Below are 70,432 nucleotides of genomic sequence, written 5' to 3'. Positions count from 1 at the left end.
CAAAGTATATATAAACGATACAAAACGCTTCAGAGCAGATGCAAGGGTGACTAGAATAATTAATACTAGGTACAAAGTCATCAACCCCAAACCCCAACGAGGCGTAACTGAGTGGCGTTACCCCAATAAATTCGCCCTATAGAAATAAATCGGGAAAAATAAATAAGCCGATGCCATAACTGCCCTGATTATTTGCCCCTATTCGGTCGCCATCTTGTGTTATTTTATTGATTTTTGAGAAGTGTCCTATAGTGGGCAAAATAATGCATTTTATTTGAAAGACTGGAACTTTTTGCCAGCTCTCATCTGTTGTTAATGAAAATTTAGAAGCATAACATTTTTTAGACATTTATTGATTTGATTAAATCTCTTTTTATATTCGATGTTATTGTTTCATCTGTTTTTAAATGGTTATAAATGCTATTGATGCAGCCTACGCAACATTAATTAGTTTTATAATGATTTCTCTTGTAGTCAAGGCAAGATTGTGAAAATATTTTTAATTAATTCGCGTTATTTGATTAGTAGACATAATATTTATGCGAAAATTAATTAAACGCGTTGTAATTTGTTACAACTAAGTAAATATAGTAAACGGAAATTTGGACCTTCTATTTTTTTTTAAATATTCATGTTCATAACTTTACATTAACTCTTTTACAAATATAAAGATTAAAAAGTAAAAAAGAGTCTTGGCCTCATTGCCCATCATTTCTTATTAGCCGTCGCTTTTAAAGAATTCATCAAAATCTAATAAAAATTTGAATAAACAAACTCCTACTTACGTACATTTTGGCACTTGATAAACCTTTCCTGCCGACCAAACTAAATGTAAAATTATTTGCCAGGTATCGAACCCAGGCCCCAAATCCTGTTATACCCAAATAAAACACAATATTACTTGTTGGATTGAAGAGTAACATTTCTTTATAGAACGTTTTGTTAAAAATTTTCCTATTTCCAATAACCGACGCGACATTGACCCTGGCTTATATAAATCGATACCATCAAAGCCTCCATCTATAAACATTCAATAAGCCTGTACAATTCAGGGAAATTTCAAAGAAATTGCTATAAATATTATTTAAATCAGTTCTTAGAAGTATATTTAATGATTTAACGACTCATTGGTCTAGTGGTTACTACCCCTGACTGCGAATCCATGAGTCCCGGGTTCGATCCCCGGCTGAGACGAACATCGATGTGATGAACTTTTGTGTGTGCTTAGGTCTTGGGTGTTTAAATATGTATTTATAAGTCTATCTATCTATAATATGTATGTATATCCGTTGCCTAGTACCCATAACACAAGCTTCACCAGCTTAGCATCTGACTAGGTCAATTAGTGTGAATTGTCTTTAAAAAAAAATATATTTTCAAATATGTTTGTAAGCATTAGAGTCTGAAAATGTTTAGGAGCTCGCAAAATTGTAACAAATTCGGTACAAAATGCACGTAGAGATTTTGGGATACCGTCTGTTCCTACAAAGCTTCACTGGCTTTGTCTTGAAACACAAATGTATATTCTGGTATGTGACAAGCACGTAATTTGCTGGAAACATTCCATATTATAAATACTTGGAGAGCTTGTATACGGGCAACGGAAAATATTGTTGTCTGTCATATTAAAAAGACTTTCGAGTTTAGATGTTCAGCGAATTTAATTTATTTTTGAAGTTATTCCCGCTTACAATTGAAACGAAACAATTATTGCAATTTATGCAATAATTGTTTCGTTTTTGTAATATTGATTGGATTTTGTAATGTTATATAGAAGCTTTTGCAATTCCTAGATAGATTCAACGTTATTAAAGAAAAACGTCGATATGTAAACAATTCAAATCATAATTTTAAAAAAAAAAATCTGAAACGATTTCGTCGAATTGCAAATGATTTAAATCTTAAAAAGACTCTACTTGAAAGGGAACTTATTTACATCCGTAATAGATGATTTTCCGACTCTTAATGTGTATATTTTGTTAAAAAGCCGGAGGTGTTATTGAATTGTATTTTTATAAGACGTCGCACGTCTATCTCCTAAACAACCCGAAAGTTTTCCCAACCATTATTTGTGTGAAATAGACCTGAAATTCAGCAATTTCTAAAAACATCGGTGTCGGTTAACTGCCCAGTGTTAACAGTTTAATGTTTTTAGTTTTCTGTATTACAAAAAACGAAATATTATAAACTATTTACAAAAGTAATTATTAATAAGTGAGTAAGTTTAAAATTATAAAACTCACGCAAGACTTTTCGTCTGTTTTTGAAAGATTTCATTGATGGTTTGTTTGCATTGAATAGGCTACAAAATTACTGGACCAATTTGAAAAATTCTTTCACCATTAGAATCCTAAGTTATCCCTAATGAACATAGGCTACAGAATATTTAGACATCAATATCTTCAAGTCCGCGATGCCATATCTAACTAATAAAAAAATATCTTTACATTTAAAAGTATATTTACCGAGAAAAGCTTTAGGCTGTAGAACGTCGTGCTACGACTGGATGAAAAGCACAGTTAGTAGAATTTAATAATCTAATAAATTCATGTGTTTAAACGTGTTCTTATATACAAGGACTCAATATTCTTACTGTAAATATTTTATTCACTTCGTTAAATGTAATTTACGAAAACCTTTATTTTTTAATCATCCAAAACTTAGTTTAATTTTATAGATTAAAATTTTAACTGAACATTCTCCATAACTGAGTATCTCTGTCGCCGCTAGAATCTAGTCACAACATTAAGCTCTAAATTCCTGTCTCTTGGTTAGCCGAAAGCTTTAAAAGTGAGTGAACATGTATGATTCGCAGACCTCCGCGACTGTATACCTGACCTAAAACACAATAGAACACTTCACACCTATTAAATGACACCCGATACCATTCACATATTTGACGCCATTACAAAGACACAACATAAATGTCAAAATGGCGGTTCTTTCATAAATCGAACGGTCTTCATTTTCTTTATAGTTTGATACATTAGGTACGAATTAGTCGGCCGGTTCTAAACTTTTTTCTGTATTTCACGATGACAATGTAGTTACGCCCAGATCTTGTGTGGCATTACTTGGGTGGCTTGAAGATACGGAAGCTTTTCTGTTGATATGTGCTTTTAATGTATTACTTAAGAAAAGCTTTGCTAAAGTCTGAATTCAAGATTTAAGGAAACTTAAATAATATGTAATGGTTATACATCCTTACATTAGCCTTAAAACTAATTAAATCATTAAGGTTTCATACGCTGAAATTACCTTATAGTCAATGCATGAATCAATGAATCTCGAATATAGGAGATTCAAGAAAATTCCAATTTACACGATCTTTTGCCTTATAGATACACTAGCCGTTTCGCGCCCGCTTTGCTGGACGAATTAAAATAAATTTTATGTTTCATTATTTTATTTTTTTTCATATTTTTATTATTCTTCTTTTTAACTTCCCGCTAAGAAAATTGAAATATTTCGAAAATCGAGTTTTTAACAGATGTTGACGTTTAGAGGTTCTAGGAAGCCTCCCCGAATGTTTCCGCGGTGAAGTCCGTATGGATAAATTTTCATAAAAGTAAAACAGCAATAAAAAAATGAAGGAACGTTGGAATTTATAATATAATAAATAAATAGCCATAAACCATCTAGGAAAAATTTCGCATCGAATGGTGGTAGTTTCATGTCGATACGATCAGGGGTTTAGGCGTGATTGAGCCTCAAACGAAGACCATTTTCATTATATACCTATATATAGAAAGATTCAGAATTTATATAGGCGTAGTGTATAAACAAGATTATTCAATGCAGTGTTCTAAGAATTGTCTGTGTCACATTCCAAGTTTCAAGGTCTCATTTGATCATTACCTGTAAACGACCAGTGTAACAAACAAAATAGTTATCTATCTATTGGACGGTAGATATACGTTATATCTTATACATCAAAGAATAACAAGTAGGTGTTGGGCGAAGTCAAAAAACAAAAGATAGCTAGTTCGATATTATGTTATAGTATTTTGAATATAACTATTAGTGGACATACCACTAATAGGTATATTCGGCTGAACTACTACTAATAGTTTTATAGGGTTTGTAATCCAGTTGACGGGTTGTATACTACGAAGCTTCCGAAAAAAATGAAACAAAATATTAACGGAATAGTACCCTAGAGACGGAAAACGAAGAAGAGGGCGACGACGCAAAAGATGGGAGGACGACCTCAAACTAACAGCAGGCTACAACTGGAGAAGAGTCGCAAAGGATGGAGAATAGTGGAAAGGGTTAGAGTAGGCCTTTGCCAAGAGGCACACCGAACTCCGAGATATACTGTAGTGAAAATTGTATTAAAGATCACAGAGTTTTTAAATATAAAGGCTATATTATTATTATTATCCAGTTGACGAACAAGTATTATTTTTTAGCTCCATCCAGAATCCGTCAAACGTTTTACGTCAAAATTAAGTGACGTTAACGCTTTTAAAACCCAGGAAGCAATCAATAACAAGTAGCAAGTTGTCAACAGGTATTTCAACCACCCACCGGTAGCATTATAGTTAATAACAATACGCTCAAACTTTGGTCAGAGACAATGATATCCTTGTTTGTGGTTTCGATAGCTACTGAACAGAAACCGAAGCCATAGTCTCACCACAGTTGGACACTTTTTGTTCTAGACGACATGACGTCTGGTTGACCACACATTAACGTTAAAGATTTCATTTGTTTTAAGTTCCCCGAAAGTGTATTTCAATAGTATTGTAATCGCAAAACCACAAGCAATTATATACTAGAGCCTATAATAAATTAAAATCAGTTTGTACGATTCTCGACTCTAACGGATAGATTTTATTTTCTGTCAATCATTTAAAAAAAATAAAAGTTGTTGTTGGGTTCGATTGTGACAGGCACAGAATATATAACAAATACTGATTTAATAGCTAATAATTTGAAGACTCTCGTATTTCATCGTATGGGATTGTAATTAACAGACCACGGCGAGTCTTTTGAATCTTACCCTAAGACCCATTAACAGTGAGCAGTGTTGGCCTAGTGGCTTCAGCGTGCGACTCTCATACCTGGGGTCGTAGGTTCGATCCCCGTCTGTGCACCAATGGACTTTCTTTCTATGTGCGCATTTAACATTTGCTCGAACGGTGAAGGAAAACATCGTGGGGAAACCGATGAAACAGATTCAGAAATCTGAGGCCAAGAGGTTGTAGCGCCACTGATTTATTTTTAAGACCCATTAACGGAGCCAAAACTCATTTCGACTCGACCAAACTACAACAGTTATTCAAAATTATTACTTTTTCCAAAAGAGTTAGTACACATTATAAGCCTACATTTTTTTAACTCTCTCATAGAAAACGTTAAAACAATATAAAAGACAAACAATCAGATCAACCCAATGGACACTCAATTATTCCACATCCGCACTAAAAAGCTTTTAAGCTGGCTATTTTTAAAGCTTTCACGTAATGAATTCATACAATTTCAACAAACATTTTAAAGTTTTATTCTTGCTATTTTTGTATGGTTTTAATATTAAAGCTGTACTACACTTTCTGTCCCGAGAAGTCCTGAATAGGATTCCCGTGATAACAATACAGCGTTATAGACTTATGAACTAATAGTTAACGTATTTTGTGATTAATGAAAGGTTTCTTTACAACAATTACCAATGACAATTCACATCGAACCATGACCTAAGGGCTCACTGAAATAGCCAAGTGGTTCTGCTTCATCGAGCCCCAAGTTTAAAAATATTACCGATTTTAAATGCTCTTATGGTGGCTATAATATGGTTAAGTAAACGCAAAATAATATTGTTTGCCTCTTCCGTTAAATGTAATTAAGTATCACCCTTGACAAGACGTTGGGAAATGTGAAAGCTTTCCCTTATTGTTCCCTTAACGGCTTGAACACTTAACTTTATTGAGGTTTAAAGCAATTCCATTAATAGACCACCAATACATTATACTTCAGTGAAATCACTTACGCTGGCCAGATTAGATTGACCCGCGCTAAAATACTAATCCTAACTAGGGACTGCGTTCTTTAGAAATATTACATATGTAAAAGTGCATGTAAATTTTTTATAAAAACCTGATTTTCATTCACGTACAACAAAGGAATGAAAACTATTCTATGCTTGGAAAATGGTAGTGAAAATGCTCTGGTTGTAACGTAGATGAAATTGCTTTTCGCGGCTGAAATTCCATGTAGGTACAGAATGCATGCATGTGTACATAACAATATAATGCTGGGTATTCATAATATAATTATTATTATTATATTAAGGAGGAAAGGTTAATTACAGATATTTTCCTCATATCGAAGGTATTAAGTTTTTTAAGTAAACTGACTCTTTATGCTTAAAAATACTTTTTTATCTACAGACCATTTCCGACATCATTTAATTATGTAGCATAAAACTTTAAAATCAGTTTGACAGAAATAAATGCATTTTATCTTCTCTATTAAAAATTAATTTAAATAATATTGATTTTAAAACTGAAAAAATTCCGTCATGGAAGTTAATTTTTCAAAAGCGCACATATAGAAAGCTTATTGCAAAACAAAGCCCGCAATGCTATAGATAATTTGTACTAAGTAATTCTATAAAAAATGTCACGCCTAATGGCTCGTTCGTAGAATGTTGTTGTAAATCTATTTAATTGGTTGTATTTTTATTTGAAAACAATGTTTTAGGGTGCTACCTCCTGCCGAACGGGAGCGGTTGTAAAACAATAAAACCTTACTGTACCTCATTGTGCTGGTGACATCGAGTTGACAATTGTTTCGTGTAATAAATGAGCTTTTGAAATTCGAATGTTCAGTTTTCGTTTTTTGAACTATTTGTTAAATGGAATCGCTTATATTGTTTAATTAAACCATTATAGTCCCATGAAGCTGACGCCACGCTGTGAATTCGATCTAGATGTTCCAACTCTTGTTTCTACGAGTAGGGTCAGAGTCCGACTTAGCGTGGACTTCTGTATGTCAAAATACGTTACGTATGTCTTCAATGGGTTAAATATAACAAATATTTTTCGATTTTTTTATACATAACAAAAAAAATAGTTATGATTTGAGAATTGATCTGGCGCTAGTCCCCACACTAGACAGCCCCTGTATTGTGGGTGACTAGAATACAGTTCTTCCGTGGAACATGATGCTTGTTTAAAACAAAATTAAGTTATGTATAACAATATTTTTAAGAAAATCTAAAATCTAAAAACAAATAATCATATAAGAGTGTATGAATATGTGAATGGGTGTGTGTGCATATGTGCATAGTATTTACAACTACGGAGTCATGGCAAATGTACAATTATGTAATTTGTAGTGTTTTAATTATGTTTTAGCCATTCCGATATAATAATTGTTCTATCGGAAGCTAAGCCGGGTAAATGCATCAAACCCAGATCTTGAGTTAGTCTTTATAGTTTTCCTTGTATTTCAATGAAGCTTTTAATTATAGAACAACTATATTGTTTATATCGGTATTAGAAGAGATTCAAAATATTGTCCAGGTTAAAATATTATACGCCTAGTTTTATTTGAAGTAAGGAACCCAATTCCTTATAATCAAATCAAATCAAAAATCATTTATTCATGTAGGTAACACCATGTTCACTTATGAACGTCAAAAAAAAGAAATATACATTAAATGTTTCTAATTTTACATTTACTGCCAGTTCCCAAATCAAGGGCGTAGAACGGAAGAGAAGAACTGGCAATAAACTCTCCGCCACTCTTATTAAACGCCCAGTTTTTGTTTTACACAACGTTTGTAAGGAGCTGCAACCATTACTCCATGTTCCACATGACATCTTAAGTAATATTGTCCCCTATCAGCAGGAGGCATGGAGGCAGGTCATTATCCGACTTCACCTCTAAAGTAAGCAAATGAGCAGGCGGGTCACTTAGAATGAAGTGTTTCTGAATCCATGAACACCCCAAGCCTGGTTGCACCCTGAGATGCGTGTCGCCAGCCTTTGAAGAAATGGTACACTGTTTTCTAGTGTAACTTGACTATTAGGTAATCAGATAAGTAATTAATCGAGTAAAAAACCATTCGCGCTACAACCTTATAGGTCTGAGTCTCAGATTTATGTTACTGATTATTTGTTTTTTCTAATGGGCAAGTAGGTGATCAGACTTATTTTCCTCACAAATGGTGTTGACGTTTTGGGTTTTAGAAATGCTTCTCTATCTTACTCTGTTTTCTTTCACCGTACAAACGAGTTCCGAGCCCAGAGCACGAGGTGGTTTTAACCAACGATCTACGGATGAGAGTTGCACGTTGAAGCTAGTGGCTTGAAAGACTAAAACCTAAAGAAAATCCTCTATTATTTAAAGCACCCTGAAGACCCAGGAACAGTACACTGTTCTTAACGAGTAAGTTGTAACAAAGTAGTGAATTAATCTAAAAAAGTAACTAAGTAGCTTACAATTTATATAATTTGTTCCTATATAAGCACTGCTGTAATTACATTATGATCTTAAAACTAATTCAAATATTCCTACAACATTAGTTATTCCGGAAAATGTCACACAAAGCAATGACCTTCTAAAGAAGCCATCAAATGCGACACCTTAATAAAATGTTTGTAAACAAGCAAAGCCATCCAGCAGTGAGGATGTGCGCACACGCAGGGCGCGCCTTACATTTGTTTTCAGAGACAATAAGCACAACTAATTGCTACCGATGACTCATACAATAAACACTATAAATAAATCATTGTAGCTTAACTTACGAGAATCAGGGCTGTTTGTTCCTGCCTCTATCCTAAACCAGACTAATAATTCGTTCAAAACAATCGTGCTTTCAGCAGGGTCACTGCATGAGGTCTCAGCCAACGAAAGTCGCTATTGTTAATTGTAAAACAAAGCGGCGTGTCGACACCCTCGCTTTTACAAAACAATTCTTGGCAATGTCTGTGAAACAAAAAGTCGAAACAGCGCAATGAACGCCGTTATCTAGTTGAAGAAAAGATTACGTTTTTTGTGTTTCTTTAAGAGAGATTCAAACCCCCTTATTTATAACTAAATCTAACTATATGCGCTCTTTTAGTACCTACTATTTCGTCACTTTCTATCGAAATATATCTATCTATCGATTAAATAATTTTATATACGCTACGAGAACTATTTATGAAAAAAACAAGAAGTTTAAGGGGAAAAGTGTTGAAATCACCACCATTCATTTACTTGTTACAGCATGAGCCAAAATAGGTGCTTATATTACAAATTTATATTCCTACTAATTAATTACTGATTTTCAAAAGCTGTTTATACCTAGCTTTTCTGACACTGTCATAAAGATTTCGCATTCTGGTGGAGCAATTGTTGTCACAATATTCTGTCAAAGCAATCACAATTTTTGTGGTACTATGTATATAGTTTTGCCACCCCACGTTTCAACACGTGGTTGCTGTCTATGCCCTATAGGAGTTATACTAACGTAGCAACTAGGATCGATTTGTTACTATCTCTATCAAAACTACATATGGATATAATTTGAAATAAATAAGTTATTATTAAGATTACATATTTATGTAAATGATCGAAACGTCTATAAAACTAGATACGTTTCAATTCTTTTCTCACGTACGTTAATTAAACTTGGCGTTCTATTGAGCTTTTTTGATCTGCTATTGATGCAAACAGGAGCAGTATTTATGGCTAAAGTGACTTTTAATCAAAACGTATTTGATATTGATATGAAACAAAAAACTTCACGCATCATCGCTCGCAAATTCTTGCATCTAGTATTCTTAAATTGATAAGTATTTGGATAGCCGACAAAAACATCGAACTGTTGAAGTGTAAAGGTGTTTTTAGTAGAATCGACATGCACGATTTTAACGTTTGAGGGATCTTCGTAGGAATGTTCATTTCTCGTGAGAATCAGACTCTTCGAAGCAATCGAAAAATATCGTTAGACGATTGTTGATTTTCGCTAAACAAATGCTTTCGACACGGGCCCAAATTGCTTTCGGAAGCAATTTAGATAAAGTGTATTTCGGTATATGAAAGTTACAGACTTGAGAATCATGTCAAAGCATGTTTTGGTGATTTAACACCTTTCTTCAAATGATCGATTCGATACGTTAGTCATAACATAATAGTATTTAATTGTCGTTTAAAACTAACAGGTTTATTCCTAGTAGCATGAAATAATACTCGATTACAAAGCATAGAGCGTGAGAAATATGTACATGATGCAAATTATACAGCGGATACAATTATACTTTAGCAACCACTAGCTCAACGACCGAATATACAAAGGGGGTCACTGCTGACCATGTTTCTATTTCTCTGTATCTTGCTGATAGAGGTACAACGTTTGGTTGTCTTATTTATTCATAGGTTTTTTTATTGAATTCTTCCAAATGTTTGACAAGGTTTTAGAGATTCAAAAGAGGGACGGAGTGTTCATTGTAGTTCTTCTAGTTCGTTCTACGACCATTTGAGAACTGGCAGTAAATGTAAATTAAAAAGCATATTTTTTTTTAATCTTCACTTAACTCCAGGCAATTTTAAATGGAGATTGCGTGCTGGCTTGTACTCAATGAAACAATAATTGACTTGTAAACAAGAGCTTCACCAAGGTTTAGGCTGAAAAAGATTAATAGAAATTACATTACATAAACCAAAAACGCGTATTGCCAATTATAGCTAGTTACTATATATATTATATATATATACTATAAATGCCATGTTGACCTAGTGGCTTCAGCGGGCAACTCTCATCCCTGAGGTCGCAGGTTCGATCCCTGGCTTGTGCACCTGTGCACTTTCTCTTTATAAGTCGATGGCGTGTGTCAGGCACAGGAGGCTGATCACTAATACATTGACAAATGATCATGAAACAGATATAGAAATCTGAGGCCTTAAAAAGGTTATAATATATACATATACTAGTGGACCCGACAGACGTTGTCCTGCATGATATTTCAAGCGATTAGTAAAGCAAAGTATGAAAGTACCGACTGCAGCGCCATCTGGCGGGCTGATTTGTGAATCTAAACCATTCCCAGATCCCCTTGAACACACACAAAAAATTTCATCAAAATCGGTCCAGTCGTTTGAGAGAAGTTCAGTGACATACACACTCACAGAAGAATTATATATATAAAGATATAATGCTACTCATATGTTTCAAATGATATAAATCGTCCACAATAAAACCGTCTCATCGCTAACAAAAACATTTCATTAGAATTTGGCATTCAGACGTCAACAGCGCGTGGCGGAAAATTGTATTTAAAAAAATTAATTGTTATACTATTATATTATTATTGTTATACTAGACGAAAATACTGTTAGTACTTTCCGTCCTTTTTTTTAATGTGTCACCGTCGATTATATTATTGACTTATTGTACTGTCTTAAAACGTAGATATTTATTTTTATTGTTTAAACTTTTTGCACAAGAATTAAATAAATGTATTAACAATGAAGAGACAACATGGTGCAACGGGTAGCATTATCGTCCTAAGCGATCTGTTTCAGGCAACCATAATTAAGGAAAACAGAAAAGAAAGAAGTGTTAAAGTGTCAGAGTGCGATAACTTAATTTATAATATTGTATTATAAAAAAAATTACGGTTCATAGACATAGACATAGACATAACATTTATTACAAACAAAACGGTTCCAGGTCTATCTAGAGTGCAAGCTTTATACTTTGACATTTCTTTAATAAGTTTGCTTTTAATATAAAAAAACAAAAACAGATATTTACTTTGAATTGTTACATTAACTATAAGTTTAAATTAGATTAAAATCGTCCAACATTTCAACATATTATATGAAAACTGAAAAGCTGGAATTTACATAAATACGTGAACAGAAATTCATTTGAACCTAAGTTAATTTAATTGTTGAATGCATTTCGTAATGGTGTATCCCAAGAATTCAAATATGTAATAAATAAAGAAAACATATTTTTTCTCTCTCTAATGACAATAAATTAATTGAATAAAAAATACATAAATATTCCTTTTACATAGATTTTAAAGGAACTTTATTTTAAGATAATTAACCTCCGTAAAAACACGACGGTTATATAATCCGAGGATTGCTTACTATGACAGAGGCGGTGATTGCTCATATAATAGGCATTGAATATTAATTGTTAAAATAGCTAGATATTATATTCGGTCTACAGAAATTATTAAGTAAATTTGTAAATTTATATTTCGAAAGAAATAATCTCCATTATTCGGGCCTGTTGAATACAAACCAAGCAATGGAGACCTAAACAACGATTTTCTCTCATATATTGTATATAAAAGAAAATTACAGATTATGTATGTCCGTAGCGATGATGTCGCAAAGAGATCGTCACTATCACCTTACTGGGGATACCTACGTTCTTAAACCTATAAACTAGTTTCACAAATTTAAATACGTGATATGATTAAATAATTCATATAATATAATGTTTGACTAGAACTACTACTAGAGAACTAATAGTATAAGATCCCGCTATACAACGACCTTCACCGAGATGCTTATTTAATTAAACTTATTTTATATTTAATTCAATATGTCAATAAATATAATCCATATGGGTTGCCTAGCAAATTTCAGTCCAGAGTATGTTTAATTAATATTTAAAAAAAAATTTTTTTTTTATAATTAGCATGTAGTAAATTTTTTGAACTTTTTTCAATCTATATTTTTAATCAGGGTAGTATTATATATGTATCACTATAACCTTCTTTTATACTAAAGATGTATATATACTTTAGTGTCACATAAAAAATATACACATAAATAATTAATTGATTAAAAACAACCTAACTTTTGCATATTCTATGGGCTTCATACTTTCGATTGGTATAGAATTTATCTAATAATCATACCGGTGAAATGTTTAAAAAAATATATTTTTTTTAAATTAATTAAAAATACTCTGGACTGAAATTTGCTAGGCAACCCATATGGATTATATTTATTGACATATTAAATTATATATAAAATAAGTTTCATTAAATAAGCATCTCGGTGAAGGTCGTTGTATAGCGGGATCTTAGACCATAAACGTAACTAGACGTTTAGTTCTTTGTATATTCGGCGAACCGGTGTGACTTCTTCACCTCGGGATTTGTATGCCGCGAAGTCGTGGGCTAATCGATTGCGAGGAAGTTGGATTTCGTTAGCGCTGCGCCTGATTCGTAATTTCCCTTGTCATTTTCACACGTGTATATCATAATTATTTTATTGTCCTCATCCTGTTTTAAACATGTGTAACGTTTGAAAGCATAAAGCCGCTTATTCAGACCTTAAAATAATCAGCTACATAGATTCTTTAAGGAAATTATTACGAAGTGTGGTATCCGTACGTCATAAATGGATAAAGACACGAGTTAAATATATAATAGATGACAAATACTGGTTTCTGAATCTCACCCTTATTCTTATTGAGATTAATTCAACTATGACTGTGTCAAAATCCATTACGTTTTTGATATAAGCTAGCTGGCCAAACCTTCATGGACAAGATCAGTAATCCCCAAATAATGTGGATAATTACAACGAATCGATTGAAGGGTTCATTTAAATGCAAAAACAATCGTTGTCTCGATACACCGTCGCGTTAACACGTGCGTGAACTATCGCCGTGAAAATCGATCCATCTCGATTTTTCCGAAAAACCTACAGTCGTCGACCGATTATCGTATTTCTCGATTATCGATGCCCCCTTAAGCGAAACCCACGAATCCACCTGCACCATTATAACTGTCTCTTGTTTAATTGGGCAGTTGGCAAGTGATTCCCATTCTCACGATTATAAGTTAATCGTTTTGTTTTATTGACCGTTGCTTATGTAAAACACCGGGCATAAGCGGTGACTCATATTTTCATTCATAGGAATTGGTTTATGGCTTCGAATTTACACTTAACACATATAAACAGTACCCACGCTATACATATAGCTTTCGTGGATTTCGTGGATATTGATTTTATTTTATTATACTCTTAAACTTACACTATATATTAGTGAAAACTATTTGAGTTTATTGCCTTCATATAGACGCGATCAACTTCATTTTATAACATACTAGATGGCTGTGGGAACTTAGTTTCGCTTTAATCTATGAATTTTTACTTAGCCTTTTCCCAACTTTTGCCTCCATAAAATCCTCAGAAATCAAGAAATAAAAACAGTATTTGAATCGGCCCAACCATCTTCTAGTTTTGCGTTCAACATATTATGTGATTCATTTTTATTTGTATAGATTTCTTGGAGATTTATTTTAAATTAAAACTACCCCTAAAATAGTTTTAAAAGTAAAGAAGTCAGAAAATAGACTTATTACTCTCAGTTGTCAAAATTCATCACTTACGTATTCAGATACGGTCGAACGCTAAATTGGAATTAGTCTAAAGGTGATATCAGACGGTTCACTCGAATGATTGTTCACTCGAGTGAATGCTTCATTTTTTTTTCATTCTATGTTCACACGTTAGTCAGTTAGTCATTAGTTCACAGCTAAAAAATCTGGACCAAACATTGTACCAAAAAACAATAGACCACAGAGTTAGGGAAGTTTAAACTATGCATAACTTGGCTTGGCCGCAATTGGACTCAGGCCGCACTTTGGCCGTCTTATAATAACGTCTGTGAATCTCTGGATAAACAGTGAAGATTATAACTTAGTAATTGTACAATAGAAGACCAATCCGGTACCTAGTATCCGATATCAAGTATGGAGACGTATATACATTGCCATTTTATTTAAACAAAAAAACTAATTCTGTGTTGAGGTAAGGTAATAGTCATACAAATTATATGAGTATAGTGTATTAAACAAATAATATTTAAAATGATTATGTCATTGAGGCCAAGTCACTAAGCTATGATGGGTCTGACGCAATCCTTTGTCTTAATTATACTTTACAAAGTAGAACTATCAATTTACAACTACTATATTTATCATCCGAGTCATTGTCTTAGTAATATATACTCGACATATTCGCAAAATGAGTTTCTGTGCACATTAATAGTCTGTCCTCTGTCATCATCGATTAGAAGAATTGTCAAATTGACAATAGACATTTCGGCGACAGCGCGAATTACCCGCCATTATAATTTTGTTGTTTTTTTAATGCAACTTATGAAGAAAATATGTCTGTTAATTGGATAATGTTGTTATTAATTATTTGATATGTCATGTGGAACATGGTGTAATGGTTGCAGCTCCTTACAAACGTTGTGTAAAAAAAATGGCGATTAAAAAGAGTGGCGGAGAGTTTATTGCCAGTTCTGCTCTTCCGTTCTACGCCCTTGATTTGAGAACTGGCAGTAATATATGTAAAATTAGAAGCATTAATATGTGTTTCTTTATTGACGTTTAAGTGTACATTATGTTACCTATATGATTAAATGATTTTTTACTTTATTTTACTAATGTGTTTTAACGACAATTTTCCATCCAATCCAAAATCCAATCTTCGATTTAGGGTTTGAACGCCACTATGGTAAAAGTCACATAAGTTACAATTTATTCCACATTTTTATTATTTTACTACAAGACCCAAAACTTACTATCACCTTCATATATCTGTATCAAAACTTAATACAACATTTTTAAAACCTAAGAGATCGGACCCCTATTGAGCTATGAAGCACAAATTTCTATTGGCATCTATAAATATGTCATATATTGTATGTATGTAACCATGTGCAAATTTTTTATTTCTAAAAAGAGGAGACATCACACTTTTCTCAGCTAGGAACAATTTTTACTGGAAAATTCAATTCTTGTTCTTAGCATTTTTTTTACTTATTATTTATGTTTCCCTGTTTAAACCTTTCTTGAAGTCCCACAAATATTTCATGATCATACTTAGCTAAATCGGTCCATTTTTCGAGTTTTAGCGAGACAAAAGAACAGCAATTAATTTTATATAACTCTTCTCAATTGTGTATAAAACAAATGCGCTAAAAACTTTTTCTATTTTACGAGTAAGAATTCACACAAGCTCTAATAAATTAATTGAAAAATATATTGAGGTATGATGGATATTATAAATGTAATAATAATACCTCGTCAATATTGCCCTCACAAAAAATTCACGACCAAAAAAGTAATTGAGGTAAAATCCATCGAACCATATTTTCCCAGGCGTGTGCTTTACCGGATAGTTTTTGCTCAAACACCCGTTTTTGTGGAAACCAGAATCTAATCACGTTTTCTATTCAACACCTTCGTGGTAGGCTGGTATAAGGCACCGATCTTAATTTCCGTGATATTTTATCACATATCCACGTATTACATAATAAACACGAGTTTTCAATATTAAGGCCTTTAAAAGACATATCTCAAAACGTTATATTAATTAATATCTAAAATCTTTTAATAAACAAATTAAACAAATTACTGTGTCGAGAAACGTCTAGATATATTGATTCAATTTATTAATTCTTTTTTAGAGCAGTGTTGGCCTAGTGGCTTCAGCTTGCGACTCTCATCCCTGAGGTCGTAGGTTCGATCCCCGGCTTTGACCAATGGACTTTCTTTATATGTGCGCATTTAACATTCACTCGAACGGTGAAGGAAAAAATTATGCGGAAACCGACATGTCTTAAAGCTAAAAAGTCGACGGCTTGTGTCAGGCACTAGAGGCTGATCACCTACTTGCCTATTAGATTTAAAAATGACCATGAAACACATTCAGAATTCTGAGGCCCAGACCTAAAGAGGTTAGCGCCACTGATTTTTTTTAAATTAATTATTTAACTATAGGTATAGGATCTTAGTTTTGGAATTACTATTTTATCTAAAGCACTGACAAGACTCCTTGTCCTTGTCTTATTGATATTTTATATGAGCCATTATAGATATCCCAATTACTAAAGTAAAAAAAACGTTACTCTGATGAACGAGTACGCATGGCTTTCTCGCCTTGAAAGGATGCAGAAATATGTCTGCCATATGTACCATTACTAACGATAAGAAACTATATATTTATAAATCGTTATTTTAAAGTCGATTTTGTGATATCGAGCATAAGAATAGGCGCCTTTAAAGTGCGTCATCTCAAAAGTTTAGGTATGAAGTCGTTAGATTAAGTTTTGTCACGATCAATTTAATTGACGAGAGTAAAATTGACTTCCAAAAAGCATTATTAAGAGCTTTAAACTTCGTCTCTGGCTGACCGCAATTGTTGAAAAGCACTCAAAAACTACTAGATTGATTTGAAAGTACACCCATTAAATTATCAGGCCATATATATTTATATCATTAAAAGCCGGCAACGCACTCGCGAGCCCGACATTGTCAGTGTCTATGGGCGGCGGTATATCACTTAACATTACATAAGTTCTATAAAAAAATCTCAGAGTAACAGCTATATTTTTAAAATATTGACCATGAGAGAGTCAACCAGTACTGCAATTAATTTTTATTTCTATAAGACGCTTCATATACGGTGAGGATTCAAATATCGTAAGGAGATCAGAATGTGCCAACAGATATCGATGACGCGTGACGAGCCTGTGTGACGTCACCGTACAATTTTCAGTTTTTAATGTATGTATATGTATGTTATATAAATAATAAGTTTGTTTTGAGAAGCTATCTTTAGCTTTGGTTTTCTTAAATTATTATAATATGACTATAAGAAATGATGTAATGGTTGCAGCTTCCAAACGTTGTGTAAAAAAAACATGGCGATTATAAAGAGTGGCGGAGAGTTTATTGCCAGTTCTTCTCTTCCGTTCTACGCCCTTGATTTGAGAACTGGCACTAAATGTAAAGTTAGAAGCATTTCATATACATTTCTTTTTTGACGATCATAAGTGTACAATGTGTTACCTATATGATTAAATGATTTTTGAATTATATTATATCAGTAATTAGTCAAATTAGAAGTCTATTTACTCTTAATTCTATAACAAATTCATTTTTATTCTATAATTGTTTATACGTGTTCGAATTTTGAAATGTTCTCAATTTGAATCGTGTAATACCTGTTGGGAAAACCCCAATAGCTGCTGAGCAGCAATGTATGGAAACACAAACGTGCAATTGATTGTCTAATTTAACCCCATGCTGGGTCATTGTTATTGAAATGTATGACTCTTGTTAAAGTCTGAGCATTAGGTATTTAAATATTCATGGTATTACCAAATACGATTACATCAGGACCTGTACACATAGAAAAGGATTTCAAATCGTCCGTTTACTGTGTAGCTATCTCTTTATTGATAGTTTCAGTTAATTATGAAAATTTGCTTTGTAAGATTTAAGCGCATTTCTATTAAGAAGAACCAAAGAACTTACTAATTAACTGAAAATGTCTTCATGTGACTATGCAGGGTGCCCCACATTACGACTTATGTTTAATACATTTGACGACTCATTGGTCTAGTGGTTAGTACCCTTGACTGCGAATCCATGGGTCCCGGGTTCGATCCCCGGCTGAGACGAACATCGATGTGATGAGCATTTGGTGTTGCCCACCGCAAATCAATGATAACAGAATATTTACAAAATTCCAAATGCGTCAGCCTCATCGCGATTGTAATTAAAACGCTAATTTGAACCAAAATCTGCTTATGACATATACTGCAAGTTATCGTTATACCTAATTACTTCACGTCGGTAACGTGCAAACAATGCGCACGTGACTAAAGGTAGTACGCCCAAGGATACTTCACGGTATTCAGAGATAAGGTTCTATTGCCATTTTGAAAAAGGAATATAAGATACTATTTATGATCGTTACTTGCTGTTGCTTTCACAAGTGTTCCTAACTCTTATTACAGAATATTTTTTTGGTTAGATTAGGTTTTTTGAAGAACTTCGATATTGATAAGTTGTTTAAATGTATGACGCTTCACACCAGTTGTGGACAGCAAATTAATAAATATTAATAAATAATATACTATCATAAAACATATTTCAATTTAATGTAGCACTCGTAAAGTAGTGTTGGCCTAATGGCATCAGCGACTGTCATCCATGAGGTTATAGGTTTGAACTCCGGCTCCAACCTACAGACCTATTTCCGCATTTAACACTCGTGGTAAATGGTGAGGAAATCGGCCTTAGACTCAAAAAGACGGCGTTTATCAGGCGCAGGAGGCTAATAAAACTTGCCTATTAGATAAAACAAATGACCACGAAATAGATACTTGCTTAATATACTACAACGACTCCGCGCCAGCTCTGGTGTAATCTGTACTATCTTATTATTCCGGATTTAAGTTGATAATAAAATCAAAGTTGGGGAAAAGTCTCTAATGTCTGCCTTCTCTGCCGGGCAAGATTTTGCGCTTGTCTGAACTCCGAGGAAGAAGACGGAGCTAATGTGTCCACGAAGGGTTAAGGTTATAGTAAATAATAATTAACTAATAATAATCACTGCATAAATCACCCACTTCAGCTGTAGTTAAAATATGACCATAACTTTTTTGTATTTACATATTTTGTTATTTACTCTATTTTTTTTTTTCAATAAAATACCAAAAGGCATAAACTAAATCCAGTATTCGAGGTAGGTAATAAAATACTTCACTTTATGAATATTATTTATTTCGGTAAACGTTAATTATACAAAATTAATAACCTAAATCAATTTGCACATTTTTCTCTAAAAATAAATATATTCTGCTACATCACAATTTTATACAAGGCCATGCATACTGATATTACTTAAAAATACTCAACACTTAAATTTAAATCCGTCTTCATATTATACTCACGTTTGCTTATGTAACAATATACTATACATGAGAGAGAATGTTTAAAATGTTAAAAAAGGCTCATGTTTAGAAATAAACCAAAAATTAATCTATAAGTAAACAAAATGAATCAAGGATGTCCAAAAACTTACTTGTATGGAGTTTATATATTTGAAAACGGCATTTAGACAATTGTAACCCTAAATTAGTTAACATTACTTAGGAACGCTTTTAACTAAAGCTATAAAATAATACAGATAGTGTGCCTAAATATAATACCTATATGGTACAGTCGCGCACAAATGTGCTTTCAATTTGAAAAATTCTTATCTTACAATTGTTACAGGTTAGTGGATATGCAAATGTTAATATTCCTATCATAAAAATATCATCAATTTCATCTATGGTTACTAAGGGCACTTATACTGACAGCTGTCAGTGTCAACAATGTATACAAACGTCTATTGTAAATACTGGTGTATTATTTTAATTAGTCTATATTAATATAAGACATAGATAATAGAAACTTATATAGAATGCTTGGTTGATTAATTTCCTGACAATAAGAATATGTAGACAAATATTTGTTTTAATTGACATTCAAAGCTCTTCAATGTACTCGACCCATATCCATACCACCAAGCTGTCCGATATATGGATATCCTGACTTGGCCTCTGTCGGTGAGTGAGCATGAGATACGTAATGCGATGCATTGCTTCCAAAGAATGGACTGTAACAAAAGAAAAACACTGTTAATTATTGATTGTCATATTATTCATACTTTGACAGAAGAAATATAAATGAGATGAGTTTGAAAAAAGAAAATAGTTATAGGATCGAAAGAGCGTAATATTTTAAAATCGCGTTTAAGTCCAATAAAAAGTTATAACCACAGGCAATAATATATTGTTTTTCATTAAAATTACAATCTGAATATAACATCAGAATGTTCTGAATGTTCTTTAGTTAGTCGTGTGAATATAAAGTAACACCACAATATATATTACTAATGTCTATTAATATAACTAATACAGATCAAAATATATCGAATACTGAACAATTAACATAATCCCCAAACTTTATTGATAATCAAAACAATTTGTTAAAGGGCTTAAAGAAACTTAGATATTGGGCTAAGCATTCCTCTTTCGTATAGATTAGTTGATACATTGTTTGACGTATATAATTACCGTGTCTTAAATATAAATCAAATTGTATTACGAAAATTCAATTTAATACAGTGGCTAATACGATATTAACACTCATTCACATCGAACGTAGTGTAGGTGGCTGAAATGTCGGATATCTTTAATGAACTATAGAACTGTCCTATATAATCTGATAGTTTATAAGTACAGAAACAAAATGCGTTAATCCACTTTTGTATGCGATTGTATATTGGAACATTACTTTCTTGTATTGAAATTTTAAGTAGACTTACAACATTACTAGGATAGCAAGATATTTAAAGAGTATGATTTCGTCGAAAGGTTCTTTGTTAGTACCAGAATAATCTAGATATTGAACTCGGAATTTGCTTTACAGAGTAACGGGGCAGGTGTTGGTTAACTTAGAAATTAGCAAAAGCTGCAGAACTTAAACCACGCAACTGCTACTGTACTAATTAATCAATTATACGCCTACAGCAACCTACATCCACCTGGGCCTTTACCCCTTAATTTAAAAAGTATAACTCAGTTTTGAAGGAGATAAATGAATTGTGAGCCGAGTAGTCAATTAAAATTAATTTTAGGTTAACCACAAATAAAAATCAACTTCAAACCTAGTAACAATTTTACCAGTAATCTATCATGTCGTAGTTATATGACCTACATTATATTTATTAGATTTTATGACAAAGTCTAGAAATGTCCTTATTGGTTCACAAAAATATAAATATTTTTAAGTCAACGGAAATGGAAAACTGCCGAAGTACACATGGGGAGAAATTGGTTATGCAGAAAAAACTCGGAATTGTACAGGAAAACCAGCTTTTGTATGGCAATCAAGGTTTATAATATTTTACCAAAAACTAGACTTTTTAAAAATGGACTCAATATACTTACTACTTTTGGAAAAATAATATTATTCTATTAATGATTATCTGAGTGAATTGTATATTTAAATAATGTGACGATGAAGTGATAAATTAATAAAGGAATTAATTATAATGATTTCATTTATTATCTAATATAATATATATAACTTCTATGAAAACTTCTACCTTTTTTATACAAATTTGCACGCCGTTATATGTCTCAGAATATGCTAAGTTTAGATTGTACTCGTAGTAGTACGATAATAGTGTACCAAATCCTTGCAAATTAATTATTATTATTAAAGAAATTAACATCTGTAAAGTGGACAGTATTGTCAAATACAAAAATGTCCTAATGGATGGATGGTTGGAACACTTTGTGATAGTTACATAACAGATCAATTAGTGTGCAAGACAAGTAGAACAAATGAGAACTAATTATCTACAAATTACATAAATATTAGTAACAGTATGCAAGGGAAAGTTAGATTTCAATCAAGCCGTAATCGAAATGCAATTTTCGTTCCAGTGCATGCATCAATCATGTGCATATTTCGATGCACAGATGCAAAGTGATCAATAAAAGGTACACGCAAACCTTGCAGTTTAGGAAGTAGATTACAAATAACCATACAGATTTTAATACGCGGTTAGAATTTCTTAATGTGAGGGTTCATTGTACTAATGTCACGTTCGGCCTTTCATTAATTGCGACCGCTTGATACAAAGCAACTCGTGTTTTTCCGCAATGTAAGAAACCGATAAATGTTGCATTCTGACTTTAAGCGGTTATGGATTTTATTGTGTAGTATTAAAATGTATTTTGCCGTGTTCACCCCGAAATAGGATGTTAAATGTATCTCGACGTTCTAATTGGTCGCAGAAACTGCATATATTATGTAGTCTGATAAGGATTCTGATTTATTTTGTCTTATGAAAATTGTTATAAAGATCGATCACCATATAACGTAACTCATATATTAGTGTCTCTCATTGTGCCAGATATTGTGTGTGGTCCAATGTGTGGTATATTGACGTGCTTTGTTTCGATAACATAGATAAATGTCGTCGCCATATAGAATACTGGGACAATGCCTCACGCTCTTACGACAAATTCACTTCCACAGCTATTATGATAAAACGAGTGCTTTAATAACACGTTCTGGACTCACAGAATGTAAAAGTCGAGAATCAATTAATAACCGATCAAAAAAGTACATGAAATTTGCAACCCTATTGAGTTCACGATCGCTTCGGCATTACGAAGAGTGGCCTATAATAACAGCCCAAGCGGTGTATAATGGCTGACTTCTTACTCTCTTAATTGATTAGCGGCCGCTTCGAATAATGATAAGGGGAGGTGAAAGGAAATAGAATGAATGCTTCCTAATTTGAAGACCGTAATCAAAGCTATCATAACGTCTTTTGCATAACTCTTTGCAAATATTCCAGGCCTAATTGCTATTAGATTTTATTAAAGTACGATTTTACATCTACTGCTTTCAATTGTTTTAAACGTATCTCTAGTATTTATGGAATACTAAAACTTACCTATAATTCTCAGGCCACGCGCTGACTTCTGCTAACTTGTTCTGAGAGTGGCTCAGTTGTCTTGAAGTCCAGTGATTGTGTGCCGTCATATGGTCCTGCTTTGCGTAATCCCCGTAGGCATAAGGATGTGGAATGTCGCCTGCATTTTGATATGTCGGGTGCTGGTAGGTCAAACCGCTACTCTGGATTGCAGATGGGGAACTAGCAGTAGTCGGACTTGAACTGGGTGGAGTAGCATCAGCTCCAGCTTGTAGGGGCGTTGCAATCTCCGAGGAGTGAGATAAAGGTGTTAAATTACCAGACGAAAACGAACTTGATGTTGGTGGATGCAATGACGACGGTAAAGTAGATTGACATACTGAAGGTGCCGAGAGAGTAGATTGATGCAAAGAAGGAGCTAAAGCAGAGTTCAGCACAGAGCTCGTACCCAAAGAGGAATACGATTGCTGCCAGGAGGCACACTGAGCGTTGAAGGAAGATGGGGTTTCGTATTGTTGGTGAACGGGAGGGAAGGCGGACTGCAAGGACATAGTGTTAAAAGCACTCAATTGTTGCGAATTCAATTGCTTTCGGAGTCTTGCTCTTCGGTTCGAAAACCATACCTGTATGACAATTATTCTACTATTAGAACCTTAACACATAATTTAGCAAATTATTCACAAAGCGCGGCAAACACGATCACAGAACATAATTATAAGGTGGGGAACACTCGATTACATTCTGTGTTAGGCTATCAGCCGGGGCTATTAATCTAACAAAAACCGAAGGAACGGTAGCGTGAACAACATGTGGTGACTCGGTTACAATCCTATAATTAATTATAATGATTATGATAAAGGCTATTTGTTATACTTCACAACCACATAACTAATGGGATTAAATACAATTTGTTTGGATACACTTCACTTTAACTACACTATTAATTACGATGTTCTTAATTTATGACACTACTTATAATGTATTGTATTTTGTTGTAGGTACCTGAACTCTAGCTTCTGTCAACTTCGTCTTCTGCGCCAACTCCTCTCTTGTGTACACATCAGGGTATTGGGTTCTTGTAAAAGCACGTTCTAAAGCTTCAAGTTGGTCCCCTGAGAAGGTAGTCCTGGATCTTCTCTGCTTCCTCTTTAGCGTAATACCGGGCTCCGATTCTGTGTCCGAATCTTCGCAAGATGACGGACCTGTGTAAAAATATGTGTTTATTTCGACTATACTTTTAGATTATAAAGTAGATCATATTTTATGTTTAATTCGTTCCTATCTATATGTAATAAATCAGCAGATAAAATAGTATTTGTTTAATATAAATTTGTGTTGTTAATCATAAATTAGTAATTAGGGATAATGAGTTTAGTCCCGTGCAAATATTTAGGCACAGAAGGTTCCATAACATTATGCAAATGCTTCCGCTATGCCCTGAAAACCGTTACTTATGAATGACTAAAATTACGAACCTCACAAAGAGCCCGCTGAACGTAGATTTTAGCCTCATACAACTTAATATGCATAATCTTATCGCAAAATCTCTGGTAAAGCGCTTTCGCTGTATTAGAAGCGCCATTTTATATTGGGTATAGTGTAAGACGTGCGGTACGGACAGATTGTCGTAATGCAAGCCTCGGGGCCAAACGCGATGGGATAATAATACGTTTGAGTACTAATTTCATTTTTATAACCTGCAATTTCTGAAGCCGACATAGGGGGCGCTGCTGTGGCGTGCGCGTCGCTTTACGTGGTTTATTAACTTTATACGCCATTTTACAAAGTTTGCAAACGTTTCAAACAGTCTTATTAATATGTGAAATAGTATATAGTTCAATACCCTTCAAGCCGTCGTTTAGATATTATCTATGCATCAATTCGAGAGGAACGTGGTTTATAACCCTATGAGATATTGTCCAGCTTAGGGCAAGTTGATTAATGGTTAAATGGATTAAGCAAGTACTTTGACAAAAGTCTACGAAAACTACTTTATTCTTGTGTTTGCACAATTTTAACGATGATTTAAACGGCCATAAAAACACGAATATCATGATATGTATCAAAGATAACATGTTACAATTCAGATTACACATATACAATTAAGTTTAAGTTATCTAGAAAGTGATCAGGCAAATAACACCTCATTTGTTCCGCTCCGCTGATTTTATTACATGAAGGCAATTAAAAGCATTTGTTTAAATATTCACGGCCAGGACTTACCTAGAATACCATCAATACTATGGTTTCTTCTAGGATCTGTATCGTCCCTTTTGCCTCCTCGTATAAGCCTCGAAATAGAACTCACTGACGGCGCAGTGTTTTTATCACAAATGCCTTCTTTTATAAGTTTATCTCTAATCTCCCAGGAGAATATACCTGGGTTCTGTCTCTTGAGTTCTTCTATCCGATTCTCAACTTCGGGCGTTGCAACTCTAGGCTTGGATCCGCCGATCACCCCGGGACGGATGGAGCCAGTTTCCTAAACAAAATTATAATTAGAAACACGGTAAATACATATCAATAAATTTTGAGGTAAAAGAATAATAGCAAAATGAACAATGAAACAAATGCATGGTACTTATGTTGGAAAAATAATTAATAATAATAACTAAGATATTAGTTAATGTTATCATCATCATAATTCAATTACATAATTATTGATATATTAATAAAATTATATTAATATGTGTAAGTACACGACACTTATTCCTGAAGTCTGTGCACCAATTGACTTTCTGCCTATGTGCGCATAACACTTGCTCGTACGGTGAAGGAAAACATCGAGAGGAATGGCTTAGATCTTAATCATAGACGGCGTGTGTCAGGCACAGAAGGCAAAATAAATTATCCCGAAACAGATACAGAAATCTAAGGTCCAGATTGAAAAGGTAGTAGTGCCAGTGGTTTTGTTGGATACCAATACACGGCTTTTTACAGTAAGATCTAGAAAGATACATTACATTCTAAGAGTTGAAATAACACTAATTATCGAAGGCTTTTAGCTTACCTGGTATCTATTAAGTATCTTGGAGACACAGCCATGTGAGACACGAAGCTGTCGTGAGATGACACAAGGCCTCACGCCCGCAGCCGCCATCTCCACAATCTTCAGTCTGATGTGGTTCGGTAGAGGGCGCCCGTTGATGAACACACCTCCTAACTGATTCATACGTCCTTGCCCTTTAACAATTAATATGATTTAACTAAACATTAATGTTATTTTAAACCATGACTTCAAGCTGCGTGATTCATTCAATGACTTTGTCTAAAGTGATATTAATCAAGCACGCGCCAACCGCATCAAATTAATCAGAATAAAATGGAATATATTTTAAATTATAATTATTAATCAATCAATGTATTATAATGTCTGATATCTTTACTAAAGCAATGTAATAAAAGACAATGAAAATGTTTTGCATAAAAAATTAAAAAAAATTAAATTTAATAACTCGCATTGTATTCTTTTAGTTCAATGGTAAATAATAAAGATTATGAGATACAAATATTCGTCAACGTATTTGTATAGAAAAATACCGAAGACATTTCAATCGAAGACCGATTGTAAGCTACTGCTCATTTCACGTTTCATTTGATGTGCCCTCAACCAAAAGTATCCGATATCTTTCAACATATTTGGTCACAAACAATAGTTACAAATTGTTTTTTTCGCTTAAAAATCACGAAAGTCATCAAAACCTTAATTAAAGTTATTAAGATATTGATTGCTACAAAGAAATATAACATTTCTGGTATGTGAGCGAAGTGTGGCTATTATAATCACATCACGGCAAATGGTTAGACCACCTATTGTCAAAGGAGACCGCCTTTCGACGATTTTTGCAACGGCTTTGTAAGATAAATCGAAATCTTAGATTTACCGATTTCATAATGAAACTTCGTCATTATTACTTAGCATTTTACTTATTTAGCAAAACCACCTACTTATTAAACAAATTATATACTATCTGTGCCCGCGCGTTCGCCTATCTATGAATACAGCCTTCGTCGATAAATTGATTCGACGCTAAAATAGTTTCTAATTCGAACCTGTAGTTCCCAAGACTAGCATTCAAACTCATCAGCTTTGTAATATATATATATATATATATTGTATACTAGCTGGCCTGGCGAACATCGTACCGCCTAACAGTCAATTCTTGTCTTTTTTTTTAATACTTATTCTGCTATTCGGGACACCGGTCTAGCTAAGATAAAAACAAGAAAGTTGATAAGACAACAAATACATTATGTCAAAAAATAAAAATTTACCTTCAGGAACGCTTCCACTAACACTTGAACTTTATAATATGGTATTAAAGTTCAAATTGACTTTTAAGTATTATTACGAATATTATGTATGGGAATATAGAAAAGTGTTGTTTTTAGACTTTTTCACTCAATTTTTTTTATTTTTCTCTCCGTAAGAACCATCCTCGAACTTCAAAGAATATTCAAGTCAAGCCCTTTTCATGTTATGTCGTGACAACGGAAAACGGGTTTCATATTTATATACATATATAGATTTCTCTAATTCAACGAACGTAATGCGAAGTTTTCATCTTACGGCTTACCTAATCAAAGATTAATCTCAATTTTAATCTAATTTTGACAGAAGAAAAAACACCACAGTGGCATCTTCCATTTGTGAAGGCATTTATAGTTTATCAATTTCACATAATTCCTCAAAGAAACCGCCTCGTGTTGGGCCTTAGACCCCTGTGGTGAAGTACCGATCAATTAAACAACATGTCAACAAGTATGTCCTTTGATAGGGCGAGAACCGAAACAGTTCAAAGCAAAAGAATCCATATTACAATCTTTATATGGCGAAAAATCGTAAAAGAATAAGAGATAAGTGGGTGTCAAATTCTCAACTTCCGCTGGCTTAAACTGAACTCTACCTTCATAAGAATAAAGACTATTTTAAAAGCGGGTCTTCTGGTCTCACGCAGGGGATCAAGCGATCCCTATTTTTTTGTCAGGTCCTGCAGACGTTGTGGTGCCTCGAAAACCCATGTTTTTGAGTGTTAATTTTATGTTCTCGAAATATTTATGACGCATAACGCTTTCGTAATAACCCTCTATACAAATGTGGGTGGTTCAGTCATAATGTATCACTTTATTAAGGTAAGAATCAAATCAAGACTATAATAGATATGAGATTTTATATTAACAAAAACCTTATTAAAAGATCGACCCTCAGTGGTAGGATCCACTTTATTCTAAATACAAAAACCTTTAGAATACACACAGGAGCTTTTAAAGCCTTGTAATGCACGTACCGCATTGAGAAGAACTATTCAATATCTTTTGACCAAATATGTTCGAATAAGATCAGTCAAATCAATGAAAAACCCACAAAAGCTACAATGGTAACGTAAACTCAACAATGCGTAATATAATTCGCAAACATTATAACACTATTAACGCAAAAGGAGGTAAAGTTAACAACAAATTTAAACATCACTCAAAAAGTTAATCGTCCGAAAGCAGTTTGCATCATGCACCATTTTGTATCGACAATTACAACTAGGGTGGTATCATTGATCCTATTAAAAAACCTTTCAATAGTATACGGAAGCCGGAGAAGTATACTCACGAGACTTATTCATAGTTGCGATACCTCCAGAACATAGTCAAACACTGAGCGCTAGGACGCATAAAAAATTCTCACAATAACATAATTGTGTTTCGATTCGTTCAACCGCAGCGATCATGTTAGACGAAATTGAAACAGAGTCGGCCATTTAACGCTAGACGTATGGTAAGCCGTGACCGGATAAATAAATTCACATTTCTGTGTCAACTTTAATTAGAAATTTTCATCTTTGGCTTTATCAGCTCGCTATTCCGATTTTTAATGGTTGCGAAGTACCGTCGTAACTTTAAGAGACACTTGAAACTGGTGACGAAATTAAAGATGTCAGGGAGTCGTGATATTTTGGCAATTTCCTTTTCGAAGAAATCGACAATTAAACTGATAAAAACTTCAGAAGTTACTGAGTGAATTATACGCAACCTAACAAATGGATAAGTCGAACCTTTCCCTATACTTCTAACAGTACAGTGATATGTTCGTATTTGATTTTGCATTGTGTAAATAAATCGTAAACCCCATTTTCACAATCATAATATGTTTCTGCTTGCAAATCAATTTCACGTAGCGACATTAATGTGCTATAGTAAAATTTATATGAGACCTTACGTCATACAATGCTTTCTTCCACATGATTTGTATGCTAGCGATAATCACATAAATAAAGTTTGATGGTGCATAAAAATGCGCCTTAGATTAAAATGCTTTACGCAAAGATAGAACCAGCACAATAGGAATGTTGTATACCTGCCGTATATGGAGACAGAACATAGAGTCAGCTAAATAAATTGAAATTGAACATTTTTCCATTCAATAAACAATTTCTGATTAAACCATTTCCCTGAAAGGTTATCAATTCTCTAAGAAATAGCTATGCGATAGCAATTTATGTGAACATGGAATCATAAATGAAATAACACTTCAATCATTTGAAACAGAATGACAATCAAAATTTATTGACGCACATATAAATGCACACACATATAAACACTTAAATTTTTTATTCAAGGGATTCTCGACTTCACTACGATACAGCATGAAGATTTTTTATATTTTATATAAAATACCTACTTTTAATGCAATTATAAAAGTAGTGCTCTTCTTTCCAAAATTATCAAAAGCCGTATCTGTAAAAGCTTCAACATATCGTTATCAAAGCTTATGCTCCACTGTGATTTTTGAAACTAGCCATGTATTTAAAGATCATAATGAAATATACAACACATATATTGCACTACAAATTATATTATTATCGAATGTCAGTTTTATAGAACCTCAATAAAACTATTAAATTTCAAATATCTTACATCAAAATGAATAAAACTATCCAAAATCAAGCAACAAAGAAGATGCCATTGAATAGGCATAAGAATTGGGCGGCTTCACAAAGACGGTGTCATTCCATTAAGCTTTCTTCAAGCACATTTGTGTGGCCGCGAGTCGCGTGGCATCGTTCGCCCGAGGCTGTAGTGATTGTATCAATTCTATTATAATTATAACACTTGTATCGCCCGCTTATTTGGGCGGTACTTAGGTGATTATCGATTGAAATATGTGTGGTTTTAGCAGCTTTCGATCAATATTTGTTAGTTTTTAAGTGTGTATATTTTCATCTACTACTAGAATACTAAGGCTCGTTGAACTCCTGAGCTAGATAAACTGTTCATTTGTTAAGGATGTCTTTAGAGTATTTTCCTAAAACAAAACTTTTACTTGCACCATTTTTAAGTTATCTTTTATGTCAAATTATGTCATGAGCAAATTCGAGATTAATTCTGACTAAGGTGTTGATGAATAAAAAGGTAATATCCAATAGATAAGGTAGATAGAAGATTAAGAAGCGAATCGAGTAAGAAAGGATAGACAAATTTGGAACAACCTGAAGGAAGCTGTTATCCTCGAAGAGGTTCCCATCAATAGTGCTGAAAGAATTTAGGATAACAAGTAACAAGAAAAAACAAATTAAACTGTGTGTACAAATTTGGTACAACACCTAACTAGGCCTATTAAATTGTAAACATTTGTAAATATTGGAAATAAACAGGCTTTATTATTTTTTTGGCATATACTCCCTATATACCAAGGTTTCAATTACCCTACAACTAAGCATATGTTATATAAAGAGAAAACAACTGTTCAAACGAATGGACGTTTCGGCATATAAAGGAAATATTTTATTTCAATAAGTGTTGACCTCATTTGGTATTCACATCTCGTATTTACCAAAAGGGCTCTTACAATTTTCAAAAGATCTTTGAGAGCCGACGTAATTTATATTAATTTTTACTGAACTGGTGAGCAATGTAGGCCTAGTAAGGAGGTGTTGTACCAAAGCATTTTTTAGACACTTGCCTATGCATACTGTGTAGGATACTTAATGAGAACCCGGCATTTCAAAGACATACTTATAAAGCAAAAATCTAACCCATAAGAGCTGAAGCTAGATTAGAATTAATTAATTTGCGCGACTATAAATAAATACGCGTTTTTCTCTGTAAATGTATATAATAAACTTTAAATTATTTTGTATGGAAAATCTCGCGCCAAAAACAAAGATTTTTAAATATAAATAGTTTGTTTAGTGAATTTATTGAATTTTAATGAAATTTAGTGAATTTCTAAACTGTTGAATGAGCTAAGATTCTTCGGTAAATCAAAAATTTCATTTTGTACAATAAATTCCAGATGGCAATATAATCTAGACAAAAGAAATGTCTTATCCCTTTTATCCGAGAATTCCCGAACCTTTGAGACAATGTAATTGAATTTTTTAAAGAAATATGCGATTAAATGTTTGGTTACTTATTGCTAAGCACATATTGTTTTATTTCATGGATTAGATTATGTCTTGATAGTTACTGTATAATAAAAATATGTTTTAATAAATCTTTGGTAGGTATTTGAGAATTGTAATCATTTATGACGATTGGTCGAATTATAAATAGAATATTCATAATTTATTAAATTCATTGTTTTTTATGATTAATTGCGACATGGATATAAATATCTATCTACTATTAATAAACATAAAATAAAATAAATTTTATTTTAGACTTAACTATTGTACACCAACAAGAAATTTAAAAAAATTTAGCAAGTAACCCTCGTATATATGAATTACAAAGAATTTTCCTATTTCCACAAATCTATCAATACGCATGAAAATTCTTTGATTTATGTATTTTAAGATTTAATTAAAATAATGACAAGTGGCCCGAAGTGATTCGCGGTCATATTACGAAGTTAAAGCGTGTCGGCGCTTTTGATGCGCGCCTGTGTGCGCATGCGCCTGTCCGCCGTGATATGAATGTGACTAAATCTTGATTACACTGAGGTCAGCAATCTGTTCAACAATGCACTGTTCCTTAAATATTTTTTTATTGTTTAAAAATATAAACAATTTCATTGAATAATATAATAAATAATAATATAAAATAATAATAATAATATAGGAAACACTGACAATCATTAACTATATATATTCATAATTAAAAGATTTGTTTGAACAGAAAACAAATGGACAGGAGGCTCATCTGATGCTAAGTGATACCGCCGCCCATGGACACTCCCAATGCCAGAGGGCTCGCGAGTGCGTTGCCAGCCGTTTAAGAATTGGTACGCTCTTTTCTTGAAGGACCCTAAGTCAGATTGGGCAATTCAATTCGATTTTTATTTAAACCCTACTCGTGATTTAGAAGGTAAAGTGTAAAGACCCCATATACACAGATCTGCCTGATTGCGTGTCTGATAGGCTAGGAAGTAGGGGTCCCAGAACATAATAAAAAAATAAATAAAAAAATGATAACAAAAGACCCATATATCTCTACATTATGTTTACTTATTAATAAGGATTTATGCACACAAAATAAGTATTATCAATACAATATACAATTAAAAAACAAGTTTTGTTCTTTAATAAGTTACTGGACTCAAATCTAGAGTCGTCTATCTATTCGTATATGACATTCTTTATCGAATAATCGAGTGATCCTTTAGAGGAAATTATGGAGTTGTAGAGAAATCGCATCGACAAATTACAAGGTGCGGTTTGCTGATCGATATCTCGCTTCATCGTCCGTCACCTACCCGCGGGCGAATGTGAATATTTTGTTTTAAATTAAATTTTCATCTTCAATATTATAAATCAAAGAGAGAATCTCACTTTGTAACTCACAAACTTATATATTTTATAGAAAAATAAATTGGACTTTTCTTGATTCGCGCAATTAACGAAAAACCAAAACCGTAAGGGATCTTAGTCCCAAAAATCAACTGCGTAGGCTCAGGAGGCTATCGACACAGACATGTATGTAATTCTATTATTATCTTTTGACATTCAATTATTATAAAAAAAACACATTCTCTTTAATGACACATTTATGTATTATTATAGTTTATGTATTGTCTATTTCTCTATGAAAAAAGACACCAGGAACCTGGGAAGATGGAATAAAAGGGACAATTTGGAGTAGCCCTAATGTAATTCTGATTATGTAATGCTCGAATACAGTTTTTTTTATTATTGTCAAATTATCTATAAACTATAGGTAAATATTGCGTTGTACCCCAAATTATATTCATAAATTAATTATGGTGTTTAAGCAAAAATATTATATCTATATATATAAAAATGAAACCCGTTTCCCGTTGTCACGATATAACATGAAAACGGCTTGACCGATTTGTCTGATTTTTTTTTATAATATACTTTGAAGTACGAGGATGGTTCTTACGGAGAAAAATTAAAAAAAATGAGTGAAAAAGTCTAAAAACAACACTTTTCTATATTCCCATACAAAATATTCGTAATAATACTTAAAAGTCAACTTGAACTTTAATACCATAGCATAAAGTTCAAGTGTTAGTGGAGGGGTTCCGGGAAGGTAAATTTGTATTTTTTGACATAATGTATTTGTTGTCTTATCAATTTTCTTTTTTTTATCTTACTAGCTAGACCGGTGTCCCGAATAGCAGAATAAGTATTTTAAACAAATAAAGAATCGACTGTTAGGCGGTACGATGTTCGCCAGGCCAGCTAGTTTTAATATAAATTTAAACAATTTTCATATTACAATTAACTGTTAGTATAAATAAAACGTGCAGAAATAATCTCATGAAGGCATTTTTAACGTCGGGCTTTACATCAGCTTACGACGTTAATACCGATTTATTCGAAGTTATATAATTTGTTGTCGACTACAGGATTTATTTAATCGAAAGAGCTCAATACAGCGCGGTGCCTTTGATGACTCATGTAGTTTCAAAGTCCTTGAGTATTGACTAAGAATTAGAATATTTTTCGAAATTAGAGAGCCGTCGGAAAATAGGCGCAAATTTTAATTCCTCTCGACTACGACGGCCCCGAATAGTCAATTATTACGATATCTTTAAAATATTATTCAAACACATCGTGGGATATTCTACGATGGCTTTTGAGATTTATTTCCTATATTAAGGAATATTTTAAGCCTACAATATTTTTGATTTCTTATTATTTTCAGGTAAAGGCAGTTCGATGCTTGGAGAAAGAAGAAGAAGTTAATATTTACTAATGCGAATTATATACATAACGGGTGTAATATTGACCTGTTATCATTAATATCGTATTATCAATAGGTACAACGATAATAACCAAAGGTCTCAAAGAGCACGACACTATCGTACGAAACGTAAAAGCGGCATCCTTTATCATACCGTCTCTTTTCACCACAACCCTTTTTATATTTCGATCCCTTTCATTTTAATTTAGTTTAGACGAAACAGTTCATAAGTCGAAGTGACATTTTTAACAATGCATTCGAAATGTTTTCGTATGGTAATGATTTATGTGTAAAGCTGTCGGGTTTTTGGAGCAGAGAATTTAAAAGCTTTGGCGGCTGAAACAGGTATATTAATTCAATTTAGGGTTAAATTTGAATTTGGAAGAAATTCAAAAAAGGAATTTTAAATTTAATTACGCTAAAAGAATTAATTATGTTTAATATACTGAGGCTGAATTATTAAAATCAAATTACATCTGTATTAAAAGTGTGACCGTAACACAAGCACATGAAAAACTTGCTAGGAATGAAACACATTTTATATTAATAATGGCAAACCAAATGTATAAGTATTAAGATAAAACTTAATATCCAACTTTGAGCCATTAATTAATAACACATTTATGTCTTTTAATAAGACTAATTTAACAATCATACTTTACGATAGTTTCGTATTAGTATAGTTTTTCCATACAGGTTTACTATACGAATTCTATTCGGTTCTTCGCCGGATGCGTCTCCATATTTTCCACACAAAATAATTTCTTTTCTATCTACTATTGAATTTTATTGTTCGTAGGGTACTGTTGTTCAAAAAAGTGTCGCCCGTAATAAAACAAGGGTAAGAAGTCCGTAAAACAAAAGTTGGTTTATGATGCCAATAATTTTTACCCAAACAATATGTCAAAAAATATCAGTAATACTAATAATTTCTCATTTACTTTATCATTTTCATGAATTAAAACAATTATAAGCAATAAGATCACTCGTTGCCAGAATTCTGTTGTTTTTGCAATAACCAATGAAAATATTCACGAACACACATATAAATTGATATTTGTTAAATGACAATTTGAATAACTTAGATTATATAAACTATGATATAAACCTTTTTTAATCTAAAACAGAATATACAAACCATAGAGGAAAGACATTTAAGTGTTTTCGCGCCTAAACGCTCGGTATACTTTTGACAGATTTTGTTTCACTACATTATACAGTTTTGCCGAAACAATGTGACAAATACTTTGAAACCACTTTCTAGCATTGGCCATTATACAATGTTCCAAGATGTTTTCGTTAGTCGATGAAATATTGTTATATGACGTAGTAAAGTTTTTCTATAGTCATAATTTTATAGTTTTACGACGTTTCGAGAAGGACTCCATTAGCTTTTTAATTGTAGTAATTCTCAGCAATCAGTTTTTTATATCTTGATTGCCGGTCTTTTGCGGTTTAAAGACAATTAGTTCTTCAATATGATTTAACATTCCATCAATCACTATTATGTCGATTTAGCTTACATATGTGAAGAGATTTTAATTAATTCCCGTCTGAATAGACGCATTGAAGACTCTTCGATCTGATTCTGCGCATGATAAATACTAAACTGCATACAATTGTTTGTTATTAGATTTATTAAGCTTTCGTGACCCTTAACACTTTAAGGTTCTAGTCACAGTGTAGATAAAAACCTAACAAAGTGATACAGACTTTAAAATTGTAGTATATCAAGTTTTAAAGTATAACTAAAAAATCCTGTAGCGTAATTGCGCAGGCACATACCTTGGAAAGAGTATCCGGTGAAGTACGGCGTCATGTTCAAAGTAGATACTGCCATCGAAGAAACTAACAATTGTTCAATCACAGTCCTAATCACAACAGTCTGTCACTATCAACACGCGGACATTCTTACAAAGTGCGTGTATCTAATCCGTGTTACTTTGAAGACAGCTCAGTAGCCACTGACGTGTGATGTAAAGATGTATTTCGACTCAAGTGTAATCTTTCACAATGCAACAAAAAATGGTCGGCGCGGCCGCCTCCGCAAGCTTCACTAATCTTCTGTCCCTTTCCTACTTTAAACGCACCAGCGATATCGCCGTTAAATTTTCGTATCTTCGTCAATCGTACTGTAGGATACCAAATCACTGCAAGAGTAAATGTTTAATTTGGTTGGAAGTTTGTCTGTCGCTTGGTTTTTGGTGATTTTATGGGAATAACAGCGGCGGGTATGAGGATGCGTTAGAGCGAGACAGTCAGATCTGAACAGTGTCTGTGGCGCGAGGCTGTGTTTGACAATGTGTGTGTAGCGCCTGAGTTGGTATTCCGTGACGAAAAACTCGAGGCGTGCTGGCATAACGATCTATGGCTATGGTGAATCATGATTGGTCAATTTTTATTTAAGGCGTGGTTTGTGCACACTATGAATATGCTTTGTGTGTGTTAATTGCATTGTCGTTTCGTGTATATGTTTAATTTTTCACAAAAATGTTATTTCGTATTCAGTCGTATCAATTTATTTTGTCCGGTAGATATTTTAGATTCTTTTATGCTAGCGTGTTTTTATGAAATACGGAAAAATGCTGTAATAAACACAATACCATTTTTAATGGTAATTGGTTATATTAACATTTTTTTATACTGGTAACACAAAAACATGTTAAGTTTTGTTATAGGAGTAAAGTTATAATTTAAATAAAATTTTATTGAAGTATGTACCTACTTAGATACATCTTTACTATGAATAATTAAAAAATGCATTTGGCTTCTGCAGTTCAGAAGCTATACTTAGTGTGTCTATTATCTATGGATATTATTAATATCTATCGTAAAATTCGAATCAAAACATATTTAAAAACGCATTTCTTAATTTAATTTTTTTTTTACTTTTTTTTTCTAATCCCAATCTAAGGAGGTAAAACCATCAAGGAGTTTCCATATATTATTGCTATGTGAAACGCGTAGGAGCGCGCCATCTCAATGGCATCCTATTCTAATCTGTGTCAGAGTCCGCTTTAGTGCATGCGCGGCAATGTGCTGAGTTTTGCTATTCAAACGCATCACCATTACTAATTCTTACAAAATATTGTTTATTGCTGACTTTTCATTTATTTTTATTATTCTTTAAACAGTACAATAATAAACTGATATTGTGACTCCAAAAAAACACGGTTTATATGATCCACAGTTGCTACAGACCGCGTCGTGTCCTTAAGTCTCTACAAACTTTATTGATAAGTTGTATTTGATACTTACTGATATTATTGCTTCACAACAGATTATGATTACTCTCCTAGCTTATTATATATTTAAATATTAAAAAAAATGTGTGCGTGTACTAGGTGTACACACGTAAGAAGTGAAACTTCTTTATGACCTTATTTTTCGAAAAATGATCTACTATATGCAACTTTACAGAAATTGGTTAAATAAAGTTAAATTAGATAAAGTTTAACAAAAGGCTTTTATTATCATAGACATGAATACATATACAATTATTTCATTTTAACTTATTACTGTACTACTATGTAGTACCTACTAAGATTATTACAGAATTTCATTAATTGTAATGGAATTAATAGTATTACTATCATTGTTATCGTTATTATATATTTTTGTTACTAATGGCTTCGAATCTCTTCGGATCAACCGTGGTAGGGACAAGAAAAAGATGGCGCGTAACCGAAAAATGTGACAAATGTGTGTAAATTTTTTTCCAACGCCGATAAAGAAGTTTGACTTCAAAAAGCAACATGGCGCGTAACCTGCTACAAAATTTCTCCCATACGTCGATAAAGAAGTTTCACTTCAAAAGATGGCGCGTAACGGAAAAATGTGACGCGTAACGAAAAAATGTTACACTAAATTTTTTTCCAACCCCGATAAAGAAGTTTCACTTCAAAAAAATATAGAACTATAACGACTAATAAATATCTGGGTAAACACATAATTTTACTTTATATTTATACCCCCCCCCCCATTTATTCATAAAAATAATCAGTATAATTGCATCGTTTGAAAAAGTAGAAAAGAAAAGGACAGAAAAAGAAAGCTACAAAAGAATATTTTAGCTCATGACTATGACTGAAGGTCGGCCGAAATCTCTCCTTGTCCATTGTCAAACTAAACAGTTGTTCCACATCACTCACCGATGATGAGGAGTCTGTCCTGGGCAGGTTACGGAACATCTATTTAAGGACGTGCTTAGTCTAAAGAATAATTTAAAAGTCTAAACACTACCTTGATAGTTAAGCGGTAAGAAAACCGTTTTGGGACTTGAGGTCGACACCTTTTGTGACAAATTACGGTAGTTTCATACTATGAAGAAAAAAAGGATAGTTTTGTGATAACATGAAATGTCGCGAAAGTAATAATTATATCAGTTCGCATAACTGCCACGCCATTTCCCTTTCTGCTCAGACTCTATATATTGCACTATAGAATTTGAATCCTCAAGATACTGGAAAAATTACTATGTTTTTTTTATACAGAACTGGACAGACGTTTCGCCTCAATCCCACTAGTTCGAATCCCGACTAATTTCGAGAGCACTAGTGGCTCACATACTTGCTTATAAAATCAATGTTACTATCTTATACATATATATCATTAGGTTTTGATACCAAAAACATTTTTTATAGACCAGAACGCAGTGAGCCTTTTGTTAAGTGATACCGTCGCCCATGGACACGGTCAATGCCAGGCTCGCGAGTGCGTTGCCGGCCTTTTGAGAAAAACAATTAACTATGAAAGCGTAATTACCTTAAAAATTTCCCAAAGGCTAATTAAAAGTTGGTGTAATTACGTTTAGTAATACTTTAAACAAATAGAAACCGCTACTTCATTAACTGTAGCCTTGTTCTTAAAAATTTTAATTAAAATCCACCGAACGCTTCATCGAACCTCTTGCGAAACCCGCAATCGGCCTATTTTTAGTATTTCTAATTTAAACAACCTTGATTTAAATTTGTGCAAAAAACAGTAGTTGACACAAAAGTTCGATAAAAATTTCTTATTAACTTTCTATGAGCAAAATAAAACAGGTAAAATCAACACTTAAACAAAGGTAAGATTTAGAGTCGATACTTAGCGCTAAGTACGAAACGTTTTTGACATATGGAAGTCAATCTTAGCTCTAAGCCTCTCCTCTGGGGGACAGATTCAGAAACGAGACTTCACGCATTTGTGTTTCAGCCTAACACATATCTAAGCGAAAACTGTCACAAAGCCCAAAATGGCCCAAAATATGTAAAACTAATTTCTCCTTAACAATCAAACCAATATTACGATATTATTATTACGACTCACTATTTTAAAAATTATCCAGCGATGCGAAACGGAGTGGTAATAATAGAACAGATGAATTATTTTCCGCACACTTTATTCCAACAAAAACTTAGTAAACGATATTCTTCGCTCATTAACCAAAACTTAATGACAAATTACACATTCCTAAAAACAAAAAACAGTCAAGCAACACGAAAATATGCAAAGGCCGCACACGTCGACAGTTGCCCCATAAATTGCGTTCAATGATATGTGTCCTGTAATGAGGTTATTTTGATATCATTTTCGCGTCAAAACACTTTGGTGATGTGCAAATGAACAGGAAGATATTTCATATGAACTTCAACCAAGAGTTAAGAATGAATTCACACAAAGTAAACAGTTTTTGCGATTTTTTATTCAATTCTAAAATCATTAAAGTCCTGGAATAAGTTTGCGACTTTGAACAGCCATAAAAGCCAGTCACCGCATAGACACCCGTATTAATAGGTGCGTTGCCGGCCTTTGAGTAGTTCATTTTCAATCCCAGAGAAGACCTCCATTGCTATCATGCGTATTTCAATATTCATAACAAATTGCTGTAATGAACATTTTCCAATGAGTTGCGTTCGAATCACGTTACCAATATTTTTCTTATGAGCGCAATTTTAATAATCACTCGTACATAGGGTTGATACTTTAAAAAAGTCAAAGATCAATAAAAGTAGGCCAGACTGCAGTTAAAACATTCAGAACAATAAGTTTCAAATTTGCTTCCTAAATCAATTTCCCGAAGGAATAGGCAGGTCCTAACATACCTCTCTGGTCTTATCCACTTTTATGACATTCACTATGCATACTCTTAGTTATAGGGACAGGTCCCTTGTCTATGGATTTGGCCGAGGTAAAAGAAGGTCTAAACTATCCGACCTTTTTCTATTATTAAAATTACTTATTAGAACTACGCCGGAAATTCAAATTCGACGAATAAGTTAATTAAAACATATACCAGACTTTTTCCTGACATTTAGAACAATTCCACCTAACATTATTTATTTGCTAAGATATAAGCTCTCAAGCTATTGATATTAATCTTAGTACAAATAGCTACTTATCGATTCAGGAGTTAGAAACGTCGGTACTATATTGACTCTCTTCTCTTTAATAATGAGTAAGTTCCTAATTTCAAGTTCTTAATTTCAATATAGTATTACTCGATTATCCTATAAATTAAAAATCCTAATAAAGTAAATATGATAAACATGTTTCTTTTTTACTGAGAATAAGCTTGCCAACGCTTGGCACACTGAGACATTGGTAAAAACAAACACAAAATACAATTTTTAATGTGACAAGCAAATATGACATACATATAGAGATCATATAGAGATTATTAAACAAAACAAACATTACAAAAAAAAACAAAACAATTACTTATCGAAAAAATGTTATGATACAAAAAGATCTAGTCAGACAAATTGCTCCAAGTATTAGAATCTAACAACTAGACATTAGATCCGTAAAACCAAAAACACACAAAACTTAGTTTAGCGTTAATAGCAACAGGTGTAAACCAAAGTGTAGTTTAGAAAGGAAGCAGAAACTACAGATAAAATACTGCAGAAATATGTAGTAGATTTTGGAAATGCTTTATATTCTGCAAGAGAGTTGCGAACACTAACTTTTTTGGTAATCAAGGTGGAAATAGCATTCATGCCTTTCTCAAAGTAGAAGTAATCACACGGGCTCCGGTAGGTTTTAGTCCCGGAGAACTGATGTAGCAACGTATATACCATTGGCGCTACAACGTTTTAGGTCTGGGTCTCAGATTTATGTACCTGTTCCGTGATCATTTATGTAGGCAAGTAGGTGATCAACCTACTTTGTCTGACACACCGTCGACTTTTGAGATCTAAAACCTGCCATTTTCCTCACGACGTTTTCCTTCACCGTACGAGCACGTGTTATGCGCACTGAGATATAAAGTCCGTTGGTGATCGGCCGGGGATCGAACCGACGACCATAGGGATGAGAGTCGCACGCTGAAGCCACTAGGCCAACACCGATCTAATGTGGCTACTTATAAAAACTTACATTGAAGTCGAAATCTATTTATTGGAGAGATACTGCTGGGTGACATATACCCACTAAAGCTACTTCGGGTATCCACCACACTACCAGACTCACTTCTATAAGCTATCACAGCTCTACCGCATTGTATAAATAATCAAAGTTACGGAAAATCTACTGTAATACAGTGAGTGATAATAGTGCGAATATGAAATTGGTTTTTATATGAGCTAATGAGGGCGGCGCGGGCGCAAAGGAGCAATAAATTATGCGCAGACGCGTTGACGCGACCACGCGACTGTCTAAATGAACATTCGTATATCAGTGTTTAATTATGTTGATCATAAATTTTATTAAAAACGCGTGCTGTATATTTGCATTTTTTACATGTTACATAAATTTAAATTCCCTAATAGTGTATTTATTAACGTTAATTAAGTAATATTTGTTTTAATTTTATAGAACAGGGTTCAAATGGGCAGGAGGCTCACCTAATAAATAATCATTCGGTAACTTATTTAATTTATTTATTTATTTATACTTTGTTGCATTTTAATATAAAAATTTAACATAAGGCAACTGGCGGCCTTATCGCTTTCGAGATCTATTCGAGGCAACCACTGTGAGAAAAGAAACAAAATGTTTTCAATTACAAAAAGTAGGCAAGAAGTGCAAAAATACATATATAACATATAGTTATTAAGAAGAAAAAAAAAGAAACTAAACAGGAACAAAAAACAAACTTTATTTAGTTACTCGAGTTATGTTCGGTGGCGGTTGTTGGAGAGATGTTATAGATGTAATAGGAGGCAAATAGGCAGGAGGTTCACCTGTTGTTAAGTGATACCGCTGCCCATGGACACTCACACTGCCAGAAGGCTCGCAAGTGCGTTGCCGGCCTTTCAAGAATTGGTACACTATTTTCTTGAAGGACCCTAAGTCGAATTGGTTCGGAAATACTTCAGTGGGCAGCTGGTTCCACATAGTGGTGGTGCGTGGCAAAAACTGCCTTAGAAAACGCTCAGTTGTGGAACGACGGACGTCGAGGTGATACGGATGGTATTTTGTATTTTGCCTTGACGTCCGATGAAGAAACTCATGAAATTATTTTATTTTGTTTTTGCTCTCAAACATCACACATGTTAAAATGAGCTCAATCAGATAGTAGATTGTAGAAAGGAACGTGTGAAAATGACATGAGATCTTAAGAACACGCAGCGCTAACCAGATACATGCTACTTCCTCACAATCGAGTAATCCGCAATATCGCAGCACACAACTCACGAGGGCACTCTTTGCGACACTTGGGTCCGCCAAGCTTCCGCGACTATACAATGTATCTGCTTAGATATATTAATTATTGTGACTCAGTTAACCTTTTGATTGGCTTTAAAATTTTTGATTATTGTTATTTTTTCTTTAGATTTTACTTTATTTTATTTTAGTTATAGTTACGAGTTAGTTTGAGTTTTTTTTGTTAATTATTTTTGCATTTCTTGTAGGTACTCTACCCTACCCTCTGTAGGTGTTTCTTTTTCATTGTCCCACAATAGGGTTGCCTGGAAGAAATCGCTTGTTAGCGATAAGGCCGCCCGTTGCCTTATAACTTTTGTAATCTATTTTTTTTATGTGTATGTTTTTGAATAAGGTAATAAAATATAAATAAATTGTCTATAATTATTTAGGAATAAATAAAATAATAGTTAACACATTAAGGTTTCTAAATCGATTCAAATTAACGAGTGTTAAATTATCGACTTCTGACCATACGTAGGTACGAGTATCTCGTGCTAATCTCAAGATAATTTAATGCCAAACTGAGTAAGGCCGTATGACTGTTCAGACTAACCGTTAACTAATGTCCATAAAGTATTTATACATATTAAAGTTTGACAATTATTGAGTCGGTCGTCACATCTGAGGCCACATGTCAAAAGGGTGTATAATTAGTCGAATTTGTTATGGCTCGTGTGTTCCGGCCGTATCATAAGCGCATGCGTTCATTAAGTTTTTTACAAGTCATAGGTAATGTGTCCCTAGTCCCCTATAGATCTATTTCTAAATCTATTTTAAATTACGTATCAGCGATATTATTCAATCCATGCGGAGGAAGACGCAATAGTTACACCTATCTTGCAAAATTGAATTAGTTCGAGATTCAAAAGAGTTCCGAAAATTTGCCGACATTCTTTACATTTTAAAATAAGCTAGCATTACAGTTTACTCCAATGCAGCATCTATATAGATAAAAGGAACACAACATTAAACAGTAATAGATTAAAATATCTACAAAAGGACTAACTATTTCTTACAGTACCAGAACCGACTCAATGTTTTTCACGTTCATAAGTGTTAAGTTACCAATAAATAAATATATTTTGACTTTATTACCGTAAGTAACATAGAGGAGATTTAGTCTCTGGTGGAAATCAGGAAAAACAGGAGTAGATCTGTATCCTATCGTAAAGATAAACTAAAGAATCCCCAAATAATAATACAAAGAAAATGTGCGAATATAAATCTAGCGATAATTATATGAAAAATTTGGTGTCGGAAATGAAATGTAATGGCAGTCAAAGCTGGTAAACCCACTGACTTTTTTCCGAACCAATTCGACTAAAGGTCCTTTAAAAAAAGGCCGGGAACGCACTTGCGACCTCTTTGGCTTTGGAAGTGTCCATGTGTTGTGGTGTCATTTATCAGATGAGCCTCCTGCCTGTTTGCCCCCTATTCTATAAAAAAATACCGTTTTAGTTCAACATTGAATCCAAAAGCATCATTATCTATTACGTGATATGTCATTACGGGTCTCACAGCTAAAACAAACCCAAAATTCCCAAAACCAAACCGTTAAATGTTACGACTGCTAAAAAAATCAAAACGAATTCCGTGTAAGTGTAAAACGGGCCCGCCCAGCGCGGCAAAACAAACACCAGTGAAAACACGACCAAATGACATGTTAAATTTTTCTATGTCACGATGAGGTATTGTAATGATGCGTTTCTAAAAATTATTATGTGGCTCATGCGAGCGTCGTATTAGAATTTCGGTGTGGGCATATTAGGAGCGGAAGGCGTAAATTGTTTTCATTGGCAGTCCTTCTATCATTTAAAAGATATAAGCCTTGAAAAGTCAAAGAACATTTAACACATATTCAAAGAGATCAATGATATTAACAAACGTCTCAGAGCATTGAACTGAGATGAAAATTTAATTTTTATAGTTTGATGGAAACATTTACATGTCTTCGTCAAACTATAATCAAGATTGTCAAAATACCGATGTTTTTAACGGATTTTATATAAATAGCGAGTCAGCTGAGCGAATTTCAAATGTCGAGAGAACTTTGATATTAGACAGATTGTACCATCTATACCCAAAATAAAATAGACAAATTATTTTATAGAGTTTTAATCAAACATAAAACTAAGGACTTAGAAAATTACATCTAATATTCTAAATCATAATTTTTAAACACATGCATAATTTTACGCTCATATTGAGGTCTTACCCTAAGCCATGTGTGTAGTTAAAGACTATTAGGGAAGGAAAAATCCTACTCACTATGTGTAAATTGAATAATTAGATGAAGAGTCCTTAGAGGCAGCACGCGTCTTTGCTCATAAAGAAGAAAAAATATATAATATATGAAAGTTACCACCGCTCACGTATAAATAAAATAAATTCAGATCTATTCCTTAGTACCAATATTGGAACGGTAATCCCCTTCGTACCTTAAATAATAAAAAAACGCCTTCTCCATTATTAATAAAAATTCAATCAGCATTATTTAAAAAGTATTATAATTATTTAAAGTACCTACTCATCTTTAAATTACAGCGTTTAAAAAAAGAAAGATGAGGGTAGGTAGTTTTTCTAAATGAATTAAATTAGATTAATATAGTGTTTATGAATAAGACCGTTTATTGAATACAGTACATATATAATAAATATTGTACAAGATTAGCAATAGCATATTATTATTATTTACTATTTAAAGCTTCGAAGCTCCGAAAAGCTTGAATAACCGTGTTTTGTTTCACCACATTTTAGTGTGATGCGGCTTCATAACACACTTTTTGTATATTTTTTTCCTGTCGGCATCTCTTACTAATGACCTGGCATTATATTAATTTCCCTCATAACTAATTTACAACGTTTTGACTTTTACGTCTAATCATTAATTGGAGATTCTTTTTTACGTCTATATAGATTTCTAGCTTCAATTGATAATTTTGGCGGTGATCAGCCTTCTAAGTCGGATAATAAATAGTTTCCAATAATTTCCCATATAACATTTAGAACAAACAATAAGATTACAAGTGAAAAGGTATTGGGAGACTGGTTTCCAAACTAGGTAAAATAAAAAAATAAAAAAAAACAAAGAAAGAAAAACATAACAGTCAACTAATTAGAAGTTAGTAGATATAAAGTTGTATGGGCGTATGTGAGGGTGTGTGTATGTGAGTGTGTGAGTGTATATATAATTGAACCGTGAATGTATCAATTGAATAGAACAAAAATCTCTGACGACTTCGACAAGTATTTTCGAAACCATTTCTTCCTTCACTCCGAGGGTCCCTCAAGAATAGAGCGTGGCAATGTGAGTGTCCATGGGCGGTGGTGTCACTTACCATCAGATCCTCCTGCCTATTTGCCCCCTATTCTATAAAAATTACTTGTGGGCTACTTATAAATTTGTGCCAATCTATACTAATACTATAAAGAGAAAACTTGTATGTTTATAACGAATTAACTCAAAAAGTGATAAATTATTTCACTATTAGAATGCCACATGATCCCCAAGGAAGGCAGAAGACGCAATGTGTGATAAAATAGGAATATCGATAGTCTAATAATTACACAGTTTTTGAATCTTAAATTTAGAATAAAAAGACCTTATACAAACAACATTATTGGACATTTTATTGACAACAAATTAATTAATTATGTAACCAAACGAACATAATTATTATATAATATCATTAGTTCATCAACTTTTATGTTCGCTTTTATATGAAGTAATATTGGACTTTTTCTTTGATCCTGAATGAATAGTGACTTTTATATTAATCCGAAACACCTAGAAAAGATCGAACGTAAAAGTCACGAACACTTTAGAGTGTAGTTATTCAAGTTGAATGAGAACGTTTTTATAATAGTTATTAGTTTTAATAAAATATATGTACACTTTTTTTGATTGCACTATATTATACAGGAATTAAGTTAGTATAAAAATTGTTATTTATCAAAAATATATTCGTGAATTTGACTTTGGGAAGGGAGGCTTCTTCGACACATGATTTTCCGATTTTAACATCAACATCATTGCACAAATTAATTTATTGACTAAGCTTGTTTATTCGACTTTTAACCCTGAGGTTATGCATTCAAATACCGGAGAAACAATGATCCACGAATGCTTTAAAAATTAGGCTTAACATTTTTAATACGTTCATAGTGCGCTTTTATAACTAATATAACTAACAATCATCCATAATTTTTTATTGACACGTGTCAGTCTCCTCAAGCACTTGTAAATTCAGTAGCAACAAAGCGATAAGTGCGTCGCCGCGGGCGATTTTCGTACAAGATAATCCCAAGGCACCACTCGATTTTGTTATGACACTTGACACTCATTCACATTACTTGAATGGGTTATGACTCAACATATTTACGGGATTTAGGATGCGAAAGGGTGTTTTGCGTCGCAATTGACGTACGTGTTTTGTTTTTCTCCCGGGACATAAACTTGAAGACTGCGTTTTAGTGGTCTGGGAGGCTTTCACGCGACAATATCTAATACAATTTATTCTAATTCGGAAAAGTCAAACAGCGCAAAGGATGGTATGCGATAGGAGGGCGATCTTTCCAAAGCTGCTGGCTTATACTGGCTCCAGATAGGTAAGAGTAAAATGGCATTCCTTGTAGGAGGCCTATACTTGTAAGGGTAAAGTATCTTATATGTATAATAAGTAACAGAATGTTTGTATAATCATAATAGTTGATAATTCATAATATTTTTCATTTCAGAAGTAGGTACATTTGCGTGTTGTTCCCTCGAGAATGTAAGTGCGTGCTCCTATTTCACCATGCCTCCTGCTTATAGAGGACAAGTCTTTGTTTTTTTTTTTAATTTATGTTATTATTATTAATTACTTGATATGCCATGTAGAACATGGTGTAAGGAGCTGCAACCATTACAAACGTTGTGTAAAAAAAAATGGCGACTAAAAAGAGTGGCGGAGAGTTTATTGCCAGTTCTTCTCTTCCGTTCTACGCCCTTGATTTGAGAACTGGTAGTAAATTTAAATTTTCCTTTTTAATATCTATTACTTCATAGTTGCCTATATGATTAAATTATTGATTTGTAATAAGACATCGTTCTTATTATAAGGATATATGTTAAAGACAGCTCTGAACCCATCTAAATCGATTAAGCGTGAGAATATAACAAGCTCGCTTTCGCTTTTATGATATTAATTAAGACTGTCACTACAGCCTTCAATACTCTATTTCAAACCAGTTTCAGGATGAAAAGCCGTTTAGTCTTGATTTAAGTCTCTTTTGACTTTTAAAGACAGTCTAATGAAAATGTTACTATACAATATTTACGAAATATTTTCCCGATTTGAAACAAGTATTAAAATATCTATCATAGAAGGTTTCGACTCATGTATCCTTAATGACCTTACTGAAAATCAGTGCAGTGGTCACAAGGCTTGCCCGCGTATCCACTGCGAGCCTTTGAGTATGGCTAAATTAAAACCGCGCACTACACTATATTTATGTTTCGTAATTTTTTTATAGAACAGGGGGCAAACGGGCAGGAGGCTACATATGTACAGTGTCCATGGACACTCTCAATGCCAGAGGCCTCGCGATTGCGTTGCCGCCTTTTAAGAACTGGTACATTTCACGAAGGACCCTAAGTCGAATTGGTTCGGAAATACTTCAATGGGCAGCTGGATCAACATAGTGGTGGTGCGCGCCACAAAAACTCCTTTAAAAAACGCTCAGTTGTGAAACGAAACGAGGTGATTCGAGTGGAATTTCGTATTCTGCCTCGACGTCCGATGATGAAACATTCATTCTGTTTATTCATACTTTGTCTTAAAATTCATTATAAACTATTCTTTACGTTTTAGTATAACGTAGAATCGTTTTAGTATAACATAGCTGCGTTGTTCTCATGTATTTGCGCATAATATTTTAAAATGCTAGAAAGTACAGCTGTAAAATAACAAAGATTCACCAAAAATGTAACGCGCAACGAATCGCGGCTTCGTAGGACACTCGCGTATTCACAATCCGCACAAAAGTCGATAATTTGCATGACGGCTTTTTATCGATACATTGTCGACGCCAGCTGCTTTCGCGAAGTAAAGAATACGGGCAAATTCAAATGTCGAAAATTATATTTGGAGTATTCTCTGATCTGCGGTTTACAGCAGTGTAGTGTTAAGAATGAAACTATTAGTATTAAAAAAGTATTTCCGAGCCATTCGGTCCTTTAAGAAAAGAGAATCTTATAAGGAAGGAAACGCGCCTGCGAGCCCTATGGAACCATCAGGCAGCTTACTGTCCCCGTTGCTTGCATTAAAATAAAGATTAGTGATTAAAAGACGTTTACTGCACTCCATTTGGCTGAACTAACAAAACGGTTAACACGAAGCACAGTCTAATACAATTTTTATGGGACTGTAGGTAAACGAACAGAGATGACTTTCATTAAAGTGCCCATGGGCCTGGGAACAGCGTAGAGGGTTCTTTTTTATCAAGTAGAGGGCAAAAGGGCAGGAGGCTCATCTGATGTTAAGTGATACCGATACAATGGCAGAGGGGTTGCGAGTGCGTCTCCGGCCTTTCGAGGGAATTGTATTGTAAGTCGCTTCGGAAATACTTCTACTAGCAGCCGGTACCGCTATAAGTGGAGCGCGACGGAAAGTCCCAGATCAGCAGAGTAAGGTACCAGATCTGAATAGCTCGCTATCTTATAATACATTAGGATTGCTTAATAGGACTTAAAAAGTTAGTTAATAAATCTTACCGAACACAAGCAAATTAATAAATACTCTTTAAATTTATTTAATAAATTACCAATCAAAAGTCTGTTAAAGAATACAATGAATTGTATACGAAAAGAAAATTAATTATTTTCATAAGTTAAATATACAATCTACATTTTAGGGGTGTAAAAGTTAACACACACGACGCGGGTGATTTACTATTATTACTAGTAAATAAAAAGTAGTAGGGGAGAAAAGAGGTGGAGCTTTTGTTGTTCGTATAGTAGGGTCCGAAATTAATGCTGGCAACTTAGTAATTGATTCGCTCAGTGCCCGATTTACCGTTGCCCATAAGCGCGAATCAAAAATATGACTGTGAAGTGCCATTAATCGAACCCATTAATCGCGAACTATGTGATTGCATGTTGTCCACAATTAAAATGGATTACACAACAGGATCATCCTCTATGAGGCCAATTTTCGGAGCATACGCATTTCAAGGTGAGTTACGATCCATAGACACGAAAGGATCTAGAAAGATTCCGATATGCTTAATTACAATATTCCCAGGCAATAAAACAAGCAATAATACGTCGAAATCAAAGAACCGAAATCAATATCGGCCATCGCTTAAACAATAAAAATTTAGGCTCAGGGCATTACAATTACTCGATAAAGGTTCCGTAAAAATTAAAGTAACGCTGTATTCCACTACGTTTCGGTAATAAAACGATTCACCTCGACGCTGACTCATCTATAGGAAACATTCTAATCAAATTTTCGTGTTCGTATACGTTTTAAACTAAAAGTTACAGTCAAAACATAGAATAGAATATATACCAGAAGATAATATAGACTTCTCTATATTCAGACAAAGTCACAAACTTTATCTAGTCTCTTAAAAAGGCTAATTAATAAATCCCCGAATACAACAGAACGTTTCATACGCGACCAGCCGGCGGACTTCTAAACCCGTAGATACCTTTAAGAACGCCGCTTATTAACCTTTCATCAAATCCGACCGTAAAATGTAAACTCGATAAAGCCACCAATTAAAACTATATACGAGAATATCGATAATCAAAGCTTGAGCCGCTACATCTGACACCGAAGTTTTTATATCGCGTTTTTTATTGAAGGTCACAAACGCACCGTGATTTTCGCTTACAATATACCCATATCGATTTGGTCTTAAAAAACCTCGAATTGGTAAAGTCAGGGTAGGTGGTGATAATAATGCCTTATGAAAAGGTTTAGCCAACTAATTTGTTTTTTCTCGGCTACTGTCGATCTCGGTAGCAACCTTTTTTTGTTGACGGAGATCAATCAGTCAAAATAACAGTGTGGTACCGCCTTTGAAGTGTCCGCTTGGGTTGTTTTAATCTCGCTCAATACATGATTAGATCACAGATGATGCAGCACTTGCTAACCGATCTGAAATTAGACACAATCCAATCGTAAGAAATGTTAAACTATCAACACTGGACGAACAACTTTAATTGAATTTGTAATTCAATCTTAAATCTAAAAATCATATTAGACCATTTTAAAGTCGACTTTCCAACCTATAGAAAAAACTCAAGATTTTAAACAAGTTTAATTTCTAGAGCAAACGCCGTAGAAAACACGAAAACACATGTATCTTTTTAGTAAAAAGATCGAGAAAAAAAACATATAAATAAACTTCGCACAAAGTGTCTGGATAGCCGAGACTTAATTTGAAAAGCGATAATTTAATTAATAAGCATAGCAAAGTTTTTACTAAAGCCTTAGAAATAGTTATCACTGATTACATCTAATATATAAAATTCTCGTGTGATGTGTCACAGTTTTCGTTGCCATACCTATTCCTCCGAAACTGCTTGACCGATTTTGATGATTTTTTTTTGTGCTTATCCGGTATCTATGAGAATCGGCCAACATCTATTTTTAATCCCCCTAAATGTTAGGGGTAGTCCACCCCTAAATTTTTTTTATTATTTTTTAGAAAAAATTTTCATTTTTATTTTTTTATGATACAGCATTAAAAAAGTACATACAACCCCTAATTTTCACCCCTCTACGATCAACCCCTATTTTTTTATTATAAATAATATACATGGCAAAACGACGTTTGCCCGGTCAGCTAGTACAGTACAATAATGTTATTACTATTTAGAATACCCATAAAGCGCTAAAGCGTCTATCACTATGGCTAACAGCGCTGAATTGAGCCTTGAAAAATCTTCTAGAAGTAAATAAGAACTGCAATAATGATAATGTAGGTAACCATAGCAATCGTAAACAGATAAATTGTTCGGTAGCCGGCCGCAACAATGCTGTGGTTCTTTAACTTTACACGTGAGGCGGCAAATGAAGTCAATGACATCGTAATGACGGTCCATCATTTCACGAACGCGTCAAAACTGTCTCACCTGAGCAGGGTTGTCATAAAAATATGCAAAATATATATAACTACTAGCTGGCCTGGCGAACATCGTACCGCCTAACAGTCGATTCTTAATTTTTTTTAAATACTTATTCTGCTATTCGGGACACCGGTCTAGCTAGTAAGATAAAAAAAAGAAAGTTGATAATACAACAAATACAATATGTCAAAAAATAAAAATGTACCTTCCCGGAACCCCTCTACTAACACTTAAACTTTATGATATGGTATTAAAGTTCAAATTGCCTTTAAATATTATTACGAATATTTTGTATGGGAATATAGAAAAGTGGTGTTTTTAGACTTTTTCACTCAATTTTTTTTAATTTTTCTCTCCGTAAGAACCATCCTCGTACTTCAAGGAATATTATAAAAAAAGAATCAGACAAATCGGTCAAGCCGTTTTCATGTTATGTCGTGACAACGGAAAACGGGTTTCATTTTTATATATATAGATTATAACTATTCAATATGAATTAGCAATATGCTTTAATTATTTATCCGCTTTTAAATAAAAATAAATGCGCCTTATCTCTCTTAAGTATTATTTCTCTGTCTTTTAAATTGTGTTTTCGTTTTGTAGAAAAGAGACAGATTAATTGACACCTTAAACGGTGCTCTGATTTAGTGTTTATTAATTAGGGGTGAATAGTATGTAGCTAATAATTTAAAAGCTTTCCCACTGTTTCTATTAGAAAACATTTGTATGACTACACCTTTACTACATATGTTATAATTATAACATAGTGATAACTCTGTAGCTTTTGATTATTAGTTCAACTTATCAAAAGCCAAATAATATAGATAAAAGAAATTTCTAACTAAGGTCGGTATTATGTGCTCTTATAAGTATTTTATTGTAAAGTGTGGTGTTAAATATTGCTTTGCGTTCAATATAGTTTAAACAATCATATCTCAGAATAAAATTATAAGATAATTAAGTCACACGGAACCGTGGGCGTGGTTCATCACCCAGTGTCTAAACACACACGTGCAAATAAAGCCTTTAAAATATTATTATAGCGTGTTTTAGAATTAAAGGAAACAGGACGTGATCTTTTTGTCCCATTCGTATAAAATCACAGACATTTGAATAATAATGTCCCTATGAGCAACCCTGGAGGAGGCGGTACGAAACCTGTCCCCAAGTTTTTGTTCAATCTGATAAATTTCGCGCTGATGTGCCATGAGCCCAATAAGAAGCCCTTATTATACGAAATGATAACGTCAATTACATATCACTTCTTATTGGAACTAAAATGAATGCAATTTCTTGTTTTGAAACATTGAAACATTATCTGTTGAAAGAAAGTGAAAATAATCGAAATACTCCATTACATTTAAGCGAAATTCACTGGAAAAATAATGTGAAAGAAGCTTATTTGGAAGCTTTACTACGTACTACATGACAAAGCTCACTAATTTTCAGCAGCTTTTAAATCCACATACAGCCTTAATATGTATATGTTTTAAATGTATGTTTTCACATTGTAATATTTGATGTCACTTCTTCTACTTCTTTACGGCTATATACTCTATTACTATTAACGTTATCTTATTTATTAACTATGTCCTGTTTTCACTCGCGTTAATATAATCGTACCGTGCTGACTATAGAACACAAAAATAATTTTACAAATTTAATAAAGTTTATAAATATTATATTAAAAACATTAATAATAGGCAAGTAGGTCAGCCTACTGTGCATTACACGGGAAGTCGCCTTTTGGATCTAAATGCCGGTTTCAAAGTCAAAGTCAAATCATTTATTTCAAATAGACCACCTAAAATGGCACTTTTGAACGTCAAACAAGTTGCCCCTTCCAAAAGGTAGTTTCGTGTGGAGAAGAATGGGCAAGAAACTCCACACTTACTCTTTTAAAATAGGTTTACAATATTATGTTTACATTTGTTAAATAATTATATGTGAAGACAATGTACTCTTAGAACAAACTACTATACTAAAAAAGTTAGTATATACACATGTTCCTCACATATATATAAATATCGAAACCGTAGAATATTTACATTAAAGAGTAATAAAAATAATAAAAAAAACACAATAACACAGTGTGTGAGATAAAATAATTACATTTGTTGCATTATAAATTAAAAAAAAATTACAAAAATATGTTAAAGCAAAAAATCAGCAACCAATTTGATTTTGTCCAGGCTCTATGATTGTCCTATTTCCTCAATGTTTTCCATCACCGTACTGATGTTGTGTAAAGCCCACTAAACCAATACTGATAAAAACTCTTATATTTGTAAATAAGTCTTCTAACGAGTCAAAAAATTCTTAGACACGTTCAATATAAATGTAATACGTATATAAAGACATCTTATGTTAATAATTAAATGTTTAAAAACTACACTATTGCTGAAAGCTAGACCTAAATATAGATTCGAAAATTACGTTACAATGCTGCGAAACAGAATTACGAAATTTTAATTTTTGTCTGGTTTTTAACATTACCAAAATATTAAATCCAATGTCAGACAGTAACAAAACAAATCGTGAGTTGATGTGACCTTGCATTTGTGATAAAACGTTTGAACCAAGTTACAACCGCGTTGTAAATAATAAATATACATTTTTACTAAAACAAAAATATATAAATGAAAATGACGTAATAATTCAAGTAATTCGTTCACTACAATAGTTTATATAGTTATAATTTTTACAGCATATTACGACTATTATTGCGAAATAATTATGAAAGTTTAACAATTAAATATCATAAATTACGTTAGAAAAAGTATCAGCTGTACCATCATGAGAAGGAAGACATTACGGGAAGAATGTATCTGTTCCTTCCTCACTAATTTAACAGCGTTTAGCACGCCAGCTCGCCTAGTGATGGAACGCAATAATGGTTGAAAAAGTGCGAAATACCAAACGCACCACGCCACCAGCAAGCGACTGATTGAGTTATAAGCTATAATGGCAATTCCATCTCGTTTTTGCACTGTTTTTCACTTGAATGCCATGCTGGCCTACTCATATTTAATATACATTAGACCTCAATAGACTTCAGCTTTCTTGCAGTGGAGAATGCGTGACTTGTTTATTTTGATTTGTCACCTTTGATATATGAATCCTTTTTGTTATTATCTGTAATATATTATTATGGATGACTGTTGTTGATTACATTGCTCGCTACTGGGCTAGGAATGCATAAATAATATTATAAGCGATGTTCATATCTATACTAATCTATTGAATTATATAGTTTTATTTCATAATAATTTGGGAAGTAATAAAAGAAAATAAATAAATAAAATAAAATAGCCTTTATTGCTGTTTCTATCTTACAATAATACTCATTAATTAATACATGCCTAACATAATTACTTTCTAAATACTTTTCTACTAAATTAAATTTAAATTACTTTCGAAGTACTTACTAAATTAAATTGGTTTAATCATTGTATGTTTGGCAACTGGATGTTTGTCTGGAACAGCTTGTCTGTCGACAAAGGCCTCCTCTAAAGATTTCCACGTATTCCTGTCTTTTGCTAAACGAGTCCATACCGGACCAGCTATTTTGTTGAAGTCGTCTTCCCATCTTTTCGTTTGCCTACCTCTTTTTCTTCTGGTATCTCTTGGATACCACTCAGTTACTATCCTTGTCCATTTTTCTGTACTTTCTCTCAACATTGGGAAGTATTATATTACAAATGTTGAACACAATAAACCATTGATTGGGCCCTTTGTCATGTCAGATATCTGTTTCCATTTTTAAAGCAATTATTATTTGTATCAGATTCAGAGAGCAGTGCTTTGGAGTGCGAATAGCGCTGAAATCGCTTTAAGCACACTATGCCCTAATGAAATTGCTAGAAGGACGTAAAATCAAATCTAGTTTCAAGAGTTGCCAGCCGTTTTCTAAAGTTTGACATGTTTGACTGTGCCTAAGCGGAGACTTGACTTGAATTGTATTGGAATAAGGGCGAAGTCCCTGAAGCCAACGTCTCGTTGTACCACGATTTTTGAGTCAAACGCGAAAGTGTCAAAAATGACGTTGGCACAGACTATTAATCTAAAAGGTTTTAAAAAAAAAATCAAAAATCATTATTCATATTGGTATCACTTTGTACACTTATGACTTGTCTGTAAAAATAATAAACAATGATAGATAAAGAAATATATATAAATGCTTCTAATTTTACATTTAGTGCCAGTTCTCAAATCAAGGGCGTAAAACGGAAGAGAAGAACTGGCAATAAACTCTCCACCACTCTTTTTAATCGCCATGTTTACTGGACTATTAAAATGAATATCAAATTATAGTAATAATATTCATAATTAATATTATTTATTATAATTTTTTAACTGTCACAGTATTATTATAAATTACGTTAGTGGCTCAAACCTGTTTCCGCGAAGTTCAATCTTCAATATATCGAGACAGCGAGTCGCCTCTGTCTGCCGAACTTATAAAAGTTCGACCTTGTTACAATATTAGCATACAGTTTTTGTTTCGCACCCTTTCTGCGTAAATTCATATCAACGGGATTATAATGAAGGTACCGATTGGAGAAATAAAATATTGATAGGTATAAAACCTTATTAGGTATAATGTGTCATTGATGAATAAAGTAAATATCCTTCCGGTTTATCTGTAATATTATAAATGCGAAAGTTTTTAAGTATGAATGGATGTTTGTTACTCTTTCACGTTAAAACTACTGAATGGATTGTAATGAAACTTTAAAATAATATAGCTTATACATCAGAATAACACATAGACTACAATTTATAAAGATATTGTGTGTCTAAAATACTAAGTAAGTAGGAAAAAATCTACCTTCTGTGAGCTATTCTGGCGTGCGCTGCCAAAACCGCTAGAGTTACACATATGTAATGTATGATGGAAATGTTTATCTTAAATAGTCAATATCTTTGGTAGTTTTTTTCTATGCCACGCTTACATAAGCTACTCGAAATACTAATCCTGCGCAGACGTAGTTGCGGGCACCAGCTAGTACTCCAAATGCGACCACTAAGCTATGGTTGTGCTCCAGAAGATTATATAAGACCTCTTTTGATTATTCATTATAAAAACTATTTCTTACAATACAATCTTTTGACTTGCATACAAGCACTTTTTCTCTTACACTAAGTCGAGTTTTAGATGTGAACCTGGCGAATCTACCGACAGTTAGCTATTAAATTTCTTTATACAGTTTATATGAAACCTACACAAATCGATGCAGGTAAGCGCACAAAAGCCGAGTAGCCGTCTTATAATCGAACCAGCCACTGGTATAGTTAATTAAAGATATGAATAAGGCGTGCAAGTCAGCCTTAATCTAAGGTATACCCCCTCCCGGGATGTAATCACGCTTTTGTGAAGGACATTCAGAGCGTGCTGCATTCACATGTATATTTGCGGTTTATTCTATAGGAGAAATTTGTTTGAATAGCAATTCGAATATTTCTGCGTATGTTTCGTAGTTTAAGGCATGCCTTCTGTGCCTACAGAGACGAAATAAATATTGTTTTGACGGGAAATCGATTCAGTACTTTTCCATGTGGTGTCTTTGGCTTAGGTGATTGTAAGTCAAAAGTCAAAAATCATTTATTCATAGGTAACACAATATACACTTATGAACGTCAAAAAATATATACATTAAATGCTTCTAATTTTACATTTACTGCCAGTTCTCAAATCAAGGGCGTACAACGGAAGATAAGAACTGGCAATAAACTCTCCGCCATCCTGAGAAATCGTACACCATGCTCCTTCTACAATAAAATATGTAGATTCTTATTAAACTAATATTACGCCACCATATCTTATTAGTTAGTTAGTTAGAGCAGTGTTTTCCTAGTGGCTTCAGCGTGCGACTCTCATACCTGAGGTCGTAGGTTCATTCCTGTGCACCAATGGAATTTCTTGTGTCTATGTGCGTATTTAACATTTGCTCGAACGGTGAAGGAAAACATCGTGAGGAAACCGACATGTCTTAGACCCAAAAAGTCGACGGCGTGTGTCAGGCACTGGAGGCTGATCACCTATTAGATTTCAAAATGATCATGAAACAGATTCAGAAATCTGAGGCCTAAAACTAAAGAGGTTGTAGCGCCACTGATTTACTTTTTATCTTATTAGTTAACATACATGCCCTATACTTGAGTTCGACTTACACAATCGGAACAACATACTCTAACTGAAATAAATATCAATACTAAAAATTAGTCTTCAAAAAGATTGAAATTCATTTAATATTTTTTTGTATTACTTTGTACGAATGCTTTTGATATGACATTACTCAGAAGTTAATACATATCAAAGCAAAAATAATATGTAGGTAATCAAACAACTATACAAAATAGAGCAAAACTCACACCAAGAACTTGATTTGCTGACGATGACTATTCTTATATTGGGTGGGCAAGACATCGTGGCACTTCAATGAAGTATGCTCTACTTTAATATGACCTTCAGATATAATATTAAAAACATATACCAAATATATAGGCTTGATTCTATATTAAACCAAGTCATGGCTATTTCATCACAAGTTTCGTTATTTTTTTAATTTCGAAATGTTTCTATTATTACGAAAATAAAGCTTTTTATCATAGAAAAACTACTTCTGATTCTTATTCATTTTTGAAATCTCTTAATACATACGGGATGTATTATTAAAGGTATTTTTAGTTACTAAATGACAAGAATCACAATTAATTTAAGATAAGAAAAATACAAAAGAGGTTTCTTCATTAATTTATTTTAAATCTATAATCATACAATGTTACATTTCAAAATCAATATGGTTTGTATACCTAGTAACATACATCTTGACAATTTTTTACTAATTCCAGGAAAAACAAATTAAACTTGTTATATATTTGATAAGAATATATAAAATTTTACAGATTTGATAAATATATAGGCTTGTATGGTAATATGGTAATGATAATTATTCAACCCTGCTACTATCAAAATTCGACTTTTCGAATTCTCACCTAGGCTCATGGTAGGCGTAGTTTGAAAAGATTTATACTACTTAGATACCTATTTTAATGTTAATAGTAACATTTGATATGCAAATGGTTTATATTTGAAGTAATAAAAGCGTTATCGCTAGAATTATCGTCGCGCAACGGAGCGCATTTTGCACGCTTCTAATGAACGCCTTATGAAACAGGCAATTTATCACATGTGACCTTATCACAAACTGATAAATTTTATGAGAAAAATACTATATATTGTGTTAAAGCTACGACTTGCTTTGTAATTATAAATACGCTGAAAACGTCGAACCATTATAGAAATAATGATTATGCGTTATTTTACGTTAGACACAAAAAATATATTACACAATTATTTTCAATTTAAAATTATAGATGCCATACATATTTAAGCTTTGAACACATGGTCTTAAGAAATGTAGATTACTTTCGTAGTTCTACTTGTTTAATACGATCAATGCAAGAGATTCCAAGCTAAAACATTTTGGTAAAGTCAATAAATCAGAAACACCATTAAAATCTAGAATGCAATATACAATAATTACATTGTAACTACGATGAAAATGAATATCAAACCCGTTACCATTTAATCTTGAATTATCATTGCGGCTGTCAAGACCTGGAACAACTTATATAAACAATTGTTCAAGATGTACTCAAGCTTTTATAATAGACGCAGAGATATGCCCTAGAGTCTGGCTAATGAAAGAAGATAACGAAAAAGCGCGGCAAATTAAAAAAAAATAGTATGGTATCCCTAAAAGTTTGATATATTTTGTGGATTAAACTTACTTGATACTTGATTTTATTTTATTATTTTTTACATTGATAGTAACTGTATTTCTATGAAATTAAATACTATACGTATGCAGTCTTTTACTATTGATACTTAAAATGACTAGCATTGCATGGAAATCTAAAACTATATTTATTATAAAACACAACTTTATTCGGAATAATCAAAATCGGTACCAAATATCAATAAAACAAAGTTTAGGCTATTATACCTGTTAACTATTCGGAAAAAATATATAATAGAAATAAAAATGAGTAATTGCATGAAGTATCAAGACAATAAATCATACTAACCTAAGAAATTCAATGACATTCTGTGTTGCCATCCGAAACATTGCAAGTAATTCAAGACTTCCATTAGCCAGACTCTATGAGACAATATGGGGTCTTACTCTTAAAATGTTCATATGCGCGTTAATGATACCATAGATAAGCAACGTGCGTCCATAGATGTAACACTGCATTGCACGTGTTTAAAATTCCCAAACATCTAAGACAATTGACTATTCAGTTCCACTTAAGTAGCACTCATTACCATTTCTTATAAGTTTTTCAAACGTTCCGTCGCTACCGGCGCCTTGTATACGCATGAATAAATCAATGAAAACAAATAGTATTTAGCTACTAGTATACCCGAAAGTTTTTTAAAATATGCCACCTTTTGTTCAGCTCCCTTTTTGTTATATAATTTATTCAGAAATAATTAGTAGAGCATATTTTCCTTCTAAGATTGAGTACACTGTCCATATAGATAGGTTTGACGCGTAATTTGGTAGACACCGAAACTAATTTATTTAACAAAGGACCTACCGGTGGATTCAACAGTTTTTGTACTTAGGAACATATTCCGCTTCGAGCTTATAATTACAGATATTCGTAATTCAACGTTAGGTTGTTTGCTTTTATTTGAATTTGGGGTTTATTACTTTCTAGTGTAGTTTGCAATCATATACATGTAGTATGGTAAATTAACTGTAGAGAATTAGCGTCATTTAGTTTGAGTACAATTTCATTCTAAACCTGAATATAAACAACTATAGTTTGTATGATGATACTAATATGCCAACAAAAATTCAGTTACTAATAAAAATGCTATTTTATAATAATAATAAATACATAGGTATATATATATATGTGTGTATTCAATTATTTTAACACAAATTAGGGAAAGATTTTCGGTTATTTGTGAAATGTCAAAATTACAGGCATATGTTGATTCTATTTATAATTGTATTAATATAAACGCCTTGAAGACATCGCTTATATATGTCACCGTAAAATTGTAAACACCGTTAGATTGTAATCTATCTCGCGAGATTATACACTGTCGAAAGATTGTGAACCTCAACGAACTGCTTACAATTTAACGTATTATTATTCGGTATTTATATGAAATTGTTGGAAAGTAAAATTAATCTGTAATTGACCAAAGAAGTTTGAATGATAACTAAGTTAGTGTAGTACAATCTACCGAATAATAATACGTTAAATTGTAAGCAGTAAGCTGAGGTTCACAATCTTTCGACAGTTTATAATCTCGCGAGATAGATTACAATCTAAAGGTGTTTACAATTTTACGTTAACATATATAAGGCCGCCAGTTGTAGCTTTTTTTTGAATATGATTAATTCTAGTGCAAAAAGAGTAAAGAAATGAAAATGAAATTCAAGAGATTTAAAAAAAATACAGCTTTCCCAAAAAATTATTAAATTTTCAATCGGTATTTTTCTCATACTTCGTCATCACTGATTATTATTTAGTCAAGAAGTTAATTAGCCATCTATATCTGACACTCTTAAGGTCTAAGACGTAATGATTTCCTCCTGTTGTTTCACCTTAAGAGTATATAATGCCCTCATAAAAAGAAAACGCAGACATTCAAATCGTTAGATGTAGCCTCACCATTAGACTAACACTCTATATTTACTTAAAGTCAGGTTACATGACCGAAAAAAAATTGGAGATTCAAAAACGTTTCTCAAATCTCAATGTTTTAATTTTCAATTTATACATCCTTCAACTTACCACGTTTTAAGCAAGTCATGGCCAAAACTATTGCGTGAGAAATTAACTTAGAAATGTGATTTACTTCTTTAAAGTGGAAAGGAAATGAGACAGGAACGATCAAAGGGTCGCCAACGAGGCTGCATCGCTTCAACGCTTGTCGTTTCCGGTCCTACAGCGGACCTCCCACTACAGCTAATAAAAAGTACTTGGAATAGTTTAATAAAATAATGCTTTACTACTTTTACTTATGTGACTGATAAGGACAACGAATTATATGAATTCTACAAATGTTTATTATTTAAATATTTCACCAATAATAATTCAAATTTTACTGCGTAACACACCACGCTAAAGGAAAACTACTGGGAAAAATAGTTTCATTGACAATTGTTTGTTTTTTTTTTGGGTTTTTTATTTAAGCGTTGTACGAGTAAGTGACTCATAGTTACCGTAAATGTCATGATAAGTAGTTTAATGATGTTAATCTTAACCTCCAGTTAATATAGTAGTAAGTAACTTGCGAACTACGACTGTATGTCAAAATAGATGTCAGATTGTCATATGTCATACAAAGAGGAGACATAACGTAACTCTCGAGACTCGAATCTAAAGGTAAGTTAGAGGGAAGTGTGCCTCGTTTATCAAAAACGTATTTAAATTGTCAAATTTAGCGAAATACCACTCTGTGTCTGTGAAATGTCAATGCCAGAGTTGTATTTCGCTCTAAGCCTCAACTGTAAAACTTAGGGTTAATCTTTAAAATTGTTCACCTGTTTCCATTTAAAGACATTATACATATTATGCTATACTTAATTAAAACACAGAGCTTTTATTCTTGAATTATCGAATCTTTATAGGTAATAGGATACGCGCTATTTTACGGGTTTTTGATACAAATTCATATTCAGGATATTGTGAAGAATGACTTAATCAAGCCGAAAGCTTATAAATATAATTATAACATTCCGAATACATGATGATATATGATGATTAATGATATATATCTGAATTGCCGACTACGCTTCAGTTAATTAATTATGTGAATTTACGCATTCATTTCAGAGTTTGCTTTCACAGAAAATTAATTTGTTTTATTATGGTAAAGTTTATGCGTGATTTCTATATTTTAGTGAGGATGCAATTTTTATTTTACTATTTTCATTTGTAATTTTGCAATGTTTTCTTTTAGCACTTACTTATTTTCTTCTATTGTATCTTATGACAATAACCTGATTGTACGTGTTCCGGTCCGGTGGTGGAGAGGCTGGTTATCTGTCACTCAGGTCTCCTGTTACAGAGACCAGCCTCTCACATACACTTCCTAATGTTATCATCTTAGTTTAATCATAATAACCTTGTATGAATATGTGAGAGAAGAAATAAAGATTATTTATTATTATTATAGTAATTTAGAGGATGTTTAAGCACAAATCTCAAAATGGTTATAGGTACTTCGTGTATTTAAATATTAATGATATTTGAAAAACCAGTATTTTTTTAAATCTCTTGAATTTCATATTCATTTCTTTACTCTTTTTGCACAATGATTAATAATATTAAAAAAAACATGCTACAACGGGCGGTCTTATAAGGCGTTTATATTAATTAATAAATAAATAAACATATTCCTGTAATTTTGACATTAATTCACAAATGACCGAAAATCTTTCCGTAATTTGTCTTAAAATAATTGTATTTTAACCTTTCAACACTCACACATACATACGAGATAAACCATTTCAGAGACGGAGATGATCGAAATTTAAAAACCAATCCAAAAAAAGGCGCTAAAAACTCTAAAAAGAATAACACCGACGCTCCATTACACGTACAGCATGTCATCGAGAGTTCATTAAAATGCGATGACTTAACACAAATAGTATAGTGGACTTCATTGATATCCAACGTGGGTCATAAAAACAATATCATACCAAAGCCACTCTTATTACAAAGCACTAAAGCATATTTATCATTTTGAAAAATATCATACAAAAGCATTTCATTCCGTGGAATCCATTGATAAGTTTGATGCTACCAGTGTTACTGGGTTCGGTCTCACGAAAGCCAATTACTTCCGAAGCTGGAATTCCATGGAAACCGAGAGTTTTGATGACATAACGTCGAATTTAACGTGGAAAATGCGTAGAGTTAAGAATGACGCTGCTGGAGACCAGAAATGTCAGGGGATCTACGCTTTGAATGATTTAGATTTTAACTCATCTTTTTGCATTTCCAGTTTAATCATTAATACCTCATAAAGTTATTTTGCACTTTATGTAGGTATTAATTATTAAATTATTACATCATTTTCACTTTTAGTCTGACAATTTGATTACATTGTTATGTCCAAGTATGTTACTCATATTTTATTATGTTATCTCTCATGATAGATATATAACGTCTGTTTCATTCACCATTTTATTTAAAGGCAAGAAGCACACTAAGCCCTACACCGACTTTTATTTCCGAACCAATAAGACATAGGGTTCTTCAAGAAAAGAGCGTACCAATTCTTAAAAGGCATGTACTTGCAAACCTTCTGGCAATGCGAGTGTCCATGCTTAACATCAGGTGAGCCGAGCCTCCAGCCCATTTGTCCCGTTCTATAAAAAGCTGCGATCGATTTTGGAGACACGCCGGTTTCCTCACGATGTTACCGTACTTTATCGCATCTAAACTAACTAAGAACTAATTATATTCACTAAATAAATTCAAAGCCCTCGTTAAACGTAAAAAAATCAATAAAGCTTTTTATACATTTGAGCAAAACTTAAATGATCCTAATCCTTGGGATTTATACAAATATATATATATATACAAAAACAATTTGTATGACTCAATACTTGGCGATTAAAAAGAGTGGCGGAAAGTTTCTTGCCAGTTCTTCTTACCCGCTCTACGCCCTTGACTTGCGAACTGGTAGTAAATGTAAATTTACAATTAATTTAACTTCTTTTTGACGTTCATAAGTGTACTATGATATGAATAAAGATATTTTGAGTTTGAGTTTAAAGAACCTCGGTACACGGTCGGGATTCCAATCTATCGGGCTAGTCATAGTTTCCGTGAATATACATTTTAATTCCACGCATAGGTTTGTTGACTTGATTCAGTGGCAGAGAATATATAGGTGTTAACGTAAAATTGTAAACACCGTTAGATTGTAATCTATCTCGCGAGATTATAAACTGTCGAAAGATTGTGAACCTCAGCGTACTGCTTACAATTTAACGTATTATTATTCGGTAGATTGTACTACACTAACTTAGTTATCATTCAAACTTCTTTGGTCAATTACAGATTAATTTTACTTCCCAACAATTTCATATAACTACCGAATAATAATACGTTAATTTGTAAGCAGTTCGTTGAGATTCACAATCTTTCGACAGTTTACAATCTCGCGAGATAGATTACAATCTAACGGTTTTTACAATTTTACGGTGACATAGGCGATTCGATACTTCAAATTCACATATTCCAGACCAAGATGAAGTGATGTAAATTTACGTCAGTTCTTACGTCATTAGTTAAAAATAAATGCAACTGATCGATATTCTACACTAATTATGGAAGCAATATAAAAACAATGACGTAAACTTTGACGTTTTGTAACAGCATTTGTTATTCGTGGATTACGTAAGCGATTAACGTATTGATAAACCTCTTTCGACCTCGACGCTTCTAATGTTTTACAAAAGTGATGGTGGAAAGATTTTTTAATAAATTTCGTCTCATGATTTGTCCAAGTATTTTTCCCATACATTTTGATGTTTCAGCAGTAGGTACTTGGGACAAGATTGTCTTTTGTTTTGAAATACAGATCTTAGGATTTATCCTTATCTTAATAAGTGTTGAGGCTTATAGCAAATAAAGATCCGTTTTACAACAGTCGATATAACTTGAAACATTTTTGAAGTCATCAGTTCGTCTCATGATTTGTCCAAGTGTTTTTCTCCATACATTTTGATGTTTCAGCAGTACTTGGGATATGATTGTCTTTTGTTTTTAAATACGGATCTTAGGGTTTATCCTTATCTTAATAACAGTCGAGGCTAGTAAGAGGAAACTTAGTTTATATGCGTGTTTGACAACTTTTGCTCGCTATAATTCTCGACTGTTAATGTTATCTTTAAAAAGGGCTTTAATTAAGTAGCTTCAATAGGAGGTACGCAATTCTTTATAATATTTTAATTATGTCCTCAATACTTGGACTAACTAAGATGACTCTTTTGTTTGAAAGGTACTTTCCCGATACTCTATTAACCATCTTCAGGACATCTGATTATAGTAAACCCTGGTTTTAAACCCACAACCAACGATGCGATTAATATAAAAATCTTATAATCAAAATCTTTTAAGCGTACCGAAATGTAAACAATATGAAAGAACTGAACCGTTTAATCTAGAAAATTAAACTTAAACCCTATTTACCAAAAAGGAAAGCTAGACTTCGAAAACCGTGAGAAAATGTTCCATCTAAACGCAAAAAACGGTTAAAAGTACAGCTATAGATTATTGTGCCGAGAAAATTGGCTATTTAACTCGCAAATTCTATTTGGAATAATTAATTTGGTTAGAGTCGATTTTCCATCGTTAATCGTCCATCTAGCGTTTAAATTACAATTCACCTCATCGCGGTTGAACTTGAAATGCCCGAAATTATTTGAACTTTGGCGTTGAGAGAGTTAGTGGCGCTAACCTGGTTTTTATGCCAAATTTCTGTTTGCTTGGTATTTTTTTTATTTTTTTTCAAAGAAAAACATTATAAAACATGTGTAATTCAGAGTCGAGAACTCGCAATGGTAGGGGAGCCCAAGAGGGGATTTCGGGATTTACTAAAGCGCGGCAGATTAATATATAGGGGGATACCTTGTACCCGGTTAAGTACCTCCACAAAATATGAGGCCCATATATAAGGCCGCGCGTGAAGGAGACAGGATCAGATTAGTAAAAAAAAATTGACCATCAGAAATTCCCGAGCGCGTCAGATTAAGGTAGGGTGAGTTAATTACATCCTAAAAAGTGTATATTCCACTAATCTGACAATTTGAGAGTGACGGAAAAAAAGGGGAGGGCAACAAAGTTGTAAAAAAAAAACGTCATCTCGACATTCTCGAGCGTAGCTAATTTTTTTTTTATTTTGAAGGAAATAATTCAAGAATAATGAAAAATATATAATCTGACGATTTCCGCAAGCCGAAATAACAAAAATTCATCGATAAAGTTAAATGCGTGCAGCTGCGTGATGCCTACATTTCCTTAAACCGATCGGAATCTACTAAACGGCGTTCTAAATATTTCCCTCAAAATTACATTTCCTGTGAATTTGAACCGATTCGGAGCGATAGATTTTGAGAAATTTTGAAAAATCTTAAAAAAATAAGAAATATTTTTTTTTTTAAGTGGTTTCTTTATCGATCAACTTCAAAAACTAATCCGCCTTTGAGCTTGAAAAAACCACGTCGATCGCCACCAAGCTGGTCAAAAGCGGTTGATTAGTTCGAGAGATATCGTGAACGAAAGAAACCCGAAAAAGTGTTTTTTCGGGATTACTCCGAAATTTGTGGTTCGATCAATTAAAATTGCAAAATTACTTATGATGATGATAAAACTGCGTCGAATGCCGCCAACCGCGTGAAAATTGCTTGATCCATTCAAAAGTTATTGCGGTTTGAAAATTCCAAAAATAGTGTTCTATGAAACTTCTATCAGACTTTCGAGCTGGGAGAGCTCAAATGCATAGAAATGTTATTTCTTTGAACTCAGCGAGCTCAAAATATCAATTTTAAGCGCCCAGGAATGGAATTAGCGGGAAGTTGCAGGGATGGCCCTTTAGGTGAACCGTTTTTCTAAATTTTTTTTGTCAGATCAGGCGAATCCCTCTAGATAATCGTCAGATTATGAGACAGTACGTTTAGAACATAAAGATGAACCACATATATCTTAATCTGACGCGCTTGAGTATTTCAAAATTGCGATTTTTTTTTGCAAATTATGAAAATGGCCGTGGGTTTGCGTCCCATCGAAATCGTCAGATTAGTGAATGAGAGCTTTTTTTTGGTGCACTTAACACTCCCTTAGAAAATCTGACGCGCTCGATAATTTTAATTTTTTTTTTCATTTTCAACCCTTAAATACAACCACCCGCATCATGCAAACGATCAGATTAACATACGTACATTCTTAAAAATACGTAGGGCATAGATGCTATCAATATCTGACGCGCTCGAGGATGTCCATGCAACAGTTTTTTTTTACATATTTAACTATCTATAGCCGCTTCCCCCACCGATGAAAAGGAATTTATCATATAACATTTTTTTCTTCTTTTTATCTAAGCTTTGCATCCCGATAGGTCTCTACGACGCTCGAGTAAATCCCCATTTAGCATCGTGGGCTCCCCTACCACAATATATCAAATCCAATACATTTTTGACGTCTCGACTTTGAACCCTAATACTAAAATATTGACCTCATCTATGAAGAAAAAGTATCATTTAAGTGTTACCGCCATTGAATGCGTAGGTATCACAGTATTTGAAAGAAAAAACACTTATTTGATTAAAACACACATATACCTATAAAAGATATATAAACACAATCACTTTAATTAAAAATGAGCTTAGCTTTAAGTTTTTCTCACCAGCAACATTGATTTTCATTGGGCCCTTACGTTCTTGGAGCGACAGCTCCACACTGATACAACAAGAGAATTTTATCAATTAAAAAAAAAGATTTAAAAAAATCAAATAACAACACACAAACAAACAGAACAGCAACTACAAGCCAGCCGACTGACATTCCAAAAGATAACTTAATATTTAATTTGTAGCGACACCAACAAAGGTTTATCCCTTAATTCGCTATCCAAGTGTTCCCAAGAGATCGCCACTGCGATCAGTCAGTGGTTAGAGAACATACTACCTCCACAGGTATATAAAACATTACCTACTCTTAACTTTAACATTGGCGGACCCACGCGACGTCTTCAATACAAAGAGTCCCCACGTGAGTTGTGTTCTGCGATATTGCGGATTACTCGATTGTGAGGAAGTTGTATGGATCTGGTTAGCTCTGCGTGTTCTTAAGTTCTCATGTCATTTTCACATGTTCCTTTCTATATCTATATATATAAAAGAAAGTCGTGTTTGTTACAACACTTATAACTCGAGATCGGCTGGACCGATGTTAGTTATGTCTTTTTTGATGGATTTTTCTCTACTCCGAATAGCAGAATAAGTAATAAAATATCGGATAAGTTATCGAATAACAATTAATTAATTAATTAATTTTACGAATGCACACGGCATGTGGTGACATTTGTTGACAAAACTACGCATCATTTTACGTCGAATTCGTGTCACTTCAAGAAATTCCGAACTTGATATATATAATAATATGATATTGAATAACAACGATATTATTATTAAGGCGGAACGAAGTTAGCCGGGTCAGCTAGTAATATATAAATTTAACCTAGTATCTGATTGTGATCATTTTAACGTGTGTGATGTTTGAGAGCAAAAATAAAATACATACACACATAATAAGTGTTGTAATTTTGACAATGTAATTATTTACTTACACTTCGTTACCTAAAGAAGTTACACAGGTTATTAGGCTATGACCGGCCTTATCGCGATAAGCAATTTCTTCCATGCGACCATAGATGGAAAAAAATACCTACTGAGGGTAAAGAAGAGTATAAAAGTGCATAAATAATTATCAAAAAAAATTACATGTAACACTACAATTACACAATACAAAACTAAAGTAAAAGCTAATCTTAAGGTTTAAGTGCAGTGTTTGCTAACGCGAGGCCCACTCCCCACAGGGGTAGAGCCAAGTTCATCCGTGCTTACTCCGACTACGGTGCCACCAGTCATCAGCTCTTGGTTGGTCATTAATAAAATATATATCGATGGTCTGAAATAAAACCTATAATTATTATTAGATAGATTAGATAGATAACCTTTTTATTTACTCATTACAAGCCCTTAAACTCAATAATAACTCCAATAACTACTTAACATTATATGGGATTAAAATAACACACTTTTATTTATTGAGAAAACTATTTTTATAAGTACTTAATTTTGTTAGACCTAACTGGTCAATACGACAAACAGATAGAATTGTAATGTCTGATTCATATATTTTTTTGCTAGTAAGATTGTTACACCGGGAATGGAACCCAGGATATCCGGGTGTGAGTTAACTAAACGGTTCTTCTTAGTTTCATACTTGTGCTGAATTTTGTAGCGTTTCCTATAAGCGTAAGTTCACACCTAGGTATCAAGGATTTTAGCACGTTCTAAAATTTAGTACATCAGAAAGAGACCGCTATATGTCTCTCAGTTATCGTTATGGGCCGAACAAGTTCCCCTCCAATGCGCTTGCGACTGTTTTCGTTCGACAATAGGGCGACTAAACGTTTATCTGATTTAAGATAAT

General features: G+C 33.2%; 1 protein-coding gene across 3 annotated transcripts; it reads right to left on the bottom strand.

Moving 5' to 3' along the window:
• Positions 1-19,535: 19,535 nt before the first annotated feature.
• LOC125060981 (protein gooseberry) lies at positions 19,536-36,406 on the bottom strand. Of its 3 annotated transcripts, none has more exons than XM_047666112.1 (6): positions 36,199-36,406; positions 26,282-26,454; positions 25,495-25,753; positions 24,274-24,473; positions 23,293-23,894; positions 19,536-20,433 (listed from the first exon to the last, which is right to left on the bottom strand). In XM_047666112.1, the coding sequence occupies exons 1-6, from the start codon at positions 36,251-36,253 to the stop codon at positions 20,313-20,315; spliced, it is 1,410 nt and encodes a 469-aa protein (XP_047522068.1). In that variant the 5' UTR covers positions 36,254-36,406; the 3' UTR covers positions 19,536-20,312. The 3 variants fall into 3 exon arrangements, with proteins under 3 accessions (XP_047522068.1, XP_047522070.1, XP_047522069.1); XM_047666114.1 differs by having other exon boundaries at positions 25,651-25,753; positions 36,199-36,404; XM_047666113.1 differs by lacking the exon at positions 36,199-36,406 and adding an exon at positions 28,877-28,972.
• Positions 36,407-70,432: the final 34,026 nt, after the last annotated feature.

The sequence above is a fragment of the Pieris napi genome, chromosome 22 (genome assembly GCF_905475465.1).
Source record: "Pieris napi chromosome 22, ilPieNapi1.2, whole genome shotgun sequence".
Classification (NCBI taxonomy): Eukaryota; Metazoa; Arthropoda; class Insecta; order Lepidoptera; family Pieridae; genus Pieris; species Pieris napi.
This window is presented reverse-complemented; position numbering and strand designations above follow the sequence as displayed.

Excerpts from the sequence above, each read along its gene's own strand:
- LOC125060981 (XM_047666112.1), bottom strand. The coding sequence starts at position 36,253 with ATGGCAGTATCTACTTTGAACATGACGCCGTACTTCACCGGATACTCT. Across the intron at positions 24,474-25,494 it reads TAGTATTGATGGTATTCTAG|GTCCGTCATCTTGCGAAGAT; the intron begins GTAAGTCCTGGC and ends ATTTTTACACAG. Across the intron at positions 20,434-23,292 it reads GCGTGGCCTGAGAATTATAG|TCCATTCTTTGGAAGCAATG; the intron begins GTAAGTTTTAGT and ends CTTTTGTTACAG.